Source organism: Pleuronectes platessa, chromosome 18, assembly GCF_947347685.1.
Source record: "Pleuronectes platessa chromosome 18, fPlePla1.1, whole genome shotgun sequence".
NCBI lineage: Eukaryota > Metazoa > Chordata > Actinopteri > Pleuronectiformes > Pleuronectidae > Pleuronectes > Pleuronectes platessa.
In genome coordinates this window covers 156472-228560 of record NC_070643.1, presented here as the reverse complement: position 1 = coordinate 228560, position 72089 = coordinate 156472, and positions in this window count along the sequence as shown.

The following is a 72089-nucleotide window of genomic DNA, read 5'->3' as shown; positions in this document are numbered from 1 at the left end:
GATGTGCAAGCACAGTTTTTTTATTAATTTGATTTAAATATTTTTTTTTGTAAAAATGTTTTAATATTATTTTTATTTATGTGCGCAGCAGGATGTGCAACGCAGGATGTGCGCCCCACAGAATTTGCGCCCCACAGGATGTGCAAGGACAGTTTTTTTATTAATTTGATTTTTAAAAAAAAATTGTAATTTGTTTTTAATATTATTTTTATTTATGTGCGCAGCAGGATGTGCGCCGCAGGATGTGCGCCCCACAGAATTTGTCCCCCACAGGATGTGCAAGCACATTTTTTTTATTAATTTGATTTAAATATTTTTTTTTGTAAAAATGTTTTAATATTATTTTTATTCATGTGCGCAGCAGGATGTGCGCCGCAGGATGTGCGCCCCATAGAATTTGCGCCCCACAGGATGTGCAAGCACAGTTTTTTTATTAATTTGATTTAAAAAAAAAAAATGTAAATTGTTTTTAATATTATTTTTTCTTATGTGCGCAGCAGGATATGCGCCGCAGGATGTGCGCCCCACAGAATTTGCGCCCCACAGGATGTGCAAGCACAGTTTTTTTATTAATTTGATTTAAAAAAAAATTTTTGTGGTTTGTTTTTAATATTATTTTTACTTATGTGCCTAACAGGATGTGTGCTGCAGGATGTGCGCCCCACAGGATGTGCAAGGACAGTTTTTTTATTAATTTGATTTAAAAAAAATAAATTGTGATTTGTTTTTAATATTATTTTTATTTATGTGCGTAGCAGGATGTGCGCCGCAGGATGTGCGCCCCACAGAATTTGCGCCCCACAGGATGTGCAAGCACAGTTTTTTTATTAATTTGATTTAAATATTTTTTTTTGTAAAAATGTTTTAATATTATTTTCATTTATGTGCGCAGCAGGATGTGCGCCGCAGGATGTGCGCCCCACAGAATTTGCGCCCCACAGGATGTGCAAGGACAGTTTTTTTATTAATTTGATTTAAATATTTTTTTTTGTAAAAATGTTTTAATATTATTTTTATTTATGTGCGCAGCAGGATGTGCGCAGCAGGATTTGCGCCGCAGGATGTGCGCCCCACAGAATTTGCGCCCCACAGAATTTGCGCCCCACAGAATTTGCGCCCCACAGGATGTGCAAGGACAGTTTTTTTATTAATTTGATTTAAAAAAAAAAAATTGTAATTTGTTTTTAATATTATTTTTATTTATGTGCGCCGCAGGATGTGCGCCCCACAGAATTTGCGCCCCACAGAATGTGCAAGCACAGTTTTTTTATTAATTTGATTTAAATATTTTTTTTTGAAAAAAATGTTTTAATATTATTCTTATTTATGTGCGCAGCAGGATGTGTGCTGCAGGATGTGCGCCCCACAGAATTTGTCCCCCACCGGATGTGCAAGCACATTTTTTTTATTAATTTGATTTAAATATTTTTTTTTGTAAAAATGTTTAAATATTATTTTTATTCATGTGCGCAGCAGGATGTGCGCCGCAGGATGTGCGCCCCACAGAATTTGCGCCCCACAGGATGTGCAAGCACAGTTTTTGTATTAATTTGATTTAAAAAAATGTTTTTGTAGTTTGTTTTTAATATTATTTTTACTTATGTGCGCAACAGGATGTGTGCTGCAGGATGTGCGCCCCACAGGATGTGCAAGGACAGTTTTTTTATTAATTTGATTTAAAAAAAAAAAATGTAAATTGTTTTTAATATTATTTTTATTCATGTGCGCAGCAGGATGTGCGCCGCAGGATGTGCGCCCCACAGAATTTGCGCCCCACAGGATGTGCAAGCACAGTTTTTTTATTAATTTGATTTAAAAAAAAAAAATGTAAATTGTTTTTAATATTATTTTTACTTATGTGCGCAGCAGGATGTGCGCCGCAGGATGTGCGCCCCACAGAATTTGCGCCCCACAGGATGTGCAAGCACAGTTTTTTTATTAATTTGATTTAAAAAAATGTTTTTGTAGTTTGTTTTTAATATTATTTTTACTTATGTGCGCAACAGGATGTGTGCTGCAGGATGTGCGCCCCACAGGATGTGCAAGGACAGTTTTTTTATTAATTTGATTTAAAAAAAATAAATTGTAATTTGTTTTTAATATTATTTTTATTTATGTGCGCAGCAGGATGTGCGCCGCAGGATGTGCGCCCCACAGAATTTGCGCCCCACAGAATGTGCAAGCACAGTTTTTTTATTAATTTGATTTAAATATTTTTTTTTGTAAAAATGTTTTAATATTATTTTATTTATGTGCGCAGCAGGATGTGCGCTGCAGGATGTGCGCCCCACAGAATTTGTGCCCCACAGGATGTGCAAGGACAGTTTTTTTATTAATTTGATTTAAAAAAAAAATTGTAATTTGTTTTTAATATTATTTTTATTCATGTGCGCCCCACAGAATTTGCGCCCCACAGAATTTGCGCCCCACAGGATGTGCAAGCACAGTTTTTATATTAATTTGATTTAAAAAATTTTTTTTGTAAAAATGTTTTAATGTTATTTTAATTCATTTGCGCAGCAGGATGTGCGCCGCAGGATGTGCGCCCCAAATAATTTGCGCCCCACAGGATGTGCAAGCACAGTTTTTTTATTAATTTGATTTAAATATTTTTTTTTTTGTAAAAATGTTTTAACATTATTTTAATTTATGTGCGCAGCAGGATGTGCGCCGCAGGATGTGCGCCCCACAGAATTTTCGCCCCACAGGATGTGCAAGCACAGTTTTTTTATTAATTCGATTTAAATATTTTTTTTTGTAAAAATGTTTTAATATTATTTTTATTTATGTGCGCAGCAGGATGTGCGCTGCAGGATGTGCGCCCCACAGGATGTGCAAGCACAGTTTTTTTTTAATTTGATTTAAATATTTTTTTTGTAAAAATGTTTTAATATTATTTTTATTTATGTGCGCAGCAGGATGTGCGCCCCACAGAATTTGCGACACACAGGATGTGCAAGGGCAGTTTTTTTAATAATTCGATTTTAAAAAAAAAATTGTAATTTGTTTTTAATATTATTTTTATTTATGTGCACAGCAGGATGTGCGCTGCAGGATGTGCACTGCAGGATGTGCGCTGCAGGATGTGCGCCGTAGGATGTTAGCCCCACATAATTTGCGCCCAACAGGATGTGCAAGGACAGTTTTTTTATTAATTTGATTTAAAAAAAAAAAATTGTAATTTGTTTTTAATATTATTTTTATTATTGTGCGCAGCAGGATGTGCGCCACAGGATGTGCGCCCCACAGCATTTGCGCCCACAGCATGTGCAAGCACAGTTTTTTATTAATTTGATTTAAATATTTTTTTTTGTAAAAATGTTTTAATATTATTTTTATTTATGTGCGCAGCAGGATGTGCGCCCCACAGAATTTGCGCCCAAAAGAATGTGCAAGCACAGTTTTTTTATTAATTTGATTTAAATATTTTTTTTTTGAAAAAAAGTTTTAATATTATTTTAATTTATGTGCGCAGCAGGATGTGTGCCGCAAGATGTGCGCCCCACAGAATTTGCGACACACAAGATGTGCAAGGGCAGTTTTTTTATTAATTCGATTTAAAAACAAAATTGTAATTTGTTTTTAATTTTATTTTTATTTATGTGCGCAGCAGGATGTGCGCTGCAGGATGTGCGCCCCAGAGAATTTGCGCCCCACAGAATTTGCGCCCCACAGGATGTGCAAGGACAGTTTTGTTATTAATTTTATTTAAATATTTTTTTTTGTAAAAATGTTTTTTTTTTTTTTAAAGATTATTTTTTGGCATTTTTATGCTTTTATTGATAGTTTAGAGACAGAGTTGAAATGGGGCAGAGAGGGGAGTGACATGCAGAGAACGACCGCGGGCTGGAATCGAACCCGGGTCCGCTGCTGGCCGAGGCCCATGGGGGGGACGCCCTACCAACTGAGCTAAGGGCGCCCCCGTAAAAATGTTTTAATATTATTTTAATATATGTGCCCAGCTGGATGTGTGCCGCAGGATGTGCGCCCCACAGAATTTGCGCCCCACAGGATGTGCAATTACAGTTTTTTTATTAATTTGATTTAAATATTTTATTTTTGTAAAAATGTTTTAATATTATTTTAATTTATGTGCGCAGCAGGATGTGCGCCGCAGGATGTGCGCCCCACAGAATTTGCGACACACAGGAAGTGCAAGGACAGTTTTTTTATTAATTCGATTTAAAAAAAAAAAATTGTAAAAATGTTTTAATATTATTTTAATTTATGTGCGCAGCAGGATGTGCAAGGACAGTTTTGTTATTAATTTTATTTAAATATTTTTTTTTGTAAAAATGTTTTAATATTATTTTAATATATGTGCCCAGCAGGATTTGTGCCGCAGGATGTGCGCCCCACAGAATTTGCGCCCCACAGGATGTGCAATTACAGTTTTTTTATTAATTTGATTTAAATATTTTATTTTTGTAAAAATGTTTTAATATTATTTTAATTTATGTGCGCAGCAGGATGTGTGCCGCAAGATGTGCGCCCCACAGAATTTTCGCCCCACAGGATGTGCAAGCACAGTTTTTTTATTAATTTGATTTAAAAAAAAAAAATTGTAAAAATGTTTTAATATTATTTTAATTTATGTGCGCTGCAGGATGTGCGCCGCAGGATGTGCGCCCCACAGAATTTGCGCCCCACAGAATTTGCGCCCCACAGGATGTGCAAGCACAGTTTTTTTATTAATTTGATTTAAAAAAAAAAATTGTAATTTGTTTTTAATATTATTTTAATTTATGTGCGCAGCAGGATGTTCGCCACAGAATTTGCGCCCCACAGGATGTGCAAGGACAGTTTTTTTATGAATTCGATTTAAAAAGAAATAATTGATAATTTGTTTTTAATATTATTTGTATTCATTTGTGCAGCAGGATGTGTGCCGCAAGATGTGCGCCCCACAGAATTTGCGCCCCACAGGATGTGCAAGCACAGTTTTTTTATTAATTTGATTTAAATATTTTTTTTTATAAAAATGTTTTAATATTATTTTCATTTATGTGCGCAGCAGGATGTGCGCCGCAGAATGTGCGCCCCACAGAATTTGCGCCCCACAGGATGTGCAAGCACAGTTTTTTTATTAATTTGATTTAAATATTTTTTTTGTAAAAATGTTTTAATATTATTTTAATTCATGTGCGCAGCAGGATTTGCGCTGCAGGATTTGCGCTGCAGGATGTGCGCTCCACAGAATTTGCGCCCCACAGGATGTGCAAGCACAGTTTTTTTATTAATTTGATTTAAAAAAAATTTTTTGTAGTTTGTTTTTAATATTATTTTTACTTATGTGCGCAGCAGGATGTGCGCCGCAGGATGTGCGCCCCACAGAATTTGTGCCCCACAGGATGTACAAACAGTTTTTTTATTAATTTGATTTAAAATGTTTTTTTGTAAAAATGTTTTAATATTATTTTTATTTATGTGCGCAGCAGGATGGGCGCCGCAGGATGTGCGCCCCACAGGATGTGCAAGCACAGTTTTTTTATTAATTTGATTTAAATATATTTTTTTGTAAAAATGTTTTAATATTATTTTTATTCATGTGCGCAGCAGGATGTGCGCCGCAGGATGTGCGCCCCACAGAATTTGTGCCCCACAGGATGTGCAAGCACAGTTTTTTTATTAATTTGATTTAAAAAAAAATTGTTGTAAAAATGTTTTAATATTATTTTGATTTATGTGCGCAGCAGGATGTGCGCTGCAGGATATGCGCCCCACAGAATTTGCACCCCACAGAATTTGCAAGCACAGTTTTTTTATTAATTTGATTTAAATATTTTCTTTTGTAAAAATGTTTCAATATTATTTTTATTTATGTGCGCAGCAGGATGTGCGCCGCAGGATGTGCGCCCCACAGGATGTGCAAGCACAGTTTTTTTATTAAGTTGATTTAAATATTTTTTTTTGTAAAAATGTTTTAATATTATTTTTATTCATGTGCGCAGCAGGATGTGTGCCACAGGATGTGCGCCCCACAGAATTTGTGCCCCACAGGATGTGCAAGCAGTTTTTTTATTAATTTGATGTAAATATTTTTTTTGTAAAAATGTTTTAATATTATTTTAATTTATGTGCATAGCAGGATGTTCGCCACATAATTTGCGCCCCACAGGATGTGCAAGCACAGTTTTTTTATTAATTTGATTTAAAAAAAAAAAAATGTAAAAATGTTTTAATATTATTTTAATTTATGTTCGCCGCAGAATGTGCGCCCCACAGAATTTGCGCCCCACAGGATGTGCAAGCACAGTTTTTTTATTAATTTGATTTAAATATTTTTTTTGTTAAAATGTTTTAATATTATTTTAATTCATGTGCGCAGCAGGATTTGCGCTGCAGGATTTGCGCTGCAGGATGTGCGCTCCACAGAATTTGTGCCCCACAGGATGTACAAGCAGTTTTTTTATTAATTTGATTTAAAATGTTTTTTTGTAAAAATGTTTTAATATTATTTGTATTTATGTGCGCAGCAGGATGTGCGCCGCAGGATGTGCGCCCCACAGAATTTGTGCCCCACAGGATGTACAAGCAGTTTTTTTATTAATTTGATTTAAAATGTTTTTTTGTAAAATGTTTTAATATTATTTTTATTTATGTGCGCAGCAGGATGTGCGCTGCAGGATATGCGCCCCACAGAATTTGCACCCCACAGAATTTGCAAGCACAGTTTTTTTATTAATTTGATTTAAATATTTTTTTTTGTAAAAATGTTTTAATATTATTTTTATTTATGTGCGCAGCAGGATGGGCGCCGCAGGATGTGCGCCCCACAGGATGTGCAAGCACAGTTTTTTTATTAATTTGATTTAAATATTTTTTTTTGTAAAAATGTTTTAATATTATTTTTATTCATGTGCGCAGCAGGATTTGCGCCGCAGGATGTGCGCCCCACAGAATTTGCGCCCCACAGGATGTGCAAGGACAGTTTTTTTATTAATTTGATTTTAAAAAAAAAATTGTAATTTGTTTTTAATATTATTTTTATTTATGTGTGCAGCAGGATGTGCGCCGCGGGATGTGCGCCCCACAGGATGTGCAAGGACAGTTTTTTTATTAATTTGATTTAAATATTTTTTTTTGTAAAAATGTTTTAATATTATTTTTATTCATGTGCGCAGCAGGATTTGTGCCGCAGGATGTGCGCCCCACAGAATTTGCGCCCCACAGGATGTGCAAGGACAGTTTTTTTATTAATTTGATTTAAAAAAAAAATTGTAATTTGTTTTTAATATTATTTTTATTTATGTGCGCACCAGGATGTGCGCCGCAGGATGTGCGCCCCACAGAATTTGCGCCCCACAGGATGTGCAAGCACAGTTTTTTTATTAATTTGATTTAAATATTTTTTTTTGTAAAAATGTTTTAATATTATTTTTATTCATTTGCGCAGCAGGATGTGCGCTGCAGGATGTGCGCCCCACATAATTTGCGCCCCACAGGATGTGCAAGCACAGTTTTTTTATTAATTTGATTTAAAAAAAATTTTTGTAGTTTGTTTTTAATATTATTTTTACTTATGTGCGCAGCAGGATGTGTGCTGCAGGATGTGCGCCCCACATAATTTGTCCCCCACAGGATGTGCAAGCACAGTTTTTTTATTAATTTGATTAAAAAAATTTTTTTTGTAAAAATGTTTTAATATTATTTTCATTTATGTGCGCAGCAGGATGTGCGCCGCAGGATGTGCGCCCCACAGAATTTGCGCCCCACAGGATGTGCAAGCACAGTTTTTTTATTAATTTGATTTAAATATATTTTTTTGTAAAAATGTTTTAATATTATTTTTATTCATGTGCGCAGCAGGATATGCGCCGCAGGATGTGCGCCCCACATAATTTGCGCCCCACAGGATGTGCAAGCACAGTTTTTTTATTAATTTGATTTAAAAAAAAATTTTTGTAAAAATGTTTTAATATTATTTTGATTTATGTGCGCAGCAGGATGTGCGCCGCAGGATGTGCGCCCCACAGAATTTGTGCCTCACAGGATGTACAAGCAGTTTTTTTATTAATTTGATTTAAAATGTTTTTTTGTAAAAATGTTTTAATATTATTTTAATTCATGTGCGCAGCAGGATTTGCGATGCAGGATGTGCGCTCCACAGAATTTGTGCCCCACAGGATGTACAAGCAGTTTTTTTATTAATTTGATTTAAAATGTTTTTTTGTAAAAATGTTTTAATATTATTTGTATTTATGTGCGCAGCAGGATGTGCGCCGCAGGATGTGCGCCCCACAGAATTTGTGCCCCACAGGATGTACAAGCAGTTTTTTTATTAATTTGATTTAAAATGTTTTTTTGTAAAAATGTTTTAATATTATTTTTATTTATGTGCGCAGCAGGATGTGCGCTGCAGGATATGCGCCCCACAGAATTTGCACCCCACAGAATTTGCAAGCACAGTTTTTTTATTAATTTGATTTAAATATTTTTTTTTGTAAAAATGTTTTAATATTATTTTTATTTATGAGCGCAGCAGGATGTGCGCCGCAGGATGTGCGCCCCACATAATTTGCGCCCCACAGGATGTGCAAGCACAGTTTTTTTATTAATTTGATTTAAAAAAAAATTGTTGTAAAAATGTTTTAATATTATTTTGATTTATGTGCGCAGCAGGATGTGCGCTGCAGGATATGCGCCCCACAGAATTTGCACCCCACAGAATTTGCAAGCACAGTTTTTTTATTAATTTGATTTAAATATTTTCTTTTGTAAAAATGTTTCAATATTATTTTTATTTATGTGCGCAGCAGGATGTGCGCCGCAGGATGTGCGCCCCACAGGATGTGCAAGCACAGTTTTTTTATTAAGTTGATTTAAATATTTTTTTTTGTAAAAATGTTTTAATATTATTTTTATTCATGTGCGCAGCAGGATGTGTGCCACAGGATGTGCGCCCCACAGAATTTGTGCCCCACAGGATGTGCAAGCAGTTTTTTTATTAATTTGATGTAAATATTTTTTTTGTAAAAATGTTTTAATATTATTTTAATTTATGTGCGCAGCAGGATGTTCGCCACATAATTTGCGCCCCACAGGATGTGCAAGCACAGTTTTTTTATTAATTTGATTTAAAAAAAAAAAAATGTAAAAATGTTTTAATATTATTTTAATTTATGTTCGCCGCAGAATGTGCGCCCCACAGAATTTGCGCCCCACAGGATGTGCAAGCACAGTTTTTTTATTAATTTGATTTAAATATTTTTTTTGTAAAAATGTTTTAATATTATTTTAATTCATGTGCGCAGCAGGATTTGCGCTGCAGGATTTGCGCTGCAGGATGTGCGCTCCACAGAATTTGTGCCCCACAGGATGTACAAGCAGTTTTTTTATTAATTTGATTTAAAATGTTTTTTTGTAAAAATGTTTTAATATTATTTGTATTTATGTGCGCAGCAGGATGTGCGCCGCAGGATGTGCGCCCCACAGAATTTGTGCCCCACAGGATGTACAAGCAGTTTTTTTATTAATTTGATTTAAAATGTTTTTTTGTAAAATGTTTTAATATTATTTTTATTTATGTGCGCAGCAGGATGTGCGCTGCAGGATATGCGCCCCACAGAATTTGCACCCCACAGAATTTGCAAGCACAGTTTTTTTATTAATTTGATTTAAATATTTTTTTTTGTAAAAATGTTTTAATATTATTTTTATTTATGTGCGCAGCAGGATGGGCGCCGCAGGATGTGCGCCCCACAGGATGTGCAAGCACAGTTTTTTTATTAATTTGATTTAAATATTTTTTTTTGTAAAAATGTTTTAATATTATTTTTATTCATGTGCGCAGCAGGATTTGCGCCGCAGGATGTGCGCCCCACAGAATTTGCGCCCCACAGGATGTGCAAGGACAGTTTTTTTATTAATTTGATTTTAAAAAAAAAATTGTAATTTGTTTTTAATATTATTTTTATTTATGTGTGCAGCAGGATGTGCGCCGCGGGATGTGCGCCCCACAGGATGTGCAAGGACAGTTTTTTTATTAATTTGATTTAAATATTTTTTTTTGTAAAAATGTTTTAATATTATTTTTATTCATGTGCGCAGCAGGATTTGTGCCGCAGGATGTGCGCCCCACAGAATTTGCGCCCCACAGGATGTGCAAGGACAGTTTTTTTATTAATTTGATTTAAAAAAAAAATTGTAATTTGTTTTTAATATTATTTTTATTTATGTGCGCACCAGGATGTGCGCCGCAGGATGTGCGCCCCACAGAATTTGCGCCCCACAGGATGTGCAAGCACAGTTTTTTTATTAATTTGATTTAAATATTTTTTTTTGTAAAAATGTTTTAATATTATTTTTATTCATTTGCGCAGCAGGATGTGCGCTGCAGGATGTGCGCCCCACATAATTTGCGCCCCACAGGATGTGCAAGCACAGTTTTTTTATTAATTTGATTTAAAAAAAAATTTTGTAGTTTGTTTTTAATATTATTTTTACTTATGTGCGCAGCAGGATGTGTGCTGCAGGATGTGCGCCCCACATAATTTGTCCCCCACAGGATGTGCAAGCACAGTTTTTTTATTAATTTGATTAAAAAAATTTTTTTTGTAAAAATGTTTTAATATTATTTTCATTTATGTGCGCAGCAGGATGTGCGCCGCAGGATGTGCGCCCCACAGAATTTGCGCCCCACAGGATGTGCAAGCACAGTTTTTTTATTAATTTGATTTAAATATATTTTTTTGTAAAAATGTTTTAATATTATTTTTATTCATGTGCGCAGCAGGATATGCGCCGCAGGATGTGCGCCCCACATAATTTGCGCCCCACAGGATGTGCAAGCACAGTTTTTTTATTAATTTGATTTAAAAAAAAATTTTTGTAAAAATGTTTTAATATTATTTTGATTTATGTGCGCAGCAGGATGTGCGCCGCAGGATGTGCGCCCCACAGAATTTGTGCCTCACAGGATGTACAAGCAGTTTTTTTATTAATTTGATTTAAAATGTTTTTTTGTAAAAATGTTTTAATATTATTTTAATTCATGTGCGCAGCAGGATTTGCGATGCAGGATGTGCGCTCCACAGAATTTGTGCCCCACAGGATGTACAAGCAGTTTTTTTATTAATTTGATTTAAAATGTTTTTTTGTAAAAATGTTTTAATATTATTTGTATTTATGTGCGCAGCAGGATGTGCGCCGCAGGATGTGCGCCCCACAGAATTTGTGCCCCACAGGATGTACAAGCAGTTTTTTTATTAATTTGATTTAAAATGTTTTTTTGTAAAAATGTTTTAATATTATTTTTATTTATGTGCGCAGCAGGATGTGCGCTGCAGGATATGCGCCCCACAGAATTTGCACCCCACAGAATTTGCAAGCACAGTTTTTTTATTAATTTGATTTAAATATTTTTTTTTGTAAAAATGTTTTAATATTATTTTTATTTATGAGCGCAGCAGGATGTGCGCCGCAGGATGTGCGCCCCACATAATTTGCGCCCCACAGGATGTGCAAGCACAGTTTTTTTATTAATTTGATTTAAAAAAAAATTTTTGTAGTTTGTTTTTAATATTATTTTTATTTATGTGCGCAGCAGGATGTGTGCTGCAGGATGTGCGCCCCACAGAATTTGCGCCCCACAGGATGTGCAAGCACAGATTTTTTATTAATTTGATTTAAATATATTTTTTTGTAAAAATGTTTTAATATTATTTTTATTCATTTGCGCAGCAGGATGTGCGCCGCAGGATGTGCGCCCCACATAATTTGCGCCCCACAGGATGTGCAAGCACAGTTTTTTTATTAAATTGATTTAAATATTTTTTTTTGTAAAAATGTTTTAATATTATTTTCATTCATGTGCGCAGCAGGATGTGCGCCGCAGGATGTGCGCCCCACAGAATTTGCGCCCCACAGGATGTGCAAGCACAGTTTTTTTATTAATTTGATTTAAAAAAAAAATTTTGAAAAAATGTTTTAATATTATTTTGATTAATGTGCGCAGCAGGATGTGCGCCGCAGGATGTGCGCCCCACAGAATTTGCGCCCCACTGAATGTGCAAGCACAGTTTTTTTATTAATTTGATTTAAATATTTTTTTTTGAAAAAAATGTTTTAGTATTATTTTTATTTATGTGCGCAGCAGGATTTGCGCCGCAGGATGTGCGCCCCACAGAATTTGCGCCCCACAGGATGTGCAAGGACAGTTTTTTTATTAATTTGATTTAAAAAAAAAAATTGTAATTTGGTTTTAATATTATTTTTATTCATGTGCGCAGCAGGATGTGCGCCGCAGGATGTGCGCCCCACAGAATTTGCGCCCCACAGGATGTGCAAGCACAGTTTTTTTATTAATTTGATTTAAAAAAAAATTTTTGTAGTTTGTTTTTAATATTATTTTTATTTATGTGCACAGCAGGATGTGCGCCGCAGGATGTGCGCCCCACAGAATTTGCGCCCCACAGGATGTGCAAGCACAGTTTTTTTATTAATTTGATTTAAAAAAAATTTTTTGTAAAAATGTTTTAATATTATTTTGATTTATGTGCGCAGCAGGATGTGCGCCGCAGGATGTGCGCCCCACAGAATTTGCGCCCCACAGGATGTGCAAGCACAGTTTTTTTATTAATTTGATTTAAAAAAAAATTTTTGTAAAATGTTTTAATATTATTTTGATTCATGTGCGCAGCAGGATGTGCGCCGCAGGATGTGCGCCCCACAGAATTTGCGCCCCACAGGATGTGCAAGCACAGTTTTTTTATTAATTTGATTTAAATATTTTTTTTTGTAAAAATGTTTTAATATTATTTTTATTCATGTGCGCAGCAGGATGTGCGCCGCAGGATGTGCGCCCCACAGAATTTGCGCCCCACAGGATGTGCAAGCACAGTTTTTTTATTAATTTGATTTAAATATTTTTTTTTGTAAAAATGTTTTAATATTATTTTTATTCATGTGCGCAGCAGGATGTGCGCCGCAGGATGTGCGCCCCACAGAATTTGCGCCCCACAGGATGTGCAAGCACAGTTTTTTTATTAATTTGATTTTAAAAAAAATTGTTGTAAAAATGTTTTAATATTATTTTGATTTATGTGCGCAGCAGGATGTGCGCTGGTGGATGTGCGCCCCACATAATTTGCGCCCCACAGGATGTGCAAGCACAGTTTTTTTATTAATTTGATTTAAAAAAAAAATTTTGTAGTTTGTTTTTAATATTATTTTTATTTATGTGCGCAGCAGGATGTGCGCCGCAGGATGTGCGCCCCACAGAATTTGCGCCCCACAGGATGTGCAAGGACAGTTTTTTTATTAATTTGATGTAAATATTTTTTTTGTAAAAATGTTTTAATATTATTTTTATTTATGTGCGCAGCAGGATGTGCGCCCCACAGAATTTGCGCCCCACAGGATGTGCAAGGACAGTTTTTTTATTAATTTGATTTTAAAAAAAAATTGTAATTTGTTTTTAATATTATTTTTATTTATGTGCGCAGCAGGATGTGCGCCGCAGGATGTGCGCCCCACAGAATTTGCGCCCCACAGGATGTGCAAGCACAGTTTTTTTATTAATTTGATTTAAAAATATTTTTTTGTAGTCTGTTTTTAATATTATTTTTACTTATGTGCGCAGCAGGATGTGTGCTGCAGGATGTGCGCCCCACAGAATTTGTCCCCCACAGGATGTGCAAGCACAGTTTTTTTATTAATTTGATTTAAAAAAAAATTTTTGTAAAAATGTTTTAATATTATTTTGATTTATGTGCGCAGCAGGATGTGCGCCGCAGGATGTGCGCCCCACAGAATTTGCGCCCCACAGGATGTGCAAGCACAGTTTTTTTATTAATTTGATTTAAATATTTTTTTTTGAAAAAAATGTTTTAATATTATTTTTATTTATGTGCGCAGCAGGATGTGTGCTGCAGGATGTGCGCCCCACAGAATTTGCGCCCCACAGGATGTGCAAAGACAGTTTTTTTATTAATTTGATTTAAAAAAAAAATTGTAATTTGTTTTTAATATTATTTTTATTTATGTGCGCAGCAGGATGTGCGCCCCACAGAATTTGCGCCCCACAGGATGTGCAAGCACAGTTTTTTTATTAATTTGATTTAAATATTTTTTTTTGTAAAAATGTTTTAATATTATTTTTATTCATGTGCGCAGCAGGATGTGCGCCGCAGGATGTGCGCCCCACAGAATTTGCGCCCCACAGGATGTGCAAGCACAGTTTTTTTATTAATTTGATTTAAAAAAAAATTGTTGTAAAAATGTTTTAATATTATTTTGATTTATGTGCGCAGCAGGATGTGCGCTGGTGGATGTGCGCCCCACATAATTTGCGCCCCACAGGATGTGCAAGCACAGTTTTTTTATTAATTTGATTTAAAAAAAAAATTTTGTAGTTTGTTTTTAATATTATTTTTATTTATGTGCGCAGCAGGATGTGTGCCGCAGGATGTGCGCCCCACAGAATTTGCGCCCCACAGGATGTGCAAGGACAGTTTTTTTATTAATTTGATGTAAATATTTTTTTTGTAAAAATGTTTTAATATTATTTTTATTTATGTGCGCAGCAGGATGTGCGCCCCACAGAATTTGCGCCCCACAGGATGTGCAAGGACAGTTTTTTTATTAATTTGATTTAAAAAAAAAATTGTAATTTGTTTTTAATATTATTTTTATTTATGTGCGCAGCAGGATGTGCGCCGCAGGATGTGCGCCCCACAGAATTTGTGCCCCACAGGAATTGCAAGCACAGTTTTTTTATTAATTTGATTTAAATATATTTTTTTGTAAAAATGTTTTAATATTATTTTTATTTATGTGCGCAGCAGGATTTGCGCCGCAGGATGTGCGCCCCACAGAATTTGCGCCCCACAGGATGTGCAAGCACAGTTTTTTTATTAATTCGATTTAAAAAAAAAAAATTGTAAATTTTTTTTAATATTATTTTTATTTATGTGCGCAGCAGGATGTGCGCCGCAGGATGTGTGCCCCACAGAATTTGCGCCCCACACGATGTGCAAGCACAGTTTTTTTATTAATTTGATTTAAAAAAAAAAAATTGTAAATTTTTTTTAATATTATTTTTATTTATGTGCGCAGCAGGATGTGCGCCGCAGGATGTGCGCCCCACAGAATTTGCGCCCCAAAGGATGTGCAAGGACAGTTTTTTTATTAATTTGATTTAAAAAAAATTTTTTGTAGTTTGTTTTTAATATTATTTTTACGTATGTGCGCAGCAGGATGTGCAAGCACAGTTTTTTTATTAATTTGATTTAAATATTTTTTTTTTAAAAATGTTTTAATATTATTTTTATTCATGTGCGCAGCAGGATGTGCGCCGCAGGATGTGCGCCCCACAGAATTTGCGCCCCACAGGATGTGCAAGCACAGTTTTTTTATTAATTTGATTTAAAAAAAAAAAATTGTAAATTTTTTTTAATTTTATTTTTATTCATTTGCGCAGCAGGATGTGCGCTGCAGGATGTGCGCCCCACATAATTTGCGCCCCACAGGATGTGCAAGCACAGTTTTTTTATTAATTTGATTTAAAAAAAAAAAATTGTAATTTGTTTTTAATGTTATTTTTATTTATGTGCGCAGCAGGATGTGCGCCGCAGGATGTGCACCCCACAGAATTTGCGCCCCACAGGATATGCAAGCACAGTTTTTTTATTAATTTGATTTAAATATATTTTTTTGTAAAAATGTTTTAATATTATTTTGATTTATGTGCGCAGCAGGATGTGCGCCGCAGGATGTGCGCCCCACAGAATTTGCGCCCCACAGGATGTGCAAGCACAGTTATTTTATTAATTTGATTTAAATATATTTTTTTGTAAAAATGTTTTAATATTATTTTTATTCATGTGCGCAGCAGGATGTGCGCCGCAGGATGTGCGCCCCACAGAATTTGTGCCCCACAGGATGTGCAAGCACAGTTTTTTTATTAATTTGATTTAAAAAAAAATTTTTGTAGTTTGTTTTTAATATTATTTTTACTTATGTGCGCAGCAGGATGTGCAAGCACAGTTTTTTTATTAATTTGATTTAAATATTTTTTTTTGAAAAAAATGTTTTAGTATTATTTTTATTTATGTGCGCAGCAGGATTTGCGCCGCAGGATGTGCGCCCCACAGAATTTGCGCCCCACAGGATGTGCAAGCACAGTTTTTTTATTAATTTGATTTAAAAAAAAAAAATTGTAAATTTTTTTTAATATTATTTTTATTTATGTGCGCAGCAGGATGTGCGCCGCAGGATGTGCGCCCCACAGAATTTGCGCCCCAAAGGATGTGCAAGGACAGTTTTTTTATTAATTTGATTTAAAAAAAATTTTTTGTAGTTTGTTTTTAATATTATTTTTACGTATGTGCGCAGCAGGATGTGCAAGCACAGTTTTTTTATTAATTTGATTTAAATATTTTTTTTTTAAAAATGTTTTAATATTATTTTTATTCATGTGCGCAGCAGGATGTTCGCTGCAGGATGTGATCCCCACAGAATTTGCGCCCCACAGGATGTGCAAGCACAGTTTTTTTATTAATTCGATTTAAAAAAAAAAAATTGTAAATTTTTTTTAACATTATTTTTATTTATGTGCGCAGCAGGATGTGCGCCGCAGGATGTGCGCCCCACAGGATGTGCAAGCACAGTTTTTTTATTAATTTGATTTAAATATATTTTTTTGTAAAAATGTTTTAATATTATTTTTATTCATGTGCGCAGCAGGATGTGCGCCGCAGGATGTGCGCCCCACAGAATTTGTGCCCCACAGGATGTGCAAGCACAGTTTTTTTATTAATTTGATTTAAAAAAAAATTTTTGTAGTTTGTTTTTAATATTATTTTTACTTATGTGCGCAGCAGGATGTGCAAGCACAGTTTTTTTATTAATTTGATTTTAATCTTTTTTTTTTTTAAATTTTTTAATATTTTTTTTATTCATGTGCGCAGCAGGATTTGCGCCGCAGGATGTGCGCCCCACAGAATTTGCGCCCCACAGGATGTGCAAGGACAGTTTTTTTATTAATTTGATTTAAAAAAAAAATTGTAGTTTGTTTTTAATATTATTTTTAATTATGTGCGCAGCAGGATGTGCGCCCCACAGAATTTGCGCCCCAAAGGATGTGCAAGCACAGTTTTTTTATTAATTTGATTTAAATATTTTTTTGTTGTAAAAATGTTTTAATATTATTTTTATTTATGTGCGCAGCAGGATGTGCGCCGCAGGATGTGCGCCCCACAGAATTTGCGCCCCACAGGATGTGTAAGCACAGTTTTTTTATTTATTTGATTTAAAAAAAAAAAATTGTAAATTGTTTTTAATATTATTTTTATTTATGTGCGCAGCAGGATGTGCGCCGCAGGATGTGCGCCCCACATAATTTGCGCCCCACAGGATGTGCAAGCAGAGTTTTTTTATTAATTTGATTTAAATATTTTTTTTTGTAAAAATGTTTTAATAGTATTTTTATTTATGTGCGCAGCAGGATGTGCGCCCCACAGAATTTGCGCCCCACAGGATGTGCAAGGACAGTTTTTTTATTAATTTGATTTAAATATTTTTTTTGTAAAAATGTTTTAATATTATTTTTATTTATGTGCGCAGCAGGATGTGCGCCGCAGGATGTGCGCCCCACAGGATGTGCAAGGACAGTTTTTTTTATTAATTTGATTTAAATATTTTTTTTTAAAAATGTTTTAATATTATTTTTATTTATGTGCGCAGCAGGATGTGCGCCCCACAGAATTTGCGCCCCACATAATTTGCGCCCCACAGGACGTGCAAGGACAGTTTTTTTATTAATTTGATTTAAAAAAAAAAATTGTTATTTGTTTTTAATATTATTTTTATCTATGTGCGCAGCAGGATGTGCGCCGCAGGATGTGCGCCCCACAGAATTTGCGCCCCACAGGATGTGCAAGGACATTTTTTTTATTAATTTGATTTAAATATTTTTTTTGTAAAAATGTTTTAATATTATTTTTATTTATGTGCGCAGCAGGATGTGCGCCGCAGGATGTGCGCCCCACAGAATTTGCGCCCCACAGGACGTGCAAGGATAGTTTTTTTATTAATTTGATTTAAAAAAAAAAATTGTAATTTGTTTTTAATATTATTTTTATCTATGTGCGCAGCAGGATGTGCGCCGCAGGATGTGCGCCCCACAGAATTTGCGCCCCACAGGATGTGCAAGGACATTTTTTTTATTAATTTGATTTAAATATTTTTTTTGTAAAAATGTTTTAATATTATTTTTATTTATGTGCGCAGCAGGATGTGCGCCGCAGGATGTGCGCCCCACAGAATTTGCGCCCCACATAATTTGCGCCCCACAGGACGTGCAAGGACAGTTTTTTTATTAATTTGATTTAAAAAAAAAATTGTAATTTGTTTTTAATATTATTTTTATTTATGTGCGCAGCAGGATGTGCGCCGCAGGATGTGTGCCCCACAGAATTTGCGCCCCACAGGATGTGCAAGCACAGTTTTTTTATTAATTTGATTTAAATATATTTTTTTTTGTAAAAATGTTTTAATATCATTTTTATTCATGTGCGCCCCACAGAATTTGCGCCCCACAGGATGTGCAAGCACAGTTTTGTTATTAATTTGATTTAAATATTTTTTTTTGTAAAAATGTTTTAATGTTATTTTTATTTATGTGCGCAGCAGGATGTGCGCCGCAGGATGTGCGCCCCACATAATTTGCGCCCCACAGGATGTGCAAGCACAGTTTTTTTATTAATTTGATTTAAATATTTTTTTTTGTAAAAATGTTTTAATATTATTTTTATTTATGTGCGCAGCAGGATGTGCGCCGCAGGATGTGCGCCCAACATAATTTGCGCCCCACAGGATGTGCAAGGACAGTTTTTTTATTAATTTGATTTAAAAAAAAAAATTGTAATTTGTTTTTAATATTATTTTTATTTATGTGCGCAGCAGGATGTGCGCCCTACAGAATTTGCGCCCCACAGGATGTGCAAGCACAGTTTTTTTATTAATTTGATTTAAATATTTTTTTTTGTAAAAATGTTTTAATATTATTTTTATTTATGTGCGCCGCAGGATGTGCGCCGCAGGATGTGCGCCCCACAGAATTTGCGCCCCACAGGATGTGCAAGCACAGTTTTTTTATTAATTTGATTTAAATATTTTTTTTGTAAAAATGTTTTAATATTATTTTTATTTATGTGCGCAGCAGGATGTGCGCCGCAGGATGTGCGCCCCACAGAATTTGCGCCCCACAGGATGTGCAAGCACAGTTTGTCTATAATTTGATTTAAAAAAAAAAAATTGTAAATTGTTTTTAATATTATTTTAATTTATGTGCGCAGCAGGATGTGCGCCGCAGGATGTGCGCCCCACATAATTTGCGCCCCACAGGATGTGCAAGGACAGTTTTTTTATTAATTTGATTTAAAAAAAAAAATTGTAATTTGTTTTTAATATTATTTTTATTTATGTGCGCAGCAGGATGTGCGCCGCAGGATGTGCGCCCAACATAATTTGCGCCCCACAGGATGTGCAAGGACAGTTTTTTTATTAATTTGATTTAAAAAAAAAAATTGTAATTTGTTTTTAATATTATTTTTATTTATGTGCGCAGCAGGATGTGCGCCCTACAGAATTTGCGCCCCACAGGATGTGCAAGCACAGTTTTTTTATTAATTTGATTTAAATATTTTTTTTTGTAAAAATGTTTTAATATTATTTTTATTTATGTGCGCAGCAGGATGTTCGCCGCAGGATGTGCGCCCCACATAATTTGCGCCCCACAGGAGGTTCAAGCACAGTTTTTTTAATAATTTGATTTAAATATTTTTTTTTGTAAAAATGTTTCAATATTATTTGTATTAATGTGCACAGCAGGATGTGCGCCGCAGGATGTGCGCCCCACAGAATTTGCGCCCCACAGGATGTGCAAGGACAGTTTTTTTATTAATTTGATTTAAAAAAAAAATTGTAATTTGTTTTTAATATTATTTTTATTTATGTGCGCAGCAGGATGTGCGCCGCAGGATGTGCGCCCCACAGAATTTGCGCGCCACAGGATGTGCAAGCACAGTTTTTTTATTAATTTGATTTAAATATTTTTTTTGTAAAAATGTTTTAATATTATTTTTATTTATGTGCGCAGCAGGATGTGCGCCGCAGGATGTGCGCCCCACAGAATTTGCGCCCCACAGGATGTGCAAGCACAGTTTGTCTATAATTTGATTTAAAAAAAAAAAATTGTAAATTGTTTTTAATATTATTTGTATTTATGTGCGCAGCAGGATGTGCGCCGCAGGATGTGCGCCCCACATAATTTGCGCCCCACAGGATGTGCAAGCACAGTTTTTTTATTAATTTGATTTAAATATTTTTTTTTGTAAAAATGTTTTAATATTATTTTTATTTATGTGCGCAGCAGGATGTGCGCCGCAGGATGTGCGCCCCACAGAATTTGCGCCCCACAGGATGTGCAAGCACAGTTTTTTTATTAATTTGATTTAAATATTTTTTTTTGTAAAAATGTTTTAATATTATTTTTATTTATGTGCGCAGCAGGATGTGCGCCGCAGGATGTGCGCCCCACAGAAATTGCGCCCCACAGGATGTGCAAGCACAGTTTTTTATTAAATGGATTTAAAAAAAAAAATTGTAAATTGTTTTTAATATTATTTGTATTTATGTGCGCAGCAGGATGTGCGCCGCAGGATGTGCGCCCCACATAATTTGCGCCCCACAGGATGTGCAAGCACAGTTTTTTTATTAATTTGATTTAAATATTTTTTTTTGTAAAAATGTTTTAATATTATTTTTATTTATGTGCGCAGCAGGATGTGCGCCGCAGGATGTGCGCCCCACAGAATTTGCGCCCCACAGGATGTGCAAGCACAGTTTTTTTATTAAATGGATTTAAAAAAAAAAATTGTAAATTGTTTTTAATATTATTTGTATTTATGTGCGCAGCAGGATGTGCGCCGCAGGATGTGCGCCCCACATAATTTGCGCCCCACAGGATGTGCAAGCACAGTTTTTTTATTAATTTGATTTAAATATTTTTTTTTGTAAAAATGTTTTAATATTATTTTTATTTATGTGCGCAGCAGGATCTGCGCCGCAGGATGTGCGCCCCACAGAATTTGCGCCCAACAGGATGTGCAAGGACAGTTTTTTTATTAATTTGATTTAAAAAAAAAAAATTGTAATTTGTTTTTAATATTATTTTTATTTATGTGCGCAGCAGGATGTGCGCCGCAGGATGTGCGCCCCACAGAATTTGCGCCCCACAGGATGTGCAAGCACAGTTTTTTTATTAATTTGATTTAAATATGTTTTTTTTGTAAAAATGTTTTAATATTATTTGTATTAATGTGCGCAGCTTGATGTGCGCCGCAGGATGTGCGCCCCACAGAATTTGCGCCCCACAGGATGTGCAAGCACAGTTTTTTTATTAATTTGATTTAAATATTTTTTTTGTAAAAATGTTTTTATATTATTTTTATTCTTGTGCGCAGCAGGATTTGCGCCGCAGGATGTGCGCCCCACAGGATGTGCAAGCACAGTTTGTTTATTAAATGGATTTAAAAAAAAAAATTGTAAATTGTTTTTAATATTATTTTTATTTATGTGCGCAGCAGGATGTGCGCCGCAGGATGTGCGCCCCACAGAATTTGCGCCCCACAGGATGTGCAAGCACAATTTTTTTATTAATTTGATTTAAATATGTTTTTTTTGTAAAAATGTTTTAATATTATTTGTATTAATGTGCGCAGCTGGATGTGCGCCGCAGGATGTGCGCCCCACAGAATTTGCGCCCCACAGGATGTGCAAGCACAGTTTGTCTATAATTTGATTTAAAAAAAAAAAATTGTAAATTGTTTTTAATATTATTTTAATTTATGTGCGCAGCAGGATGTGCGCCGCAGGATGTGCGCCCCACATAATTTGCGCCCCACAGGATGTGCAAGGACAGTTTTTTTATTAATTTGATTTAAAAAAAAAAATTGTAATTTGTTTTTAATATTATTTTTATTTATGTGCGCAGCAGGATGTGCGCCGCAGGATGTGCGCCCAACATAATTTGCGCCCCACAGGATGTGCAAGGACAGTTTTTTTATTAATTTGATTTAAAAAAAAAAATTGTAATTTGTTTTTAATATTATTTTTATTTATGTGCGCAGCAGGATGTGCGCCCTACAGAATTTGCGCCCCACAGGATGTGCAAGCACAGTTTTTTTATTAATTTGATTTAAATATTTTTTTTTGTAAAAATGTTTTAATATTATTTTTATTTATGTGCGCAGCAGGATGTTCGCCGCAGGATGTGCGCCCCACATAATTTGCGCCCCACAGGAGGTTCAAGCACAGTTTTTTTAATAATTTGATTTAAATATTTTTTTTTGTAAAAATGTTTCAATATTATTTGTATTAATGTGCGCAGCAGGATGTGCGCCGCAGGATGTGCGCCCCACAGAATTTGCGCCCCACAGGATGTGCAAGGACAGTTTTTTTATTAATTTGATTTAAAAAAAAAATTGTAATTTGTTTTTAATATTATTTTTATTTATGTGCGCAGCAGGATGTGCGCCGCAGGATGTGCGCCCCACAGAATTTGCGCGCCACAGGATGTGCAAGCACAGTTTTTTTATTAATTTGATTTAAATATTTTTTTTGTAAAAATGTTTTAATATTATTTTTATTTATGTGCGCAGCAGGATGTGCGCCGCAGGATGTGCGCCCCACAGAATTTGCGCCCCACAGGATGTGCAAGCACAGTTTTTTATTAAATGGATTTAAAAAAAAAAATTGTAAATTGTTTTTAATATTATTTGTATTTATGTGCGCAGCAGGATGTGCGCCGCAGGATGTGCGCCCCACATAATTTGCGCCCCACAGGATGTGCAAGCACAGTTTTTTTATTAATTTGATTTAAATATTTTTTTTTGGTAAAAATGTTTTAATATTATTTTTATTTATGTGCGCAGCAGGATGTGCGCCGCAGGATGTGCGCCCCACAGAATTTGCGCCCCACAGGATGTGCAAGCACAGTTTTTTTATTAATTTGATTTAAATATTTTTTTTTGTAAAAATGTTTTAATATTATTTTTATTTATGTGCGCAGCAGGATGTGCGCCGCAGGATGTGCGCCCCACAGAAATTGCGCCCCACAGGATGTGCAAGCACAGTTTTTTATTAAATGGATTTAAAAAAAAAAATTGTAAATTGTTTTTAATATTATTTGTATTTATGTGCGCAGCAGGATGTGCGCCGCAGGATGTGCGCCCCACATAATTTGCGCCCCACAGGATGTGCAAGCACAGTTTTTTTATTAATTTGATTTAAATATTTTTTTTTGTAAAAATGTTTTAATATTATTTTTATTTATGTGCGCAGCAGGATGTGCGCCGCAGGATGTGCGCCCCACAGAATTTGCGCCCCACAGGATGTGCAAGCACAGTTTTTTTATTAAATGGATTTAAAAAAAAAAATTGTAAATTGTTTTTAATATTATTTGTATTTATGTGCGCAGCAGGATGTGCGCCGCAGGATGTGCGCCCCACATAATTTGCGCCCCACAGGATGTGCAAGCACAGTTTTTTTATTAATTTGATTTAAATATTTTTTTTTGTAAAAATGTTTTAATATTATTTTTATTTATGTGCGCAGCAGGATGTGCGCCGCAGGATGTGCGCCCCACAGAATTTGCGCCCAACAGGATGTGCAAGGACAGTTTTTTTATTAATTTGATTTAAAAAAAAAAAATTGTAATTTGTTTTTAATATTATTTTTATTTATGTGCGCAGCAGGATGTGCGCCGCAGGATGTGCGCCCCACAGAATTTGCGCCCCACAGGATGTGCAAGCACAGTTTTTTTATTAATTTGATTTAAATATGTTTTTTTTGTAAAAATGTTTTAATATTATTTGTATTAATGTGCGCAGCTTGATGTGCGCCGCAGGATGTGCGCCCCACAGAATTTGCGCCCCACAGGATGTGCAAGCACAGTTTTTTTATTAATTTGATTTAAATATTTTTTTTGTAAAAATGTTTTTATATTATTTTTATTCTTGTGCGCAGCAGGATTTGCGCCGCAGGATGTGCGCCCCACAGGATGTGCAAGCACAGTTTGTTTATTAAATGGATTTAAAAAAAAAAATTGTAAATTGTTTTTAATATTATTTTTATTTATGTGCGCAGCAGGATGTGCGCCGCAGGATGTGCGCCCCACAGAATTTGCGCCCCACAGGATGTGCAAGCACAATTTTTTTATTAATTTGATTTAAATATGTTTTTTTTGTAAAAATGTTTTAATATTATTTGTATTAATGTGCGCAGCTGGATGTGCGCCGCAGGATGTGCGCCCCACAGAATTTGCGCCCCACAGGATGTGCAAGCACAGTTTTTTTATTAATTTGATTTAAATATTTTTTTTGTAAAAATGTTTTTATATTATTTTTATTCTTGTGCGCAGCAGGATTTGCGCCGCAGGATGTGCGCCCCACAGAATTTGCGCCCCACAGGATGTGCAAGCACAATTTTTTTATTAATTTGATTTAAATATTTTTTTTTGTAAAAATGTGTTAATATTATTTTTATTCATGTGCGCAGCAGGATTTGCGCCGCAGGATGTGCGCCCCACAGAATTTGCGCTCCACAGGATGTGCAAGGACAGTTTTTTTATTAATTTGATTAAATATTTTTTTTGTAAAAATGTTTTAATATTAAATTTATTTATGTGCGCAGCAGGATGTGCGCCGCAGGATGTGCGCCCCACAGAATTTGCGCCCCACAGGATGTGCAAGTACAGTTTGTTTATTAATTTGATTTAAAAAAAAAAAATTGTAAATTGTTTTTAATATTATTTTTATTTATGTGCGCAGCAGGATGTGCGCCGCAGGATGTGCGCCCCACAGAATTTGCGCCCCACAGGATGTGCAAGCACAGTTTTTTTATTAATTTGATTTAAATATTTTTTTTTGTAAAAATGTTTTAATATTATTTGTATTAATGTGCGCAGCTGGATGTGCGCCGAAGGATGTTCGCCCCACAGGATGTGCAAGCACAGTTTTTTTATTAATTTGATTTAAATATTTTTTTTTGTAAAAATGTTTTAATATTATTTTTATTTATGTGCGCAGCAGGATGTGCGCCGCAGGATGTGCGCCCCACAGAATTTGCGCCCCACAGGATGTGCAAGCAAGGTTTTTTATTAGTTATATTTAAATATTTTTTTTTGTAAAAATGTTTTAATATTATTTTTATTTATGTGCGCAGCAGGATGTGCGCCGCAGGATGTGCGCCCCACAGGATGTGCAAGCAAAGTTTTTTTATTAATTTGATTTAAATATTTTTTTTGTAAAAATGTTTTAATATTATTTTTATTTATGTGCGCAGCAGGATGTGCGCCGCAGGATGTGCGCCGCAGGATGTGCGCCCCACAGAATTTGCGCCCCACAGAATTTGCGCCCCACAGGATGTGCAAGCACAGTTTTTTTATTAATTTGATTTAAAAAAAAAAAAATTGTAAATTGTTTTTAGTATTATTTTTATTTATGTGCGCAGCAGGATGTGCGCCGCAGGATGTGTGCCCCACAGAATTTGCGCCCCACAGGATGTGCAAGCACAGTTTTTTTATTAATTTGATTTAAATATTTTTTTTTGTAAAAATGTTTTAATATTATTTTTATTTATGTGCGCAGCAGGATGTGTGCCGCAGGATGTGCGCCCCACAGAATTTGCGCCCCACAGGATGTGCAAGCACAGTTTGTTTATTAATTTGATTTAAAAAAAAAAAATTGTAAATTGTTTTTAATATTATTTTTATTTATGTGCGCAGCAGGATGTGCGCCGCAGGATGTGCGCCCCACAGAATTTGCGCCCCACAGGATGTGCAAGCACAGTTTTTTTATTAATTTGATTTAAATATTTTTTTTTGTAAAAATGTTTTAATATTATTTGTATTAATGTGCGCAGCTGGATGTGCGCCGAAGGATGTTCGCCCCACAGGATGTGCAAGCACAGTTTTTTTATTAATTTGATTTAAATATTTTTTTTTGTAAAAATGTTTTAATATTATTTTTATTTATGTGCGCAGCAGGATGTGCGCCGCAGGATGTGCGCCCCACAGAATTTGCGCCCCACAGGATGTGCAAGGACAGTTTTTTTATTAATTTGATTTAAAAAAAAAAATTGTAATTTGTTTTTAATTTTATTTTTATTTATTTGCGCAGCAGGATGTGCGCTGCAGGATGTGCGCACCACATAATTTGCGCCCCACAGGATGTGCAAGCAAGGTTTTTTATTAGTTATATTTAAATATTTTTTTTTGTAAAAATGTTTTAATATTATTTTTATTTATGTGCGCAGCAGGATGTGCGCCGCAGGATGTGCGCCCCACAGGATGTGCAAGCAAAGTTTTTTTATTAATTTGATTTAAATATTTTTTTTGTAAAAATGTTTTAATATCATTTTTATTTATGTGCGCAGCAGGATGTGCGCCCCACAGAATTTGCGCCCCACAGAATTTGCGCCCCACAGGATGTGCAAGCACAGTTTTTTTATTAATTTGATTTAAAAAAAAAAAAATTGTAAATTGTTTTTAATATTATTTTTATTTATGTGCGCAGCAGGATGTGCGCCGCAGGATGTGTGCCCCACAGAATTTGCGCCCCACAGGATGTGCAAGCACAGTTTTTTTATTAATTTGATTTAAATATATTTTTTTGTAAAAATGTTTTAATATTATTTTTATTCATGTGCGCCCCACAGAATTTGCGCCCCACAGGATGTGCAAGCACAGTTTTTTTATTAATTTGATTTAAATATTTTTTTGTAAAAATGTTTTAATATTATTTTTATTTATGTGCGCAGCATGATGTGCGCCGCAGGATGTGCGCCCCACAGAATTTGCGCCCCACAGGATGTGCAAGCACAGTTTTTTTATTAATTTGATTTAAATATTTTTTTTTGTAAAAATGTTTTAATATTATTTTTATTTATGTGCGCAGCAGGATGTGCGCCGCAGGATGTGCGCCCCACAGAATTTGCGCCCCACAGGATGTGCAAGCAAGGTTTCTTATTAGTTATATTTAAATATTTTTTTTTGTCAAAATGTTTTAATATTATTTTTATTCATGTGCGCAGCTGGATGTGCGCTGAAGGATGTGCGCCCCACAAAATTTGCGCCCCACAGGATGTGCAAGCACATTTTTTTTATTAATTTTATTTAAAAAAAAAAAATTGTAAATTTTTTTTAATTTTATTTCATTTATTTGCGCAGCAGGATGTGCGCTGCAGGATCTGCGCCCCACAGAATTTGCGCCCCACAGGATGTGCAAGCACAGTTTTTTTATTGATTTAATTTAAATATTTTTTTTGTAAAAATGTTTTAATATTATTTTTATTTATGTGCGCAGCAGGATGTGCGCTGCAGGATGTGCGCCCCACAGAATTTAGGCCCCACAGGATGTGCAAGGACAGTTTTTTTAATAATTTGATTTAAATATTTTTTTTTGTAAAAATGTTTTAATATTATTTTTATTTATGTGCGCAGCAGGATGTGCGCCGCAGGATGTGCGCCCCACAGAATTTGCGCCCCACAGGATGTGCAAGGACAGTTTTTTTATTAATTTGATTTAAAAAAAAAAATTGTAATTTGTTTTTAATATTATTTTTATTTATGTGCGCAGCAGGATGTGCGCTGCAGGATGTGCGCCCCACAGAATTTGCGCCCCACAGGATGTGCAAGCACAGTTTTTTTATTAATTTGATTTAAATATTTTTTTTGTAAAAATGTTTTAATATTATTTTTATTTCATGTGCGCAGCAGGATGTGCTCTTCAGGATGTGCGCCCCACAGAATTTGCGCCCCACAGGATGTTCAAGCACAGTTTTTTTAATAATTTGATGTAAATATTTTTTTTTGTAAAAATGTTTTAATATTATTTTTATTTATGTGCGCAGCAGGATGTGCGCCACAGGATGTGCGCCCCACAGAATTTGCGCCCCACAGGATGTGCAAGCACAGTTTTTTTATTAATTTGATTTAAAAAAAAAAAAAATTGTAAATTGTTTTTAATACTATTTTTATTAATGTGCGCAGCTGGATGTGCGCCCCACAGAATTTGCGCCCCACAGGATGTGCAACCACAGTTTTTTTATTAATTTGATTTAAAAAAAAAAAATTGTAATTTGTTTTTAATATTATTTTTATTTATGTGCGCAGCAGGATGTGCGCTGCAGCATGTGCGCCCCACAGAATTTGCGCCCCACAGGATGTGCAAGCACAGTTTTTTTATTAATTTGATTTAAACATTTTTTTTTGTAAAAATGTTTTAATATTATTTTTATTTATGTGCGCAGCAGGATGTGCGTCCCACAGAATTTGCGCCCCACAGGATGTGCAAGCACAGTTTTTTTATTAATTTGATTTAAAAAAAAAATTGTAAATTTTTTTTAATTTTATTTTTATTTATTTGCGCAGCAGGATGTGCGCTGCAGGATGTGCGCACCACATAATTTGCGCCCCACAGGATGTGCAAGCAAGGTTTTTTATTAGTTATATTTAAATATTTTTTTTTGTAAAAATGTTTTAATATTATTTTTATTTATGTGCGCAGCAGGATGTGCGCCGCAGGATGTGCGCCCCACAGAATTTGCGCCCCACAGGATGTGCAAGCAAGGTTTCTTATTAGTTATATTTAAATATTTTTTTTTGTAAAAATGTTTTAATATTATTTTTATTTATGTGCGCAGCAGGATGTGCGCCGCAGGATGTGCGCCCCACAGAATTTGCGCCCCACAGGATGTGCAAGCAAGGTTTCTTATTAGTTATATTTAAATATTTTTTTTTGTCAAAATGTTTTAATATTATTTTTATTTATGTGCGCAGCAGGATGTGCGCCGCAGGATGTGCGCCCCACAGAATTTGCGCCCGACAGGATGTGCAAGCACAGTTTTTTTATTTATTTGATTTACATATATTTTTTTGTAAAAATGTTTTAATATTATTTTTATTCATGTGCACAGCAGGATGTGCGCCACAGGATGTGCGCCCCACAGAATTTGCGCCCCACAGGATGTGCAAGCACAGTTTTTTTATTAATTTGATTTTAAAAAAAAAATTGTAATTTGTTTTTAATATTATTTTTATTTATGTGCGCAGCAGGATGTGCGCCGCAGGATGTGCGCCCCACAAAATTTGCGCCCCACAGGATGTGCAAGCACAGTTTTTTTATTAATTTGATTTAAATATTTTTTTTTGTAAAAATGTTTTAATATTATTTGTATTAATGTGCGCAGCTGGATGTGCGCCGCAGGATGTGCGCCCCACAGAATTTGCGCCCCACAGGATGTGCAAGGACAGTTTTTTTATTAATTTGATTAAAAAAAAAAAATTGTAATTTGTTTTTAATATTATTTTTATTTATGTGCGCAGCAGGATGTGCGCTGCAGCATGTGCGCCCCACAGAATTTGCGCCCCACAGGATGTGCAAGCACAGTTTTTTTATTAATTTGATTTAAATATTTTTTTTTGTAAAAATGTTTTATTTTATTTTTATTTATGTGCGCAGCAGGATGTGCGCCGCAGGATGTGCGCCCCACAGAATTTGCGCCCCACATAATTTGCGCCCCACAGGATGTGCAAGCACAGTTTTTTTATTAATTTGATTTAAAAAAAAAAAAAATTGTACATTTTTTTAAATTTTATTTTTATTTATTTGCGCAGCAGGATGTGCGCTGCAGGATGTGCGCACCACATAATTTGCGCCCCACAGGATGTGCAAGCAAGGTTTTTTATTAGTTATATTTAAATATTTTTTTTTGTAAAAATGTTTTAATATTATTTTTATTTATGTGCGCAGCAGGATGTGCGCCGCAGGATGTGCGCCCCACAGAATTTGCGCCCGACAGGATGTGCAAGCACAGTTTTTTTATTAATTTGATTTAAAAAAAAAAAATTGTAATTTGTTTTTAATATTATTTTTATTTATGTGCACAGCAGGATGTGCGCTGCAGGATGTGCGCCCCACATAATTTGCGCCCCACAGGATGTGCAAGCAGAGTTTTTTTATTAATTTGATTTAAAAAAAAAAAAAATTGTAAATTGTTTTTAATATTATTTTTATTAATGTGCGCAGCTGGATGTGCGCCCCACAGAATTTGCGCCCCACAGGATGTGCAACCACAGTTTTTTTATTAATTTGATTTAAAAAAAAAAATTGTAATTTGTTTTTAATATTATTTTTATTTATGTGCTCAGCATGATGTGCGCCGCAGCATGTGCGCCCCACAGAATTTGCGCCCCACAGGATGTGCAAGGACAGTGTAGGGGCCAAAATGCATATTTGGTCCGTTTGTTTATTGTTTATTTTGAAAGGTTAGTCACACTGTTTTGGAGCATGTCACTTCCGTTTGATTGACACATGGGTGTGGCTTAATCTATATACCTGGGCAGTCAGATCAGCGGAGGGGGAGAAAGGGGGTTAGTGGCGCACCTGATTATATTTTCTGTTTAGCGTCGTCGTCGTCGTCGTCGTCGTCATCGTCAAACAACCATGTTTGCATTCATCAATTGTCATTCGGTCTACAGCAATAAAATTCTCAAACTATATTCATCACCGGACTTGGATTCATTGTACGACGCGTAACAGCCTGGAGCCCACTTAAGCCTCTTAGCGGCCTTTTATAGGAAAACGGACGCTATATTTAGTAAACAGAAATAATCCAAAAACACCACGGGAGTCAACGTTGCTCTTATCGCTTGGATCTCGATGTTTTGGACGGAACGAACTATGCAACAGGGGACTCTTCTGCGGACGCCTGGAATCAGAGACACATAATTGACTGCAGCAGCGGTGTAACGCGGAAGTGACAGCAGCGCATCACAGCCATCAGAATCGGTATGTTTGTTAATCCTTCTGTGTAGTTGTTTGAAGTTGAACACAGTTTGGAAAGGCTGCCGTTTTGTCCATTGGGGACTGTTTGTTTGGGCTTGTGTTGCGCGTGCTTGGTTTGTCGCGATCGGCAATTGTTTGGGCTGATTGGAGGACTGCGTGATGAGCAGTGGCCGCCGTTTGCTGTACTGTGCTGTTGTGTTGGAAATCGCATTGTGACTGAATCAATGTCATTGCGGATTGCATTGTGTGTGTTGCTCTGTGCTTTGGTGAATTGTGGACGTTGAAAGTTCACATAATGAGTGACTCAAATGAAATGGAAATTACGGAGAAGAGAACGGTTAAGCTTACAGCCAAAGCGCTGGCTTGCAAAATGGAAACTCTTCAAAAGCAATGTCAATCAAATGTGAAAAAAATGAAAGAGCTCTCACGTGAAATTAAAGGGCTCATGAAAAATGATGAAAATGCAAAGAAAGTGCAATTCAAACTGAATGAACTCAAACAACTGTATGAAAATGCAAATGCAGCACATGAGTCAGTGATTGTTTTACTTCCCAAAGAGGAAAAGGTAACCCAAAAGGAGTGGTTTGGACGCATAATAAAACACAACACAGACTTCATTGATGATGTAAAGACATGGCTCTCTGAGATTGAAAGACACTTTCAACAAGCAAGAAAGGTGACTGAAGATGTGTTTGCTGCACAATCAGTCATCTCTCCCATTCCACCTGAGGAGGGAGCACCTGTTGCACCTGTTGAATTAAAGGAAAATATACCACACTCTGATGTTCCAGCTGCCATTCCTTCCCAACAGAATAAAGCAATATCTGACATGCAGGATGAAATAAAGCCAAGTGACAGTGTGTCAAATATTACCAACAGGAGTCACAAATCACATTCTTCATGCTCAAGATTTTCCACCACCTCATCTGCATGCATCAAGGCTGAGGCTGAAATGGCTGCTCTTATTGTAATACAACAAATGCTAAAAGATAAACATGCCATAGAAGCACAAGAGGAGGAGCTAAGGAGGAAAAAGGAGCAACTGGAGCTGGATGGGAATCTTGCTGCTACAATGGCAAAAATGAAGATTCTTGGAGCCTCAAGTAGATCTGGTGTGCGTAGCCACAGATCAAGAGTGTCAGATGGTATGAACTCGTATATGGAGAAAAAACAACGTGAAAAGAAAACACAAATGATTGCCACTGCTGACGGAGACATTAATCAAACCCAATCTCTCTCCACAGTGCCAGTGACAATTCAGTCAAATACATTAACTATGGATGCACATGTTACAATACCAACAACATTGCCTGCTCCAAGCAATGGTGAACAGAGCAACATGCTTAACATCATGGAAAAGCAAAATGACATCACTGCATTAATGATTCAACAACAGTCTCTCTCTCTTTAATGCCCAAGAAGGAGATTCGTCGTTTTGATGGTGACCCACTTCAATTTCAAACATTCATAAAATCCTTTGAACACAACATCGAAAGCAAGAACCCAAACCCCACAGATTGTCTTTATTATCTGGAACAATATACCGAAGCACAACCAAGAGAAATGGTGAGGAGCTGCCTTCATATGACCGCAGATAGAGGATTCAGGAAGGCAAAATCCTTACTGCAGGAGCACTTTGGCAACGAGCATAAAATTGCTACAGCCTACATGGAGAAGGCTCTTTCATGGTCGTCAATTAAACCAGATGACACAAAAACACTACAAGCATACACTCTGTTTCTAAGAGGATGTTGCAATGCCATGGAAGATGTCAACAACATGCAAGAGCTCAACATGTCTGCTAACCTGCTAATTATAATTAAGAAGCTGCCATATCGACTGAGGGATAAATGGAGATCTGTGGCATGTGATTTTCAGGAAAGGTACAACCAAAGAGCTACCTTCAGGGATCTGGTAAATTACCTTGAAAAACAAGTGAGGATTGCAACTGATCCAGTATTTGGAGACATCAGAGACACTCCCACACCAAGCAAGGATGGAAGAGGTTTTATGTCAAAACCACCTCATCCAAAAATCAAAGGAAGTACATTTGCAACCACTGTGACAGTTGCACATGAGAAAAATGGAAATGGACCTAGGAAAATGGAGAGTTGGCCGGCTGTAAAAAGGTGTTTGTTCTGTGGAGGTGGACATGCTTTGGAGGTGTGTTTCCTATTGGAAAAGAAAGCACATCATGAGAAAATCACTTTCCTTAAAGAAAATGGAGCCTGCTTTGGTTGTCTGCAGAAAGGACACATGAGCAAGGACTGCAGGAAGCGACTCAGCTGCAACATATGCAATTTGAAGCATCCTCAGATGCTGCATATCCACCAAAGAAGATTTGAAATGGACAAACATCATCCTCAAACAAAGGAAGAAGCTGACATCAGAGCCATAGCCTCGGTACAGACAAGTGGTCTTACTGGGGCCGGTGAAGACAATTGCAAACTCTCCATAGTGCCTGTGAAAGTAAAGGCCAAGAAGGGGAATACAACAGTGCATACATATGCATTCCTTGACCCGGGAAGCACTGCGTCATTTTGCACATTGGGGCTAATGAATAAGCTCAATCTCCAGGGAAGAAAATCAAATATTCTTCTGAGAACAATGGGTCAAAAGAAGGTCGTTGAAACCAGCATTGTTTCAGGCCTAGAGGTTACAGGACTTCATGGCACTGATTTCTGTGATCTCCCATGTGTGTACACTCAGAAGACTATGCCTGTGCACAAAGGGAACATCCCACATCAAAATGACATCAATCAGTGGCATCATTTAAAGAATATTCACTTACCTGAACTGGACTGTGAGATTGAGTTGCTGATTGGCTCCGATGTACCAAAGGCTCTGGAACCACTTCAAGTCATCAGGAGTGTGGGAGATGGACCATATGCCGTCAAAACAATGCTCGGCTGGACAGTTAACGGACCTCTGGGAAGAAAAGAAGATGAAAGGAAACCAGAAGAAGCTGTTGAGAGACTGGCTGAGCAGAAAAGAAGACAAGATGAGGAAGAAAGAAAAAGGATTGAAGAAGAGAAGGTTAGACGAGAGGAAGAGCAGAGGTTGAGGAGCCAAGAAGAAGCTCTTGAGAGGTTGGCTGAGGAGAAGCGGAGACAGGCTGAAGAAAGAAAAAGGATTGAAGAAGAAGAGAAAGTTAGACGGGAGGAAGAGCAAATGATTTTGAGGAAGAGACAAGAAGAGGAGGAGCAGGTTAGGAGAGAAGAACAACAACAGCGTGAGAGACTAGAGGAGGAAAAGAAGAGACGAGAGGAACAAGAAAGAAAGAGAGTTGAGGAGGAAAGGATTAGGATGGAGGAAGAGAGGGTCCAGGAAGACAGGAGGAGAGAAGAGAGTATCAGGAGACAAGAGGAAGAGTGTAGGTTAGCCCAGGAAAAGAGAAAGGAAGAAGAAAGAATAATTGAGGAAGAGAAAGTGAGAAGACGGGAGGTGGAAGAATGTGAGGCAAAGAGGAAACTACAGGATCAAGAAAAGAAGCAACAGGAGGAAAGGATTTGGAAAAGGTGGATTAAGGAGTATCTTCCCCAACTGCAAGAACGACAGAAATGGTCCAACATAAGACGCAACTTCACACCAGGAGACATCGTCATCATTGTGGATGATTCAGCGCCTCGCAACTCCTGGTTAACTGGAGGGATTGTGGAGACCATTATGGACAAAAAGGGACTTGTACGTCAGCTTCGGATCAAGTCAAAGACCGGATTTCTGACCAGGCCCATCACCAAAGTCTGCCTACTACTGGAGGCAGCGGATCATTGACTGACGCAAACTGACTTTTGACCCCTTGACTTTGTTCCTGAACACTTGACTTTGATTAATCACTCTTTCCTTGGACAACGTATATCGGATTACAAATAATGAAGAAAGAAAATATATTTACATACTATGTTGATTGTTATGTCAAATTTGTAATTATTATTTGAAACATAATAATTAGGGGCCGGAATTGTAGGGGCCAAAATGCATATTTGGTCTGTTTGTTTATTGTTTATTTTGAAAGGTTAGTCACACTGTTTTGGAGCATGTCACTTCCGTTTGATTGACACATGGGTGTGGCTTAATCTATATACCTGGGCAGTCAGATCAGCGGAGGGGGAGAAAGGGGGTTAGTGGCGCACCTGATTATATTTTCTGTTTAGCGTCATCGTCGTCGTCGTCGTCGTCATCGTCAAACAACCATGTTTGCATTCATCAATTGTCATTCGGTCTACAGCAATAAAATTCTCAAACTATATTCATCACCGGACTTGGATTCATTGTACGACGCGTAACAGCCTGGAGCCCACTTAAGCCTCTTAGCGGCCTTTTATAGGAAAACGGACGCTATAGACAATTTTTTTATTAATTTGATTTAAAAAAAAAAAATTGTAATTTGTTTTTAATATTATTTTTATTTATGTGCGCAGCAGGATGTGCGCTGCAGGATGTGCGCCCCACATAATTTGCGCCCCACAGGATGTGCAAGCACAGTTTTTTTATTAATTTGATTTAAATATTTTTTTTTGTAAAAATGTTTTAATATTATTTTTATTCATGTGCGCAGCAGGATTTGCGCCGCAGGATGTGCGCCCCACATAATTTGCGCCCCACAGGATGTGCAAGGACAGTTTCTTTATTAATTTGATTTAAAAAAAAAAAAATTGTAATTTGTTTTTAATATTATTTTTATTTATGTGCGCAGCAGGATATGCGCCACAGGATTTGCGGCCCACAGAATTTGCGCCCCACAGAATGTGCAAGCACAGTTTTTTTATTAATTTGATTTAAATATTTTTTTTGTAAAAATGTTTTAATATTATTTTTATTTATGTGCGCAGCAGGATATGCGCCGCAGGATGTGCGCCCCACAGAATTTGCGCCCCACAGGATGTGCAAGGACAGTTTTTTTATTAATTTGATTTAAAAAAAAAAATTGTAATTTGTTTTTAATATTATTTTTATTTATGTGCGCAGCAGGATGTGCGCCGCAGGATGTGCGCCCCACAGAATTTGCGCCCCACAGGATGTGCAAGGACAGTTTTTTTATTAATTTGATTTACAAAAAAATTAATTGTAATTTGTTTTTAATATTATTTTTATTTATGTGCGCAGCAGGATGTGCGCCGCAGGATGTGCGCCCCACAGAATTTGCGCCCCACAGAATGTGCAAGCACAGTTTTTTTATTAATTTGATTTAAATATTTTTTTTGTAAAAATGTTTTAATATTATTTTTATTTATGTGCGCAGCAGGATGTGCGCCGCAGGATGTGCGCCCCACAGAATTTGCGCCCCACAGGATGTGCAAGGACAGTTTTTTTATTAATTTGATTTAAAAAAAAAAATTGTAATTTGTTTTTAATATTATTTTTATTTATGTGCGCAGCAGGATGTGCGCCGCAGGATGTGCGCCCCACAGAATTTGCGCCCCACAGGATGTGCAAGGACAGTTTTTTTATTAATTTGATTTACAAAAAAATTAATTGTAATTTGTTTTTAATATTATTTTTATTTATGTGCGCAGCAGGATGTGCGCCGCAGGATGTGCGCCCCACAGAATTTGCGCCCCACAGGATGTGCAAGCAAAGTTTTTTTATTAATTTGATTTAAATATTTTTTTTTGTAAAAATGTTTTAATATTATTTTTATTTATGTGCACAGCAGGATGTGCGCCCCACATAATTTGCGCCCCACAGGATGTGCAAGCACAGTTTTTTTATTAATTTGATTTAAATATTTTTTTTTGTAAAAATGTTTTAATATTATTTTTATTTATGTGCGCAGCAGGATTTGCGCAGCAGGATGTGCGCCCCACTTAATTTGCGCCCCACAGGATGTGCAAGCACAGTTTTTTTTTAATTTGATTTAAATATTTTTTTTTGTAAAAATGTTTTAATATTATTTGTAATAATGTGCGCAGCTGGATGTGCGCCGCAGGATGTGCGCCCCACAGAATTTGCGCCCCACAGGATGTTCAAGCACAGTTTTTTTATTAATTTGATTTAAATATTTTTTTTTGTAAAAATGTTTTAATATTATTTTTATTCATGTGCGCAGCAGGATTTGCGCCGCAGGATGTGAGCCCCACAGAATTTGTGCCCCACAGGATGTGGAAGCACAGTTTTTTAATTAATTTGATTTAAATATTTTTTTTTGTAAAAATGTTTTAATATTATTTTTATTTATGTGCACAGCAGGATGTGCGCCCCACATAATTTGCGCCCCACAGGATGTGCAAGGACAGTTTTTTTATTAATTTGATTTAAATATTTTTTTTGTAAAAATGTTTTAATATTATTAGTATTTATGTGCGCAGCAGGATGTGCGCCGCAGGATGTGCGCCCCACAGAATTTGCGCCCCACAGGATGTGCAAGGACAGTTTTTTTATTAATTTGATTTACAAAAAAATAAATTGTAATTTGTTTTTAATATTATTTTTATTTATGTGCGCAGCAGGATGTCTGCCGCAGGATGTGCGCCCCACATAATTTGCGCCCCACAGGATGTGCAAGCACAGTTTTTTTATTAATTTGATTTAAATATTTTTTTTTGTAAAAATGTTTTAACATTATTTTTATTTATATGCGCAGCAGGATGTGCGCCGCAGGATTTGCGCCCCATATAATTTGCGCCCCACAGAATGTACAAGCAAAAGTTTTTTTATTAATTTGATTTTAATATATTTTTTTGTAAAAATGTTTTAATATTATTTTTATTCATGTGCGCAGCAGGATTTGCGCCGCAGGATGTGCGCCCCACAGAATTTGCGCCCCACAGGATGTGCAAGGACAGTTTTTTTATTAATTTGATTTAAATATTTTTTTTGTAAAAATGTTTTAATATTATTTTTATATATGTGCGCAGCAGGATTTGCTCCGCAGGATGTGCGCCCCACAGAATTTGCGCCCCACAGAATTTGCGCCCCACAGGATGTGCAAGCACAGTTTTTTTATTAATTTGATTTAAAAAAAATTGTAAATTGTTTTTAATATTATTTTTATTTATGTGCGCAGCAGGATATGCGCCGCAGGATTTGCGGCCCACAGAATTTGCGTCCCCACAGAATGTGCAAGCACAGTTTTTTTATTAATTTGATTTAAATATTTTTTTTTGTAAAAATGTTTTAATATTATTTTTATTTATGTGCACAGCAGGATGTGCGCCCCACATAATTTGCGCCCCACAGGATGTGCAAGCACAGTTTTTTTATTAATTTGATTTAAATATTTTTTTTTGTAAAAATGTTTTAACATTATTTTTATTTATATGCGCAGCAGGATGTGCGCCGCAGGATTTGCGCCCCATATAATTTGCGCCCCACAGAATGTACAAGCAAAAGTTTTTTTATTAATTTGATTTTAATATATTTTTTTGTAAAAATGTTTTAATATTATTTTTATTCATGTGCGCAGCAGGATTTGCGCCGCAGGATGTGCGCCCCACAGAGTTTGCGCCCCACAGGATGTGCAAGGACAGTTTTTTTATTAATTTGATTTAAATATTTTTTTTGTAAAAATGTTTTAATATTATTTTTATATATGTGCGCAGCAGGATTTGCGCCGCAGGATGTGCGCCCCACATAATTTGCGCCCCACAGGATGTGCAAGCACAGTTATTTGTGCAGGCACCACTAGGCAGTGCATTGCATGGCGCAACGCGCAAAAAAATTGCGATAACGTTGCCAAAAACGTACAATGGGAACACTGAAAATCAATGTTTTTAGACCGTTTTTTTTGTCACTAAAACTGCTCTCAAATCCCCAAACGGAGGTCCTCAGACATGATTTTTATATATTTGAGGTGGTGAGATTGTTTCCTTCGCAGACATGTCACTCTCAAATCTCTCGGACCTGTGCTTATATCCGCATCGAAAAATCGAGGAATTATTTCCGGATCGATCTCTCATTGGAGCCCCATGTTAATTCTGAAGATTTTTCTGAAAAGATTAAAACTGAAAAATAAAACGTAAATCGCTCCCACGGCCCCATTTCTCAGCTCTCATGAATAAAAAATATATCTGGTTGCAGTGTAAACTATTGTGATTCTCAAAATGTTTTCATTTTCCAGGACTTATAGTTTTTGAGTAGGAAGTATTTGTTTGATGACGGTGCTAGAGTGTGAAAAAATGTCTCTCTCATTAAAACTAATGAAAATCTTAGGAGGAGAATTTATGAAATGAGAAGTACGTTTCTAAACTGCTCGTACAGCCTCATTTTTTGGCTCTAATCAATAATATAGATATGTACTCGTTCATCCAAGCCTTGTGTTTCTAACGGTGTTTTAATTTCTCAGATAGGAGTTTCAGATTTTCAATTAGAGCATTTTGTTCGGGACCTTCTCCTCAGGTCTGATGTCTGCCTCTCTCACGACAAACCTGCTGTAATCAGGGAGTCACACACGCAGAGGGAGGGGGGCCAAAAGGGACACTGAGATCTATTTTTAGACTGCACAGGTGGTAATCAGCACTGCAGGTAGTTCAGTCTGTAGAGCAGAGGGACAATAACACAGAGGTGGAGATTTCAAGTCTCAGTGTGGGTAAGACACAAACATTGAATTTTTTTCTTTGTCTTTCAAGGGGGAACTGTTGAATTCTTTAAATAATCAACTGTCAATGATATCTAAAGTCAATGTGATTGGATTAGTGGGTTGAGCCGCTGACTCAGTGATCCACTGGTTGTGAGTCTAAACCATCAGAAGCCAAAAATTACTTTTGAACAAATATATTAATATATCTGGTTGTAGTGTCAAGCCTTGTGGTTCTCAAAATGTGTTCATTTTCCAGATAGGACTTATCGTTTTTGAGTAACAAGTATTTGTTTGATGACTGGTGATAGCAAAAGGAGGAGATTTATGAAATGAGAACTACGTTTCTAAACTGCTTGCATGGCTTCATTGTTTGGCTCTAAATAATGATATAGATATGTACTTATCCGTCCAAGTGTTGTGGTTCTCAGGGTGTTTTCATTTCAAGGATAGGAGTTATAGATTTTCAATTGGAGCATTTTGTTTGGGACCTTCTCCTCAGGTCCAATCTGTCACTCTGTGTCACAGGTGCGTCGTTAGTGAAGTCACACACGCTGAGGAGGGGGGCCAGAGGGGGAAAGGAGACAGTGAGATCTATTTACAAACTACTTCAAAGGTGTTAATCAACACAGGTGGTTCAGTGGGTAGAGCATAGGGGCAGTGACCCAGAGGTGACGATATCAAGTCCAGGTGAGGGCAGGTCTAACATTGTTTTTCAGAAGGGGACTATTGAACTCTTTAAATATACAACCCTCAATGATTTGAACTACGATGTGATTGGCTCTTCATCCGATTCCTGTTTTAGTGTGAATGAAGTGATAGGGATAGCGCCACCTAGTGGTCTGTGTGAAAATGAAGTTTTAGCAATCGACCCCAAAATTCTGTCACATGATCTGAGTCAACACCTGATGAAGTCAAGACTATTACTGCATACACACTAATAGTGATAGCGCCACCTAGTGGTCAAGGTGAAAATTAAGTTTTAGCAATCTGCCACAAATTGGACACACTTCATCAGATTCCTGACCTGAAGAGACCTATGAGTGTGTATGCAGTCCAATTTTCAATTAGAGCATTTTGTTCGGGACCTTCTCCTCAGGTCTGATGTCTGCCTCTCTCATGACAGACCTGCTGTAATCAGTGACTCACACACGCAGAGGGAGGGGGGCCAAAAGGGACAGTGAGATCTATTTTTAGACTTCACAGGTGGTAATCATCACTGCAGGTAGTTTATTCAGTAGAGAAGAGGGACAGTAACACAGAGGTGGAGGTTTCAAGTCTCAGTGTGGGTAAGACACAAACATTGAATTTTTTCGTTGCCTTTCAGGGGGGAACTGTTGAATTCTTTAAATAATCAACTGTCAATGATATCTAAAGTCAATGTGATTGGATTAGTGGGTCTGCCGCTGACTCAGTGATCCGCTGGTTGTGAGTTCAAAACCAATAGAGGCCAAAAATTACTTCTGAATAAATATATTAATATATATATGTACTTGTTCGTCCAAGCCTTGTGTTTCTCACGGTGTTTTCATTTCATGGACTGGCATTATAGATTTTGAATTAGAGCATTTTGTTCCGGACCGTCTCCTCAGGTCCTCTGTGTCACAGGTGCGTCGTTAGTGAAGATACACACACTGAGGAGGGGGGCCAGAGGGGGAGATGGGGACAGGAAGATGTTTATAGTAGCCATTTCAAAGATGTTGCTCAACATCATAGGTAGGCTAGTGGTCACAGAAGAGGGTTAGTAAGTCAGAGGTTGAGGGTTCAAGTCCCACTGATGGCAGAATTTTAAGATTTGTCATTTTCTGTGTCTTTCAGAAGGGGAACTTTAAACTCTTTGAATATACAATTGTCATTGATGTTTAAGGTTAATTCAATTGGATCAGTGGGTTGAGCTGCTGACTCAATGATCCACTGGTTGTGAGTTCAAAACCAATAGCAACCAAAAATTGCTTTTGAACAAATATATTAATGTGTATGCAGTGATAGTGATAGCGCCACCTAGTGGTCGGTGGGGAAATTAAGTTTGAGCAATCGGACCCAAATCGCACACACCTCATCAGATTCCAGACCTGAACAGATATATTCGTGTGTATTTATTGATAGTGATAGCGACATCTAGGGGTTGGTCTGAAAATGAAGTTTGAGCAATTGGCCCCAAATTGGACACACCTCATCAGATGCCAGACCTGAACAGATATATTAGGGTGTATTCATTGATAGGGATAGCGCCACCTAGTGGTCAGGGTGAAAATTAAGTTTTTACGAATCAACCCCAAAATTCTGTCACATGATCAGAGTCAACATCTGATCAAGGCAAGACTATGACTGCATACACACTAATAGTGATAGTGCCACCTAGTGGTCAGTTTGAAAATGAACTATGAACAATCGACCCCAAAATTCTGTCAAATGATCAGAGCCCTGACCTGAAGAGACCTATGAGTGTATGCAGTGTTAGTGATAGTGCCCCCTACTGATCAAGTCGCTCTCTCTTTCTTAAACCAGTCGCTCTCTCTCTCTTTCTCTCTGGGTCTCTCTCTGAAACTGGTACATTTTCTCTCTCTCTCTCTTGGTCTGTCTCTCTCTCTTAAAGCAGCCACTCTGTCTCTCTTCCCCAAAAAAACAAAAGTCTCTTTTCGACCCGAACGCAGAAGGCACCCATTCGAAATTTCTCGGCAGGAGGAATTTTCTAGTTATTCTTACTTCTTCCGCCTAAAAGTTTGGGACGCTTCTCCTCCTACAAAGTTTGTCGCACATTCACGAGACCCACAAATAAACCTGCGGAATTACGTCGAATCGTGTGCTATTATTCAAATTTTCAATTCGTCCACCGGTTCGCACAAAAATCGCGATAATGTGGCCGAAAAGTACAATGGGGGTCAAGCTCTCTCTACCAAAAGAGCGAGAGGCTGAAAATCAGCGTTTTTAGACCCTTTTTTCGTCACTAAAACTGCTCTCAAATCCCCAAAACGGAGGTCCTCAGACATGATTTTTAGATATTTGAGGTGGTGAGATTGTTTCCTTCGCAGACATGTCACTCTCAAATCTCTCGGACCTGTGCTTATATCCGCATAGAAAAATCGAGGAATTATTTCCGGATCCTTCTCCCATTGGAGCCCCATTTTAATTCTGAAGATTTTTCTGAAAAGATTAAAATTGAAAAATAAAACGTAAATCACTCCCACGGCCCCATTTCTCAGCTGTCTTGAATAAAAAATATATCTGTTTGTAGTGTAAACTCTTGTGATTCTCAAAATGTTATAATTTTCCAGATAGGACTTATAGTTTTTGAGTAACAAGTATTTGTTTGATGACGGTGCTAGAGTGTGAAAATAAATCTGCTCTATTGAATTCAATGTACTTTTTCGGAGGAGATTTATGAAATGAGAAGTACGTTTCTAAACTGCTCGTATGGCCCTCATTTTTTTACTTTAATCAGTAATTTAGATATGTCCTTTTTCGTCCAAGCCTTGTGATTCTCACGGTGTTTTCATTTCACGGATAGGAGTTATAGATTTTCAATTAGAACATTTTGTTCGGGACCTTCTCCTCAGGTCTGATGTCTGCCTCTCTCACGACACACCTGCTGTATTCAGGGAGTCACTCACGCAGAGGGAGGGGCCAAAGGGGACAGTCAGATCTATTTTTAGACTTCACAGGTGGTAATCAGCACTGCAGGTAGTTTATTCAGTAGAGAAGAGGGACAGTAACACAGAGGTGGAGGTTTCAAGTCCAAGTGTGGGTAAGACACAAACATTACATTTTTTTCTTTGTCTTTCACGGGGGAACTGTTGAATTCTTTAAATAATCAACTGTCAATGATATCTAAAGTCAATGTGATTGAATTAGTGGGTCTGCCGCTGACTCAGTGATCCACTGGTTGTGAATTCAAAACCAACAGATGCCAAAAATTACTTTCGAACAAATATATGAATATATCCGGTTGTAGTGTCAAGCCTTGTGATTCTCAAAATGTTTTCATTTTTCAGATAGGACTTATAGTTTTTGAGTAACAAGTATTTGTTTGATGACAGCGTTAGAGTGTGAAAAAAATGTATCTTCAATTAAAACTAATGATGGGAAAAGGAGGAGATTTATGAAATGAGAACTACGTCACTAAACTGCTCGCATGGCCTCATTTTTTGGCTCTAAACAATGATATAGATGTTGGGCCAGAGCCCAGCGGATGGCCACTAGACACAGGTCAGAGGTTAACACAAAGACAATCTAAACAAAGGCCTGTATAAATCAAGGCCTTGTGGAATATTCCTATCCACCTGTGAGTACTTTTTCCTGGCAGTTTCGAGAAACCCTAGCAGGTTTCAAGGCCCTCGCAGGAACACGGGCGCCCTGCTGGGTCTGAAGAGCCCAAGGGGGGGCCCACCAAACACTGGAGCCGAGGGTGAACAAAGAGTTGTTAAACTTTTGGAGGGAAACCATTCTCAAGCAGGCCCAAGAATCTCCCCCTGGTGGTGGAAAATGTTCTGGGAATGCCTTGGAACCCCCGCTGAGTTCCAAGCCCCGCCCACTCAGATCGATTCCTGACAAATCAATTGGCCGATGTCCTATGACCAGCTCCTCAAGGAGGAGGACCTCGCAGGTAGAATAAAACCACTGAGACATCAAATAATCGCTGCCATTTTACCCTGCTCTGAAGACGTCAACAGACACCTCCGGGTCTTCAGATGATTTAATTGCTAAAGGGGGCAACCTTAACTTTTAGTTTATCAGCCCATTCCCAATTCCCTGAAGATAGAGCTGACCTTTCCAGTTAGTTGATCCGGAGGTAATTTTAGGGAGCAATTACTGACGATTGTTTTATATCCATTTTCTTTTATTTCTTTATTCAGTCGACGTTTTGTTTTGATAGGACTTTTTGTTATTTTAACTTGAAAGAGATCGCCACAGGAAGTCCACTCGCAGGCCGAGATCATAGACTTTCTTTTTCACGATCCCCACAACTGCGCCACAGCTGATCATCCCTGCAGAAGAGACGAGGCCGAATTCCGTCCCAAGAGCAAGAGAAGTTCGCTCTTTTCGGCCCAGCGCTAACCTCCTTTGTAAACACGAGACCCACCGGAGCCCGCTTAAGAGGCCAGGACTTCACTCATCTGCTTTCCAGGAATTCGCAGTTCGTGCAGGCATCCTGAGGTTAACAACGAGATTCACTGGACTTCTGGAAAATCCGCGCGCCACGCGCAAGCAACACCGCGAAGGTCACAGTAAGAGGCTTTATTGTCTGGGCAGAGACTAGTTTAAATACTTAGCGTGTCATGTTATTTGAGTGTGTTTGTTTGTAGATCGCTGATCTGTTTTTAGCCGTGTAACGCGCGGCGAACTGGAGACGTCACATCCGGTTCCTTTGTCTACTATGTTCTGAGAAGCGCGCGTAACAAGTCGGCACTTCCTTTTTTACGTGTTACCGTCAGAGATATTGTGCGGAGATTTACATCTGTTAAAAGACAAATCTCACGTAACTGGACTGCCCGCTTCGCCGGAAGTTTGTCTCTGACGATGGTTTGAGAGCTTTCCTGATCTCTCTCTATCTCTCCCTCTCTTTTCTCCTAAACCTGTTTTTACACACGTCCCGACCTACACTTACATATTATATATATTATATAATACATCTCGACGCCATTCGGCTCCAGAACCGGGAGATAAGAAATCTCTTTGTCTAAAGATCCCCCTTTGTTAAGGTCAGTGACCGGCAGCCATTTTGCTTTTCGCAACGTGGCTTCACTTAGGAAACCTCCATCTTGTACGTAACATCTTGATCACGGCCAGACTACGTCACCACATGATCTTGTCATTACGCCATAGCCACTCCCCTTTCTCTTTCTCAGACACACACACACACACACATAGAGACACACACAGACAGACAGACACACACGATCACACACACACACACACACCAGTAGATACTCAGTATTACATGTGTGACAATTGTGATAAGTGCTGCTGCTGCTGTTGCCATCTTTGAAATATTGGAGTTTGTTAAATGAAGAATCATTGAAATAACATTAACTTTTTTTCCCCTTTTTAATAAATACTTTTGTAATTAAAGTATTTGTATTTCTGTGATTATTTGTACATGTGTATGTGAATACAGCTGGATTACTATAGCCTGTGCTCGAACTTAAAACCCTTCATTGTTTATTATATAATCATTAATATTAAATATTGAGATTATTAATTTAACTTTTATCACTTGAGACTGATAACTATAGTTTGACTAGTTGGTCCCTGTAACCAGGGTGGTGCCCCGCTACGATAAGCAATGATTCCAGATTGTATTATTCTTAATTGATAATTTTATTGTTTTCATTAATTATTTAACCATTATTAATGGATAACTGTATCATTTCTAATTAATTATTTTACTATTCTTAATTAATAGCTTTATAATTTTTTTTAATTTTTTAATAAATAATTCCTATTTTAATAATCATTTCTCATGATTATTAATAATTAGCCAACGTCAAATCTACTACTACAATTGCACAACATAGATATGTCCTTGTTCGTCCAAGCCTTGTGATTGTCACGGTGTTTTCATTTCACGGACAGGAGTTATAGATTTTGAATTAAAGCATTTTGTTTGGGACCTTCTCCTGAGGTCTGATGTCTCCCTCTCATTCTCGCACACCTGCGGTAATTAGTGAGTTACACACGCTGAGGAGGGGGGCCAAATGGGGAAAGGGGAGAGTGAGATCTTTAAATAAACTACTGCACCTGTGTTAATCAACACTATAGGTGGTGCAGTCAATAGAGCAGAGGGACAGTGACCCAGAGGTTGTCTGTTCAAGACCCCCTGTGTGGGTGGGACTTAAACAGATTTTTTTTCTTTGTCTTTCAGGGGGGAACTGTTGAACTACAATGTGATTGGCTCTACATCAGATTCCTGTATTAGTGTGTATGAAGTGACAATGATAGCCCCACCTGGAAGTCGGTGTGAAAATTAAGTTTAATCAATCGTCCCCAAAATCCTGTCACATAATCAGAGCCCTGACCTGAAGAGATCTATGAGTGTGTATGCAGTGTTAGTGATAGCGCCACCTACTGATCAAGTCCGTTGCTCTCTCTTTTATACCAGCCAGTTTCTCTCTCTCTCTCTCTCTCTCTCTCTCTCGGTCTGTCTATCTCTCTCTTAAAGCAACCTGTCTGTGTCTCTCTCTCTCTCTTTCTCTTTTATACCAGCCATTCTCTCTATCTCTCTCTCTCTCTCTCTTGCTCTGGGTCTCTCTCTCTCTGGGTCTATCTTTATCTGTCTCTGTCTCTCTCTCTCAAATTGACACTGTCTTTCGCTCTTCCCCCTAAAAAAAAAAAATTTAGTCTGGAACCGGCAAATTCTAGGCACTAGGGATGCACCGATATGGAAATTCTTGGCCGATACCGATATTTAAAATAACAATCTGGCCGATAGCCGATACCGATATTTGTTTATTTTCTTTTTGTTGTTATTCATTCACCCTTTTGTGCCAGAAAAATAATTAAATCATTATTTAGAAAGCACTATTTAAAAAAATTTCAGCCCTTCATCACTCTTATCTTTTAATGAGCACAGATTGAATCAAATTTATGAAACAATCTTTGATTTAACTAAACTTTATTTAACAGAGACATATTATGCCCATTTTACCGCAAGTTGAAATGGTTCCTTGGGATCTTAATGAAATGTCTGTAACATATTAAATATTTTTTTTTTGTAAAAATGTTTTAACATTATTTTTATTCATGTGCGCAGCAGGTTGTGCGCCGCAGGATGTGCGCCCCACAGAATTTGCGCCCCACAGAATTTGCGCCCCACAGGATGTGCAAGCACAGTTTTTTTATTAATTTGAGTTAAATATTTTTTTTTTAAAAAATGTTTTAATATTATTTTTATTTATGTGCGCAGCAGGATGTGCGCTGCAGGATGTGCGCCCCACATAAGTTGCGCCCCACAGGATGTGCAAGGACAGTTTTTTTATTAATTTGATTTAAATATTTTTTTTTTGTAAAAATGTTTTAATATTATTTTTATTTATGTGCGCAGCAGGATGTGCGCCCCACAGAATTTGCGCCCCACAGGATGTGCAAGAACAGTTTTTTTATTAATTTGAGTTAATTCTTCTTATTTTTTTGTAAATAAATGTTTCATTTATGTGCACTGCAGGGTGCGCGCCGCAAGAGATGTGCACCGCAGGAGATGTGCGCAGCAGGAGATGTGTGCCGCAGGAGATGTGCACAGCAGGAGATGTGCACCACTTGAGATATGCACTGCAGGAGATGTGCACAGGAGACGTGCGCTGCAGGAGATGTACATAGCAGGAGATATGCGCCGCAGGTGATATGCGCAGCAGGAGATGTGCGCCACAGGAGATGTGCGCCGCAGGATGTGTGCGCACAGTTTTTTTATTAATTTGAGTTAATTATAATTTTTTTTTGTAAGTAAATGTTTCATTTATGTGCACCGCAGAGTGTGCGCCGCAAGAGATGTGCACCGCCGGAAATGTGCGCAGCAGGAGATGTGCACCGCAGGAGATGTGCGCAGCAGGAGATGTGTGCTGCAGGAGATGTGCTCAGCAGGAGATGTGCACCACTTGAGATGTGCGCTGCAGGAGATGTGCGCCGCAGGCGATATGCGCAGCAGGAGGTGTGTGCCGCAGTTTTTTTATTAATTTGATTTAATTTTAATTTTTTTTGTAAATAACTGTTTTATTTATGTGCAACGGAGGGTTCGCAACGCAGGATGTGCGCCGCAAGAGATATGCACTGCAGGAGATGTGCGCAGCAGGAGATTTGCACTGCAGGAGATGTGTGCCGCAGGAGATGTGCGCAGCAGGAGATGTGCGTCACAGGAGATGTGCACAGCAGGAGATGTGCGCAGCAGGAGATGTGCGCCGCAGGATGTGTGCGCACAGTTTTTTTATTAATTTTATTTATGTGCATCGCATGTTCTGCAACGCAGGAGATGTGCGCAGCAGGAGATTTGCGCCGTAAGATGTGTGCGCACATTTTTTTTATTAATTTGAGTTAATTATTATAATTTTTTTGTAAATAAATGTTTCATTTATGTGCAACGAAGGGTGTGCGCCGCAGGATGTGCGCCGCAAGAGATGTGCACCGCCAGAGATTTGCGCAGCAGGAGATGTGCACCGCAGGAGATGTGCGCCGCAGGAGATGTGTACGCAGAAGATATGCGCCGCAGGAGATGAGTGCCGCAGGAGATGTGCGCCGCAGGATGTGCGCGCACAGTTTTTTTAGGAATTTGAGTTAATTATTATTATTTTTTGTAAATAAATGTTTAATTTATGTGCACCGCAGGGTGTGCGACGAGGGAGGGTCACTGCAGGAGATTTGCGCAGCAGGAAATGTGCGCCACTGGAGATGTGCACCGCAGGAGATATACATAGCAGGAGATGTGCACGCAGGAGATGTGCACCGCAGGCGATATGCGCAGCAGGAGATGTGCGCCACAGGAGATGTGCGCCGCAGGATGTGTGCGCACAGTTTTTTTATTAATTTGAGTTAATTATTATTTTTTTTGTAAATGACTGTTTTATTTATGTGCAACGGAGGGTTCGCAACGCAGGATGTGCGCCGCAAGAGATATGCACCGCAGGAGATGTGCGCAACAGGAGATGTGCACCACAGGAGATGTGCGCAGCAGGAGATGTGCACCGCAGGAGATGTGCGCCGCAGCAGATGTGCACTGCAGGAGAAGTGCACGCAGGAGATTAGCACGCAGGAGATGTGCGCCGCAGGATGTGTGCGCACAGTTTTTTTATTAATTTGAGTTAATTATTATAATTTATTTGTAAATAAATGTTTCATTTATGTGCAACGAAGGATGTGCGCCGCAAGAGATATGCACCGCCGGAGATGTGCGCAGCAGGAGATGTGCACCTCAGGAGATGTGCGCAGCAGGAGATGTGCACCGCAGGAGATGTGTACGCAGGAGATATGCGCCGCAGGAGATGAGTGCCGCAGGAGATGTGCGCCGCAGGATGTGTGCGGAGATGTGCACCGCAGGAGATGTGCGCCGCAGGATGTGTGCGCACAGTTTTTTTATTAATTTTATTTATGTGCACTGCATGTTCTGCAATGCAGGAGATGTGCGCAGCAGGAGATTTGCGCCACAGGATGTGTGCGCACAGTTTTTTTATTAATTTGATTTAATTATTATAATTTTATTGTAAATAAATTTTTCATTCATGTGCAACGAAGAGTGTGCGCCGCAGGATGTGCGCCGCAAGAGATGTGCACCGCCGGAGATTTGCGCAGCAGGAGATGTGCACCGCAGGAGATGTGCGCCGCAGGAGATGTGTACGCAGGAGATATGCGCCGCAGGAGATGAGTGCCGCAGGAGATGTGCGCAGCAGGAGATGTGCGTCACAGGAGATGTGCAGAGCAGGAGATGTGCGCAGCAGGAGATGTGCAGAGCAGGAGATGTGCGCCGCAGGATGAGTGCGCACAGTTTTTTTATTAATTTGAGTTAATTCTTCTTATTTTTTTGTAAATAAATGTTTCATTTATGTGCACTGCAGGGTGCGCGCCGCAAGAGATGTGCACCGCAGGAGATGTGCGCAGCAGGAGATGTGTGCCGCAGGAGATGTGCACAGCAGGAGATGTGCACCACTTGAGATATGCACTGCAGGAGATGTGCACAGGAGACGTGCGCTGCAGGAGATGTACATAGCAGGAGATATGCGCCGCAGGCGATATGCGCAGCAGGAGATGTGCGCCACAGGAGATGTGCGCCGCAGGATGTGTGCGCACAGTTTTTTTATTAATTTGAGTTAATTATTATTTTTTTTTGTAAGTAAATGTTTCATTTATGTGCACCGCAGGGTGTGCACCGCAAGAGATGTGCACCGCCGGAAATGTGCGCAGCAGGAGATGTGCACCGCAGGAGATGTGCGCAGCAGGAGATGTGTGCTGAAGGAGATGTGCTCAGCAGGAGATGTGCACCACTTGAGATGTGCGCTGCAGGAGATGTGCGCCGCAGGCGATATGCGCAGCAGGAGATGTGTGCCGCAGTTTTTTTATTAATTTGATTTAATTTTAATTTTTTTTGTAAATAACTGTTTTATTTATGTGCAACAAAGGGTTCGCAACGCAGGATGTGCGCCGCAAGAGATATGCACCGCAGGAGATGTGCGCAGCAGGAGATTTGCACTGCAGGAGATGAGTGCCGAAGGAGATGTGCGCAGCAGGAGATGTGCGTCACAGGAGATGTGCACAGCAGGAGATGTGCGCAGCAGGAGATGTGCGCCGCAGGATGTGTGCGCACAGTTTTTTTATTAATTTTATTTATGTGCATCGCATGTTCTGCAACGCAGGAGATGTGCGCAGCAGGAGATTTGGGCCGTAGGATGTGTGCGCACAGTTTTTTTATTAATTTGAGTTTATTATTATAATTTTTTTGTAAATAAATGTTTCATTTATGTGCAACGAAGGGTGTGCGCCGCAGGATGTGCGCCGCAAGAGATGTGCACCGCCAGAGATTTGAGCAGCAGGAGATGTGCACCGCAGGAGATGTGCGCCGCAGGAGATGTGCGCCGCAGGAGATGTGTACGCAGAAGATATGCGCCGCAGGAGATGAGTGCCGCAGGAGATGTGCGCCGCAGGATGTGTGCGCACAGTTTTTTTAGGAATTTGAGTTAATTATTATTATTTTTTGTAAATAAATGTTTAATTTATGTGCACCGCAGGGTGTGCGACGAGGGAGGGTCACTGCAGGAGATTTATGCAGCAGGAAATGTGCGCCACTGGAGATGTGCACCGCAGGAGATATACATAGCAGGAGATGTGCACGCAGGAGATGTGCACCGCAGGAGATGTACAAAGCAGGAGATGTGCGCCGCAGGCGATATGCGCCACAGGAGATGTGCACGCAGGAGATGTGCAACGCAGGAGATATGCACAGCAGGAGATGTGCGCAGCAGGATGTGTGTCGCAGAAGATGTGCGCAGCAGGAGATGTGCAGAGCAGGAGATGTGCAGAGCAGGAGATGTGCGCAGCAGGAGATGTGCAGAGCAGGAGATGTGCGCTGCAGGATTAGTGCGCACAGTTTTTTTATTAATTTGAGTTAATTATTATTTTTTTTGGAAGTAAATGTTTCATTTATGTGCACCGCAGGGTGTGCGCCACAAGAGATGTGCACCGCCGGAAATGTGCGCAGCAGGAGATATGCACCGCAGGAGATGTGCTCAGCAGGAGATGTGCACCACTTGAGATGTGCGCTGCAGGAGATGTGCGCCGCAGGCGATATGCGCAGCAGGAGATGTGTGCCGCAGTTTTTTTATTAATATGATTTAATTTTAATTTTTTTTGTAAATAACTGTTTTATTTATGTGCAACGCAGGGTTCGCAACGCAGGATGTGCGCCGCAAGAGATATGCACCGCAGGAGATGTGAGCAACAGGAGATGTGCACCACAGGAGATGTGCGCAGCAGGAGATGTGCACCGCAGGAGATGTGCGCCGCAGGAGATGTGCACCGCAGGAGAAGTGCACGCAGGAGATTAGCACGCAGGAGATGTGCGCCGCAGGATGTGTGCGCACAGTTTTTTTATTAATTTGAGTTAATTATTATAATTTATTTGTAAATAAATGTTTCATTTATGTGCAACGAAGGGTGTGCGCCGCAGGATGTGCACCGCAAGAGATATGCACCGCCGGAGATGTGCACAGCAGGAGATGTGCACCGCAGGAGATGTGCACCGCAGGAGATGTGCGCCGCAGGAGATGTGTACGCAGAAGATATGCGCCGCAGGAGATGAGTGCCGCAGGAGATGTGCGCCGCAGGATGTGTGCGCACAGTTTTTTTAGGAATTTGAGTTAATTATTATTATTTTTTGTAAATAAATGTTTCATTTATGTGCACCGCAGGGTGTGCGACGAGGGAGGGTCACTGCAGGAGATTTGCGCAGCAGGAGATGTGCGCCACTGGAGATGTGCACCGCAGGAGATGTGCACGCAGGAGATGTGCACGCAGGAGAAGTGCGCCGCAGGAGAAGTGCGCCGCAGGAGATGTACATAGCAGGAGATGTGCGCAGCAGGAGATGTGCACCGCAGGAGACGTGTACGCAGGAGATATGCGCCGCAGGAGATGAGTGCCGCAGAAGATGTGCGCCGCAGGATGTGTGCGGAGATGTGCACCGCAGGAGATGTGCGCAGCAGGAGATGTGCACCGCAGGAGATGTGCACCGCAGGAGATGTGCACCGCAGGAGATGTGCGCAGCAGGAGATGAGTGCCGCAGGAGATGTGCGCCGCAGGATGTGTGCGCACAGTTTTTTTAGGAATTTGAGTTAATTATTATTATTTTTTGTAAATAAATGTTTAATTTATGTGCACCGCAGGGTGTGCGACGAGGGAGGGTCACTGCAGGAGATTTACGCAGCAGGAAATGTGCGCCACTGGAGATGTGCACCGCAGGAGATATACATAGCAGGAGATGTGCACGCAGGAGATGTGCACCGCAGGAGATGTACAAAGCAGGAGATGTGCGCCGCAGGCGATATGCGCCACAGGAGATGTGCACGCAGGAGATGTGCAACGCAGGAGATATGCACAGCAGGAGATGTGCGCAGCAGGATGTGTGTCGCAGAAGATGTGCGCAGCAGGAGATGTGCAGAGCAGGAGATGTGCGCAGCAGGAGATGTGCAGAGCAGGAGATGTGCGCTGCAGGATTAGTGCGCACAGTTTTTTTATTAATTTGAGTTAATTATTATTTTTTTTGGAAGTAAATGTTTCATTTATGTGCACCGCAGGGTGTGCGCCACAAGAGATGTGCACCGCCGGAAATGTGCGCAGCAGGAGATATGCACCGCAGGAGATGTGCTCAGCAGGAGATGTGCACCACTTGAGATGTGCGCTGCAGGAGATGTGCGCCGCAGGCGATATGCGCAGCAGGAGATGTGTGCCGCAGTTTTTTTATTAATATGATTTAATTTTAATTTTTTTTGTAAATAACTGTTTTATTTATGTGCAACGCAGGGTTCGCAACGCAGGATGTGCGCCGCAAGAGATATGCACCGCAGGAGATGTGAGCAACAGGAGATGTGCACCACAGGAGATGTGCGCAGCAGGAGATGTGCACCGCAGGAGATGTGCGCCGCAGGAGATGTGCACCGCAGGAGAAGTGCACGCAGGAGATTAGCACGCAGGAGATGTGCGCCGCAGGATGTGTGCGCACAGTTTTTTTATTAATTTGAGTTAATTATTATAATTTATTTGTAAATAAATGTTTCATTTATGTGCAACGAAGGGTGTGCGCCGCAGGATGTGCACCGCAAGAGATATGCACCGCCGGAGATGTGCACAGCAGGAGATGTGCACCGCAGGAGATGTGCACCGCAGGAGATGTGCGCCGCAGGAGATGTGTACGCAGAAGATATGCGCCGCAGGAGATGAGTGCCGCAGGAGATGTGCGCCGCAGGATGTGTGCGCACAGTTTTTTTAGGAATTTGAGTTAATTATTATTATTTTTTGTAAATAAATGTTTCATTTATGTGCACCGCAGGGTGTGCGACGAGGGAGGGTCACTGCAGGAGATTTGCGCAGCAGGAGATGTGCGCCACTGGAGATGTGCACCGCAGGAGATGTGCACGCAGGAGATGTGCACGCAGGAGAAGTGCGCCGCAGGAGAAGTGCGCCGCAGGAGATGTACATAGCAGGAGATGTGCGCAGCAGGAGATGTGCACCGCAGGAGATGTGTACGCAGGAGATATGCGCCGCAGGAGATGAGTGCCGCAGAAGATGTGCGCCGCAGGATGTGTGCGGAGATGTGCACCGCAGGAGATGTGCGCAGCAGGAGATGTGCACCGCAGGAGATGTGCACCGCAGGAGATGTGCACCGCAGGAGATGTGCGCAGCAGGAGATTGGCACGCAGGAGATGTGCGCCGCAGGATGTGTGCGCACAGTTTTTTTATTAATTTTATTTATGTGCACCGCATGTTCTGCAATGCAGGAGATGTGCGCAGCAGGAGATTTGCGCCGCAGGATGTGTGCGCACAGTTTTTTTATTAATTTGAGTTAATTATTATAAATTTTTTGTAAATAAATGTTTCATTTATGTGCAACGAAGGGTGTGCGCCACAGGATGTGTGCCGCAAGAGATGTGCACCGCCGGAGATGTGCGCAGCAGGAGATGTGCTCCGCAGGAGATGTGCACCGCAGGAGATGTGCGCCTCAGGAGATATGCACCGCAGGATATGTGCGCCGCAGGATGTGCGCCGCAAGAGATATGCACCGCCGGAGATGTGCGCAGCAGGAGATGTGCACCGCAGGAGATGTACACCGCAGGAGATGTGCTCAGCATGAGATGTGCACCGCAGGAGATGTGTACGCAGGAGATATGAGCCGCAGGATGTGTGCGGAGATGTGCACCGCAGAATATGTGCGCAGCAGGAGATGTGCACCGCAGGAGATGTGTACGCAGGAGATATGCGCCGCAGGAGATGAGTGCCGCAGGAGATGTGCGCCGCAGGATGTGTGCGCACAGTTTTTTTAGGAATTTGAGTTAATTATTATTATTTTTTGTAAATAAATGTTTCATTTATGTGCACCGCAGGGTGTGCGACGAGGGAGGGTCACTGCAGGAGATTTGCGCAGCAGGAGATGTGCGCCACTGGAGATGTGCACCGCAGGAGATGTGCACGCAGGAGATGTGCACGCAGGAGAAGTGCGCCGCAGGAGAAGTGCGCCGCAGGAGATGTACATAGCAGGAGATGTGCGCAGCAGGAGATGTGCACCGCAGGAGATGTGTACGCAGGAGATATGCGCCGCAGGAGATGAGTGCCGCAGAAGATGTGCGCCGCAGGATGTTTGCGGAGATGTGCACCGCAGGAGATGTGCGCAGCAGGAGATGTGCACCGCAGGAGATGTGCACCGCAGGAGATGTGCACCGCAGGAGATGTGCGCAGCAGGAGATTGGCACGCAGGAGATGTGCGCCGCAGGATGTGTGCGCACAGTTTTTTTATTAATTTTATTTATGTGCACCGCATGTTCTGCAATGCAGGAGATGTGCGCAGCAGGAGATTTGCGCCGCAGGATGTGTGCGCACAGTTTTTTTATTAATTTGAGTTAATTATTATAAATTTTTTGTAAATAAATGTTTCATTTATGTGCAACGAAGGGTGTGCGCCACAGGATGTGTGCCGCAAGAGATGTGCACCGCCGGAGATGTGCGCAGCAGGAGATGTGCTCCGCAGGAGATGTGCACCGCAGGAGATGTGCGCCTCAGGAGATGTGCACCGCAGGATATGTGCGCCGCAGGATGTGCGCCGCAAGAGATATGCACCGCCGGAGATGTGCGCAGCAGGAGATGTGCACCGCAGGAGATGTACACCGCAGGAGATGTGCTCAGCATGAGATGTGCACCGCAGGAGATGTGTACGCAGGAGATATGCGCCGCAGGATGTGTGCGGAGATGTGCACCGCAGAATATGTGCGCAGCAGGAGATGTGCACCGCAGGAGATGTGCACCGCAGGAGATGTGCGCCGCAGGATGTGTGCGCACAGTTTTTTTATTAATTTTATTTATGTGCATCTTATGTTCTGCAATGCAGGAGATGTGCGCAGCAGGAGATTTGCGCCGCAGGATGTGTGCGCACAGTTTTTTTATTAATTTGAGTTAATTTTTATAATTTTTTTGTAAATAAATGTTTCATTTATGTGCAACGCAGGGTGTGCGCCGCAGGATGTGCGCCGCAAGAGATGTGCACCGCAGGAGATGTGCGCAGCATGAGATGTGCACCGCAGGAGATGTGTACGCAGGAGATATGCGCCGCAGGAGATGTGCGACGCAGGATGTGTGCGGAGATGTGCACCGCAGGAGATGTGCGCAGCAGGAGATGTGCGCCGCAGGAGATGTACATAGCAGGAGATGTGCACGCAGGAGATGTGCGCCGCAGGAGATGTGCGCCGCAGGAGATGTACATAGCAGGAGATGTGCACCGCAGGAGATGTGCACGCAGGAGATGTGCACGCAGGAGATGTGCGCCGCAGGAGATGTGCGCCGCAGGAGATGTACATAGCAGGAGATGTGCACGCAGTAGATGTGCGCCGCAGGAGATGTGCGCCGCAGGAGATGTACATAGCAGGAGATGTGCACCGCAGAAGATGTGCGCCGCAGGAGATGTGCGCCGCAGGATGTGTGCGCACAGTTTTTTTATTAATTTTATTTATGTGCATCTTATGTTCTGCAATGCAGGAGATGTGCGCAGCAGGAGATTTGCGCCGCAGGATGTGTGCGCACAGTTTTTTTATTAATTTGAGTTAATTATTATAATCTTCTTTTTAAAAAAATGTTTCATTTATGTGCAACGCAGGGTGTGCGCCGCAGGATGTGCGCCGCAAGAGATGTGCACCGCAGGAGATGTGCGCAGCAGGAGATGTGCACTGCAGGAGATGTGCGCCGCAGGAGATGTGAGTCGCAGGAGATGTACATAGCAGGAGATGTGCGCCGCAGGCGATATGCGCAGCAGGAGATGTGTGCCGCAGTTTTTTTATTAATTTGATTTGATTTTTTTATTTTTTTGTAAATAAATGTTTCATTTATGTGCAACGCAGGGTTTGAGCCGCAGGAGGTGCGCCGCAAGAGATATGCACCGGCGGAGATGTGCGCAGCAGGAGATGTGCACCGCAGGAGATGTGTACGCAGGAGATATGCGTCGCAGGAGATGAGTGCCGCAGGAGATGTGCGCCGCAGGCTGTGTGCGCACAGTTTTTTTAGGAATTTGAGTTAATTATTATTATTTTTTGTAAATAAATGTTTCATTTATGTGCATCGCAGGGTGTGCGACGAGGGAGGGTCACTGCAGGAGATTTGCGCAGCAGGAGATGTGCGCCACCGGAGATGTGCACCGCAGGAGATGTGCGTCGCAGGCTGTGTGCGCACAGTTTTTTTAGGAATTTGAGTTAATTATTATTATTTTTTGTAAATAAATGTTTCATTTATGTGCACCGCAGGGTGTGCGCCGCAGGATGTGCGCCGCAAGAGATGTGCACCGCAGGAGATGTGCGCAGCAGGAGATGTGCGCCGCAGGAGATGTGCACCGCAGGAGAAGTGCACGCAGGAGATTAGCACGCAGGAGATGTGCGCCGCAGGATGTGTGCGCACAGTTTTTTTATTAATTTGAGTTAATTATTATAAGTTATTTGTAAATAAATGTTTCATTTATGTGCAACGCAGGGTGTGCGCCGCAGGATATGCACTGCCGCCGGAGATGTGCGCGGCAGGAGATGTGCAACGCAGGAGATGTACACCGCAGGAGATGTGCGCAGCAGGAGATGTGCACCGCAGGAGATGTGTACGCAGGAGATATGCGCCGCAGGAGATGAGTGCCGCAGGAGATGTGCGCCGCAGGATGTGTGCGCACAGTTTTTTTAGGAATTTGAGTTAATTATTATTATTTTTTGTAAATAAATGTTTCATTTATGTGCACCGCAGGGTGTGCGACGAGGGAGGGTCACTGCAGGAGATTTGCGCAGCAGGAGATGTGCGCCACTGGAGATGTGCGCCGCAGGAGATGTGCACGCAGGAGATGTGCACGCAGGAGATGTGCGCCGCAGGAGATGTGCGCCGCAGGAGATGTACATAGCAGGAGATGTGCACCGCAGGAGATGTGCGCCGCAGGAGATGTGCGCCGCAGAAGATGTGCGCCGCAGGAGATGTACATAGCAGGAGATGTGCACCGCAGGAGATGTGCGCCGCAGGAGATGTGCACCGCAGGAGATGTGCGCCACTGGAGATGTGCACCGCAGGAGATGTGCACGCAGGAGATGTGCACGCAGGAGAAGTGCGCCGCAGGAGAAGTGCGCCGCAGGAGATGTACATAGCAGGAGATGTGCGCAGCAGGAGATGTGCACCGCAGGAGATGTGTACGCAGGAGATATGCGCCGCAGGAGATGAGTGCCGCAGAAGATGTGCGCCGCAGGATGTTTGCGGAGATGTGCACCGCAGGAGATGTGCGCAGCAGGAGATGTGCACCGCAGGAGATGTGCACCGCAGGAGATGTGCACCGCAGGAGATGTGCGCAGCAGGAGATTGGCACGCAGGAGATGTGCGCCGCAGGATGTGTGCGCACAGTTTTTTTATTAATTTTATTTATGTGCACCGCATGTTCTGCAATGCAGGAGATGTGCGCAGCAGGAGATTTGCGCCGCAGGATGTGTGCGCACAGTTTTTTTATTAATTTGAGTTAATTATTATAAATTTTTTGTAAATAAATGTTTCATTTATGTGCAACGAAGGGTGTGCGCCACAGGATGTGTGCCGCAAGAGATGTGCACCGCCGGAGATGTGCGCAGCAGGAGATGTGCTCCGCAGGAGATGTGCACCGCAGGAGATGTGCGCCTCAGGAGATGTGCACCGCAGGATATGTGCGCCGCAGGATGTGCGCCGCAAGAGATATGCACCGCCGGAGATGTGCGCAGCAGGAGATGTGCACCGCAGGAGATGTACACCGCAGGAGATGTGCTCAGCATGAGATGTGCACCGCAGGAGATGTGTACGCAGGAGATATGCGCCGCAGGATGTGTGCGGAGATGTGCACCGCAGAATATGTGCGCAGCAGGAGATGTGCACCGCAGGAGATGTGCACCGCAGGAGATGTGCGCCGCAGGATGTGTGCGCACAGTTTTTTTATTAATTTTATTTATGTGCATCTTATGTTCTGCAATGCAGGAGATGTGCGCAGCAGGAGATTTGCGCCGCAGGATGTGTGCGCACAGTTTTTTTATTAATTTGAGTTAATTTTTATAATTTTTTTGTAAATAAATGTTTCATTTATGTGCAACGCAGGGTGTGCGCCGCAGGATGTGCGCCGCAAGAGATGTGCACCGCAGGAGATGTGCGCAGCATGAGATGTGCACCGCAGGAGATGTGTACGCAGGAGATATGCGCCGCAGGAGATGTGCGACGCAGGATGTGTGCGGAGATGTGCACCGCAGGAGATGTGCGCAGCAGGAGATGTGCGCCGCAGGAGATGTACATAGCAGGAGATGTGCACGCAGGAGATGTGCGCCGCAGGAGATGTGCGCCGCAGGAGATGTACATAGCAGGAGATGTGCACCGCAGGAGATGTGCACGCAGGAGATGTGCACGCAGGAGATGTGCGCCGCAGGAGATGTGCGCCGCAGGAGATGTACATAGCAGGAGATGTGCACGCAGTAGATGTGCGCCGCAGGAGATGTGCGCCGCAGGAGATGTACATAGCAGGAGATGTGCACCGCAGAAGATGTGCGCCGCAGGAGATGTGCGCCGCAGGATGTGTGCGCACAGTTTTTTTATTAATTTTATTTATGTGCATCTTATGTTCTGCAATGCAGGAGATGTGCGCAGCAGGAGATTTGCGCCGCAGGATGTGTGCGCACAGTTTTTTTATTAATTTGAGTTAATTATTATAATCTTCTTTTTAAAAAAATGTTTCATTTATGTGCAACGCAGGGTGTGCGCCGCAGGATGTGCGCCGCAAGAGATGTGCACCGCAGGAGATGTGCGCAGCAGGAGATGTGCACTGCAGGAGATGTGCGCCGCAGGAGATGTGAGTCGCAGGAGATGTACATAGCAGGAGATGTGCGCCGCAGGCGATATGCGCAGCAGGAGATGTGTGCCGCAGTTTTTTTATTAATTTGATTTGATTTTTTTATTTTTTTGTAAATAAATGTTTCATTTATGTGCAACGCAGGGTTTGAGCCGCAGGAGGTGCGCCGCAAGAGATATGCACCGGCGGAGATGTGCGCAGCAGGAGATGTGCACCGCAGGAGATGTGTACGCAGGAGATATGCGTCGCAGGAGATGAGTGCCGCAGGAGATGTGCGCCGCAGGCTGTGTGCGCACAGTTTTTTTAGGAATTTGAGTTAATTATTATTATTTTTTGTAAATAAATGTTTCATTTATGTGCATCGCAGGGTGTGCGACGAGGGAGGGTCACTGCAGGAGATTTGCGCAGCAGGAGATGTGCGCCACCGGAGATGTGCACCGCAGGAGATGTGCGTCGCAGGCTGTGTGCGCACAGTTTTTTTAGGAATTTGAGTTAATTATTATTATTTTTTGTAAATAAATGTTTCATTTATGTGCACCGCAGGGTGTGCGCCGCAGGATGTGCGCCGCAAGAGATGTGCACCGCAGGAGATGTGCGCAGCAGGAGATGTGCGCCGCAGGAGATGTGCACCGCAGGAGAAGTGCACGCAGGAGATTAGCACGCAGGAGATGTGCGCCGCAGGATGTGTGCGCACAGTTTTTTTATTAATTTGAGTTAATTATTATAAGTTATTTGTAAATAAATGTTTCATTTATGTGCAACGCAGGGTGTGCGCCGCAGGATATGCACTGCCGCCGGAGATGTGCGCGGCAGGAGATGTGCAACGCAGGAGATGTACACCGCAGGAGATGTGCGCAGCAGGAGATGTGCACCGCAGGAGATGTGTACGCAGGAGATATGCGCCGCAGGAGATGAGTGCCGCAGGAGATGTGCGCCGCAGGATGTGTGCGCACAGTTTTTTTAGGAATTTGAGTTAATTATTATTATTTTTTGTAAATAAATGTTTCATTTATGTGCACCGCAGGGTGTGCGACGAGGGAGGGTCACTGCAGGAGATTTGCGCAGCAGGAGATGTGCGCCACTGGAGATGTGCGCCGCAGGAGATGTGCACGCAGGAGATGTGCACGCAGGAGATGTGCGCCGCAGGAGATGTGCGCCGCAGGAGATGTACATAGCAGGAGATGTGCACCGCAGGAGATGTGCACGCAGGAGATGTGCACGCAGGAGATGTGCGCCGCAGGAGATGTGCGCCGCAGGAGATGTACATAGCAGGAGATGTGCACGCAGGAGATGTGCGCCGCAGAAGATGTGCGCCGCAGGAGATGTACATAGCAGGAGATGTGCACCGCAGGAGATGTGCGCCGCAGGAGATGTGCACCGCAGGAGATGTGCGCAGCAGGAGATGTGTGCCGCAGGAGATGTGCTCAGCAGGAGATGTGCACCACTTGAGATGTGCGCTGCAGGAGATGTGCGCCGCAGGCGATATGCGCAGCAGGAGATGTGTGCCGCAGTTTTTTTATTAATATGATTTAATTTTAATTTTTTTGTAAATAACTGTTTTATTTATGTGCAACGCAGGGTTCGCAACGCAGGATGTGCGCCGCAAGAGATATGCACCGCAGGAGATGTGTGCAACAGGAGATGTGCACCACAGGAGATGTGCGCAGCAGGAGATGTGCACCGCAGGAGATGTGCTCCGCAGGAGATGTGCACCGCAGGGGAAGTGCACGCAGGAGATTAGCACGCAGGAGATGTGCGCCGCAGGATGTGTGCGCACAGTTTTTTTATTAATTTGAGTTAATTATTATAATTTATTTGTAAATAAATGTTTCATTTATGTGCAACGAAGGGTGTGCGCCGCAGGATGTGCACCGCCGCCGGAGATGTGCGCGGCAGGAGATGTGCACCGCAGGAGATGTACACCGCAGGAGATGTGCTCAGCAGGAGATGTGCACCGCAGGAGATGTGTACGCAGGAGATATGCGCCGCAGGAGATGAGTGCCGCAGGAGATGTGCGCCGCAGGATGTGTGCGCACAGTTTTTTTAGGAATTTGAGTTAATTATTATTATTTTTTATAAATAAATGTTTCATTTATGTGCACCGCAGGGTGTGCGACGAGGGAGGGTCACTGCAGGAGATTTGCGCAGCAGGAGATGTGCGCCACTGGAGATGTGCACCGCAGGAGATGTGCACGCAGGAGATGTGCACGCAGGAGATGTGCGCCGCAGGAGATGTGCGCCGCAGGAGATGTACATAGCAGGAGATGTGCGCCGCAGGAGATGTGCGCCGCAGGAGATGTACATAGCAGGAGATGTGCACCGCAGGAGATGTGCACGCAGGAGATGTGCACGCAGGAGATGTGCGCCGCAGGAGATGTGCGCCGCAGGAGATGTACATAGCAGGAGATGTGCACGCAGGAGATGTGCGCCGCAGGAGATGTGCGCCGCAGGATGTGTGCGCACAGTTTTTTTATTAATTTCATTTATGTGCATCTTATGTTCTGCAATGCAGGAGATGTGCGCAGCAGGAGATTTGCGCCGCAGGATGTGTGCGCACAGTTTTTTTATTAATTTGAGTTAATTATTATAATTTTCTTTTTAAATAAATGTTTCATTTATGTGCAACGCAGGGTGTGCGCCGCAGGATGTGCGCCGCAAGAGATGTGCACCGCAGGAGATGTGCGCAGCAGGAGATGTGCACTGCAGGAGATGTGCGCCGCAGGAGATGTGAGTCGCAGGAGATGTACATAGCAGGAGATGTGCGCCGCAGGCGATATGCGCAGCAGGAGATGTGTGCCGCAGTTTTTTTATTAATTTGATTTTATTTTTTTATTTTTTTGTAAATAAATGTTTCATTTATGTGCAACGCAGGGTGTGCCCCGCAGGAGGTGCGCCGCAAGAGATATGCACCGGCGGAGATGTGCGCAGCAGGAGATGTGCACCGCAGGAGATGTGTACGCAGGAGATATGCGCCGCAGGAGATGAGTGCCGCAAGAGATGTGCGCCGCAGGATGTGTGCGCACAGTTTTTTTAGGAATTTGAGTTAATTATTTTTATTTTTTGTAAATAAATGTTTCATTTATGTGCACCGCAGGGTGTGCGACGAGGGAGGGTCACTGCAGGAGATTTGCGCAGCAGGAGATGTGCGCCACTGGAGATTTGCGCTGCAGGAGATGTGCACGCAGGAGATGTGTGCCGCAGAAGATGTGCGCAGCAGGAGATGTGCGTCACAGGAGATTTGCAGAGCAGGAGATGTGCGCAGCAGGAGATGTGCAGAGCAGGAGATGTGCGTTGCAGGATTAGTGCGCACAGTTTTTTTATTAATTTGAGTTAATTATTATTTTTTTTTTGTAAGTAAATGTTTCATTTATGTGCACCGCAGGGTGTGCGCCGCAAGAGATGTGCACCGCCGGAAATGTGCGCAGCAGGAGATGTGCACCGCAGGAGATGTGTACGCAGGAGATATGCGCCGCAGGAGATGAGTGCCGCAGGAGATGTGTGCCGCAGGATGTGTGCGCACAGTTTTTTTAGGAATTTGAGTTAATTATTATTATTTTTTGTAAATAAATGTTTCATTTATGTGCACCGCAGGGTGTGCGACGAGGGAGGGTCACTGCAGGAGATTTGCGCAGCAGGAGATGTGCGCCACTGGAGATGTGCACCGCAGGAGATGTGCACGCAGGAGATGTGCACGCAGGAGATGTGCGCCGCAGGAGATGTGCGCCGCAGGAGATGTACATAGCAGGAGATGTGCACGCAGGAGATGTGCGCCGCAGGAGATGTGCGCCGCAGGAGATGTACATAGCAGGAGATCTGCACCGCAGGAGATGTGCACGCAGGAGATGTGCACGCAGGAGATGTGCGCCGCAGGAGATGTGCGCCGCAGGAGATGTACATAGCAGGAGATGTGCACGCAGTAGATGTGCGCCGCAGGAGATGTGCGCCGCAGGAGATGTACATAGCAGGAGATGTGCACCGCAGGAGATGTGCGCCGCAGGAGATGTGCGCCGCAGGATGTGTGCGCACAGTTTTTTTATTAATTTTATTTATGTGCATCTTATGTTCTGCAATGCAGGAGATGTGCGCAGCAGGAGATTTGCGCCACAGGATGTGTGCGCAAGAGATGTGCACTGCAGGAGATGTGCGCAGCAGGAGATGTGCACCGCAGGAGATGTGTGCCGCAGAAGATGTGCGCAGCAGGAGATGTGCGTCACAGGAGATGTGCAGAGCAGGAGATGTGCGCAGCAGGAGATGTGCAGAGCAGGAGATGTGCGTTGCAGGATTAGTGCGCACAGTTTTTTTATTAATTTGAGTTAATTATTATTTTTTTTTGTAAGTAAATGTTTCATTTATGTGCACGGCAGGGTGTGCGCAGCAAGAGATGTGCACTGCCGGAAATGTGCGCAGCAGGAGATGTGCACCGCAGGAGATGTGCGCAGCAGGAGATGTGTGCCGCAGGAGATGTGCTCAGCAGGAGATGTGCACCACTTGAGATGTGCACCGCAGGAGATGTGCGCCGCAGGAGATGTGCGCCGCAGGATGTGTGCGCACAGTTTTTTTATTAATTTTATTTATGTGCATCTTATGTTCTGCAATGCAGGAGATGTGCGCAGCAGGAGATTTGCGCCGCAGGATGTGTGCGCACAGTTTTTTTATTAATTTGAGTTAATTATTATAATTTTCTTTTTAAATAAATGTTTCATTTATGTGCAACGCAGGGTGTGCGCCGCAGGATGTGCGCCGCAAGAGATGTGCGCCGCAGGAGATGTGAGTCGCAGGAGATGTACATAGCAGGAGATGTGCGCCGCAGGCGATATGCGCAGCAGGAGATGTGTGCAGCAGATTTTTTATTAATTTGATTTGATTTTTTTATTTTTTGTAAATAAATGTTTCATTTATGTGCAACGCAGGGTGTGCGCCGCAGGAGGTGCGCCGCAAGAGAAATGCACCGGCGGAGATGTGCGCAGCAGGAGATGTGCACCGCAGGAGATGTGTACGCAGGAGATATGCGTCGCAGGAGATGAGTGCCGCAGGAGATGTGCACCACAGGAGATGTGCGCAGCAGAAGATGTGCACCGCAGGAGATGTGCGCCACTGGAGATGTGCACCACAGGAGATGAGCACGCAGGAGATGTGCACGCAGGAGATGTGCGCCGCAGGAGATGTGCGCCGCAGGAGATGTCTATAGCAGGAGATTTGCACGCAGGACATGTGCGCCGCAGGAGATGTACAAAGCAGGAGATGTGCGCCGCAGGCGATATGCGCCACCGGAGATGTGCACCGCAGGAGATGTGCGCCGCAGGAGATCTGCACGCAGGAGATGTGCAACGCAGGAGATGTGCACAGCAGGAGATGTGCGCAGCAGGATGTGTGCACACAGTTTTTTTATTAATTTGATGTAATAATATTTTTTTGTAAACAAATGTTTCATTTATGTGCACCGCAGGGTGTGCGCCGCAGGATGTGCGCCGCAAGAGATGTGCACTGCAGGAGATGTGCGCAGCAGGAGATGTGCACCGCAGGAGATGTGTGCCGCAGAAGATGTGTGCAGCAGGAGATGTGCGTCACAGGAGATGTGCAGAGCAGGAGATGTGCGCAGCAGGAGATGTGCAGAGCAGGAGATGTGCGTTGCAGGATTAGTGCGCACAGTTTTTTAATTAATTTAAATTAATTATTATTTTTTTTTGTAAGTAAATGTTTCATTTATGTGCACCGCAGGGTGTGCGCCGCAAGAGATGTGCACCGCCGGAAATGTGCGCAGCAGGAGATGTGCACCGCAGGAGATGTGCGCAGCAGGAGATGAGTGCCGCAGGAGATGTGCTCAGCAGGAGATGTGCACCACTTGAGATGTGCGCTGCAGGAGATGTGCGCCGCAGGCGATATGCGCAGCAGGAGATGTGTGCCGCAGTTTTTTTATTAATATGATTTAATTTTAATTTTTTTGTAAATAACTGTTTTATTTATGTGCAACGCAGGGTTCGCAACGCAGGATGTGCGCCGCAAGAGATATGCACCGCAGGAGATGTGCGCAACAGGAGATGTGCACCACAGGAGATGTGCGCAGCAGGAGATGTGCACCGCAGGAGATGTGCTCCGCAGGAGATGTGCACCGCAGGAGAAGTGCACGCAGGAGATTAGCACGCAGGAGATGTGCGCCGCAGGATGTGTGCGCACAGTGTTTTTATTAATTTGAGTTAATTATTATAATTTATTTGTAAATAAATGTTTCATTTATTTGAAACGAAGGGTGTGCGGCAGGAGATGTGCACCGCAGGAGATGTACACCGCAGGAGATGTGCGCAGCAGGAGATGTGCACCGCAGGAGATGTGTACGCAGGAGATATGCGCCGCAGGAGATGAGTGCCGCATGAGATGTGCGCCGCAGGAGATGTACATAGCAGGAGATGTGCACGCAGGAGATGTGCGCCGCAGGAGATGTACATAGCAGGAGATGTGCACTCAGGAGATGTGCAGAGCAGGAGATGTGCGCCGCAGGATGAGTGCGCACAGTTTTTTTATTAATTTGAGTTAATTATTATTTTTTTTTGTAAGTAAATGTTTCATTTATGTGCACCGCAGGGTGTGCGCCGCAAGAGATGTGCACCGCCGGAAAGTGCGCAGCAGGAGATGTGCACCGCAGGAGATGTGCGCAACAGGAGATGTGCACCACAGGAGATGTGCGCAGCAGGAGATGTGCACCGCAGGAGATGTGCGCCGCAGGAGATGTGCACCGCAGGAGATGTGCGCCGCAGGATGTGTGCGCACAGTTTTTTTATTAATTTTATTTATGTGCACTGCATGTTCTGCAATGCAGGAGATGTGCGCAGCAGGAGATTTGCGCCACAGGATGTGTGCGCACAGTTTTTTTATTAATTTGAGTTAATTATTATAATTTTATTGTAAATAAATGTTTCATTCATGTGCAACGAAGGGTGTGCGCCGCAGGATGTGCGCCGCAAGAGATGTGCACCGCCGGAGATTTGCGCAGCAGGAGATGTGCACCGCAGGAGATGTGCGCCGCAGGAGATGTGTACGCAGGAGATATGCGCCGCAGGAGATATGTGCCGCAGTGTTTTTATTAATATGATTTCATTTTAATTTTTTTTTTAAATAACTGTTTTATTTATGTGCAACGCAGGGTTCGCAACGCAGGATGTGCGCCGCAAGAGATATGCACCACAGGAGATGTGCGCAACAGGAGATGTGCACCACAGGAGATGTGCGCAGCAGGAGATGTGCACCGCAGGAGATGTGCGCTGCAGGAGATGTGCACCGCAGGAGAAGTGCACGCAGGAGATTAGCACGCAGGAGATGTGCGCCGCAGGATGTGTGCATACAGTTTTTTTATTAATTTGAGTTAATTATTATAATTTATTTGTAAATAAATGTTTCATTTATGTGCAACGAAGGGTGTGCGCCGCAGGATGTGCGCCGCCGCCGGAGATGTGCGCAGCAGGAGATTTGCACCGCAGGAGATGTACACCGCAGGAGATGTGCGCAGCAGGAGATGTGCACCGCAGGAGATGTGTACGCAGGAGATATGCGCCGCAGGAGATGAGTGCCGCAGGAGATGTGCGCCGCAGGATGTGTGCGCACAGTTTTTTTAGGAATTTGAGTTAATTATTATTATTTTTTGTAAATAAATGTTTCATTTATGTGCACCGCAGGGTGTGCGACGAGGGAGGGTCACTGCAGGAGATTTGCGCAGCAGGAGATGTGCGCCACTGGAGATGTGCACCGCAGGAGATGTGCACGCAGGAGATGTGCACGCAGGAGAAGTGCGCCGCAGGAGAAGTGCGCCGCAGGAGATGTACATAGCAGGAGATGTGCGCAGCAGGAGATGTGCACCGCAGGAGATGTGTACGCAGGAGATATGCGCCGCAGGAGATGAGTGCCGCAGAAGATGTGCGCCGCAGGATGTGTGCGGAGATGTGCACCGCAGGAGATGTGCGCAGCAGGAGATGTGCACCGCAGGAGATGTGCACCGCAGGAGATGTGCACCGCAGGAGATGTGCACCGCAGGAGATGTGCGCAGCAGGAGATTGGCACGCAGGAGATGTGCGCCGCAGGATGTGTGCGCACAGTTTTTTTATTAATTTTATTTATGTGCACCGCATGTTCTGCAATGCAGGAGATGTGCGCAGCAGGAGATTTGCGCCGCAGGATGTGTGCGCACAGTTTTTTTATTAATTTGAGTTAATTATTATAAATTTTTTGTAAATAAATGTTTCATTTATGTGCAACGAAGGGTGTGCGCCACAGGATGTGTGCCGCAAGAGATGTGCACCGCCGGAGATGTGCGCAGCAGGAGATGTGCTCCGCAGGAGATGTGCACCGCAGGAGATGTGCGCCTCAGGAGATGTGCACCGCAGGATATGTGCGCCGCAGGATGTGCGCCGCAAGAGATATGCACCGCCGGAGATGTGCGCAGCAGGAGATGTGCACCGCAGGAGATGTACACCGCAGGAGATGTGCTCAGCATGAGATGTGCACCGCAGGAGATGTGTACGCAGGAGATATGCGCCGCAGGATGTGTGCGGAGATGTGCACCGCAGAATATGTGCGCAGCAGGAGATGTGCACCGCAGGAGATGTGCACCGCAGGAGATGTGCGCCGCAGGATGTGTGCGCACAGTTTTTTTATTAATTTTATTTATGTGCATCTTATGTTCTGCAATGCAGGAGATGTGCGCAGCAGGAGATTTGCGCCGCAGGATGTGTGCGCACAGTTTTTTTATTAATTTGAGTTAATTTTTATAATTTTTTTGTAAATAAATGTTTCATTTATGTGCAACGCAGGGTGTGCGCCGCAGGATGTGCGCCGCAAGAGATGTGCACCGCAGGAGATGTGCGCAGCATGAGATGTGCACCGCAGGAGATGTGTACGCAGGAGATATGCGCCGCAGGAGATGTGCGACGCAGGATGTGTGCGGAGATGTGCACCGCAGGAGATGTGCGCAGCAGGAGATGTGCACCGCAGGAGATGTGCGCCGCAGGAGATGTACATAGCAGGAGATGTGCACGCAGGAGATGTGCGCCGCAGGAGATGTGCGCCGCAGGAGATGTACATAGCAGGAGATGTGCACCGCAGGAGATGTGCACGCAGGAGATGTGCGCCGCAGGAGATGTGCGCCGCAGGAGATGTACATAGCAGGAGATGTGCACGCAGTAGATGTGCGCCGCAGGAGATGTGCGCCGCAGGAGATGTACATAGCAGGAGATGTGCACCGCAGAAGATGTGCGCCGCAGGAGATGTGCGCCGCAGGATGTGTGCGCACAGTTTTTTTATTAATTTGAGTTAATTATTATAATCTTCTTTTTAAAAAAATGTTTCATTTATGTGCAACGCAGGGTGTGCGCCGCAGGATGTGCGCCGCAAGAGATGTGCACCGCAGGAGATGTGCGCAGCAGGAGATGTGCACTGCAGGAGATGTGCTCCGCAGGAGATGTGAGTCGCAGGAGATGTACATAGCAGGAGATGTGCGCCGCAGGCGATATGCGCAGCAGGAGATGTGTGCCGCAGTTTTTTTATTAATTTGATTTGATTTTTTTATTTTTTTGTAAATAAATGTTTCATTTATGTGCAACGCAGGGTGTGAGCCGCAGGAGGTGCGCCGCAAGAGATATGCACCGGCGGAGATGTGCGCAGCAGGAGATGTGCACCGCAGGAGATGTGTACGCAGGAGATATGCGTCGCAGGAGATGAGTGCCGCAGGAGATGTGCGCCGCAGGCTGTGTGCGCACAGTTTTTTTAGGAATTTGAGTTAATTATTATTATTTTTTGTAAATAAATGTTTCATTTATGTGCATCGCAGGGTGTGCGACGAGGGAGGGTCACTGCAGGAGATTTGCGCAGCAGGAGATGTGCGCCACTGGAGATGTGCACCGCAGGAGATGTGCACGCAGGAGATGTGCACGCAGGAGATGTGCGCCGCAGGAGATGTGCGCCGCAGGAGATGTACATAGCAGGAGATGTGCACGCAGGACATGTGCGCCGCAGGAGATGTACAAAGCAGGAGATGTGCGCCGCAGGCGATATGCGCCACCGGAGATGTGCACCGCAGGAGATGTGCGTCGCAGGCTGTGTGCGCACAGTTTTTTTAGGAATTTGAGTTAATTATTATTATTTTTTGTAAATAAATGTTTCATTTATGTGCACCGCAGGGTGTGCGCCGCAGGATGTGCGCCGCAAGAGATGTGCACCGCAGGAGATGTGCGCAGCAGGAGATGTGCGCCGCAGGAGATGTGCACCGCAGGAGAAGTGCACGCAGGAGATTAGCACGCAGGAGATGTGCGCCGCAGGATGTGTGCGCACAGTTTTTTTATTAATTTGAGTTAATTATTATAAGTTATTTGTAAATAAATGTTTCATTTATGTGCAACGCAGGGTGTGCGCCGCAGGATGTGCACTGCCGCCGGAGATGTGCGCGGCAGGAGATGTGCACCGCAGGAGATGTACACCGCAGGAGATGTGCGCAGCAGGAGATGTGCACCGCAGGAGATGTGTACGCAGGAGATATGCGCCGCAGGAGATGAGTGCCGCAGGAGATGTGCGCCGCAGGATGTGTGCGCACAGTTTTTTTAGGAATTTGAGTTAATTATTATTATTTTTTGTAAATAAATGTTTCATTTATGTGCACCGCAGGGTGTGCGACGAGGGAGGGTCACTGCAAGAGATTTGCGCAGCAGGAGATGTGCGCCACTGGAGATGTGCGCCGCAGGAGATGTGCACGCAGGAGATGTGCACGCAGGAGATGTGCGCCGCAGGAGATGTGCGCCGCAGGAGATGTACATAGCAGGAGATGTGCACCGCAGGAGATGTGCACGCAGGAGATGTGCACGCAGGAGATGTGCGCCGCAGGAGATGTGCGCCGCAGGAGATGTACATAGCAGGAGATGTGCACGCAGGAGATGTGCGCCGCAGAAGATGTGCGCCGCAGGAGATGTACATAGCAGGAGATGTGCACTCAGGAGATGTGCGCCGCAGGAGATGTGCGCCGCAGGAGATGTTCATAGCAGGAGATGTGCACCGCAGGAGATGTGCGCCGCAGGAGATGTGCGCAGCAGGAGATGTGCAGAGCAGGAGATGTGCGCCGCAGGATGAGTGCGCACAGTTCTTTTATTAATTTGAGTTAATTATTATTTTTTTTTGTAAGTAAATGTTTCATTTATGTGCACCGCAGGGTGTGCGCCGCAAGAGATGTGCACCGCCGGAAAGTGCGCAGCAGGAGATGTGCACCGCAGGAGATGTGCGCAACAGGAGATGTGCACCACAGGAGATGTGCGCAGCAGGAGATGTGCACCGCAGGAGATGTGCGCCGCAGGAGATGTGCACCGCAGGAGATGTGCGCCGCAGGATGTGTGCGCACAGTTTTTTTATTAATTTTATTTATGTGCACTGCATGTTCTGCAATGCAGGAGATGTGCGCAGCAGGAGATTTGCGCCACAGGATGTGTGCGCACAGTTTTTTTATTAATTTGAGTTAATAATTATAATTTTATTGTAAATAAATGTTTCATTCATGTGCAACGAAGGGTATGCGCCGCAGGATGTGCGCCGCAAGAGATGTGCACCGCCGGAGATTTGCGCAGCAGGAGATGTGCACCGCAGGAGATGTGCGCCGCAGGAGATGTGTACGCAGGAGATATGCGCCGCAGGAGATGTGTGCCGCAGTGTTTTTATTAATATGATTTCATTTTAATTTTTTTTTTAAATAACTGTTTTATTTATGTGCAACGCAGGGTTCGCAACGCAGGATGTGTGCCGCAAGAGATATGCACCGCAGGAGATGTGCGCAACAGGAGATGTGCACCACAGGAGATGTGCGCAGCAGGAGATGTGCACCGCAGGAGATGTGCGCTGCAGGAGATGTGCACCGCAGGAGAAGTGCACGCAGGAGATTAGCACGCAGGAGATGTGCGCCGCAGGATGTGTGCATACAGTTTTTTTATTAATTTGAGTTAATTATTATAATTTATTTGTAAATAAATGTTTCATTTATGTGCAACGAAGGGTGTGCGCCGCAGGATGTGCGCCGCCGCCGGAGATGTGCGCAGCAGGAGATTTGCACCGCAGGAGATGTACACCGCAGGAGATGTGCGCAGCAGGAGATGTGCACCGCAGGAGATGTGTACGCAGGAGATATGCGCCGCAGGAGATGAGTGCCGCAGGAGATGTGCGC